General features: G+C 41.6%; 1 protein-coding gene across 1 annotated transcript; it reads left to right on the forward strand.

Annotated features, from left to right (window-relative positions):
* The first annotated feature begins 11,745 nt into the window (after positions 1-11,745).
* On the forward strand, positions 11,746-39,077 carry LOC126944219 (cyclin-Y-like protein 1). Its single transcript, XM_050773524.1, has 10 exons — positions 11,746-12,213; positions 14,052-14,111; positions 16,472-16,506; positions 22,030-22,130; positions 25,392-25,427; positions 27,469-27,520; positions 28,110-28,229; positions 32,298-32,464; positions 36,888-37,050; positions 38,889-39,077. Exons 1-10 carry the CDS (start codon positions 11,856-11,858, stop codon positions 39,000-39,002), a joined length of 1,206 nt encoding a protein of 401 aa, XP_050629481.1. The 5' UTR covers positions 11,746-11,855; the 3' UTR covers positions 39,003-39,077.
* The last annotated feature ends 21,871 nt before the right edge of the window (positions 39,078-60,948 follow it).

Genomic DNA, 60,948 nt, shown 5'->3' on the forward strand with positions numbered 1-60,948 from the left:
CCAAGGAGAAGGTGGAGGCAGAGGAGTGCATGAAGTGGCCCAAGCACGGCTGGCCAGGCAGGAGGGGTGGGGAGAGTGGTGGGAAGGCCAGTGAGCGGTTCTAATAAAAAGGAGGGACCAGCACGCTGCAGGGCAGAAGAGGGGTAGGAGGGTAAAAGAGACAGCTTGGTGCCCTCTGAAGGTCAGTAAGGGCCAGGAAGTGTGGCCACTCTAGGGACACCTAGCCCAGAGGGGAGGGCAGAAGAAAAGGGGAGACAGGAGGGCCAAGGGATGGGGACTTGGGTGTGGGGTGCAGGCTGAGGGAGCAGTGGTGTAGCAGGAGAGAGCAGGATATAGGGAAAAAGAGGAGATGGTCAAAGGCACCACCCTGGGGGGAGGGCTGGGGCTGATGGATCTGGAATACATATGAAGGGGCTTCCTCCAACAGAAGGAGGGAAACGTCATTTTCTGAACCCATGGGAAGGGAAGATGGTCGATTCAGAAGTGGTTCTAGGCTGGAGCAAACACTCCGGAGGCCTCAGTGGGCTCAGGGGTGAGGGACTCTGGAGGATGGAGGGTGTGGGGGAGGTGAGGGATCCTCTCTGAGAAGAATCGGAGAGGAAGTGGACCACAGACAACTAATACAGCTGCCAAGCTGCAGATGAGCTATGGGGAAGGGCTATGCAGTGTGGCGACAGGCTACAGGCTTTCCACCTCAGTCCCCTGCAGCTCCTTTAGGACAATGGATGATAGGGCTGGTCTAGGCTCAGGATTTTGCTGGACAGTTTTGGCAGAAGAACAAAGATAAAATCCCTTGAAGATGCTGAAGGTGTGACCTGGCATGAATGAACTCACCTCTCCACTCCCTCCCATCTCCTTCACCCCCCAAATCTAGGAAGGACGGAAGGATGTGAAGACAGAAAAAGGCTCATGGGCTTGAAGATATCTATAGAGATCAGGGAATGCAGATGTCAACGGGTTGGCAAGCAGGGGTCATGGAGCTGGAAGAACTGTCCCCTGAGATACCGGGACATGCAGCAGCAGCTGAGGAGCAGATGCATGTGAGGATGATAAGGTGTGGCCAACAGTGCAGGGCTGAAATGTAGCAGAGGTGAATGTCACCATGAATGAGGTCCAGCGACTACATAGGCTAGGCCATCTGTCATGTGGACAGAGAAGTGGTCAGGATGACAGTGGGACTGGGGAGTGAGAGGAAGATGTAGGGCTATGATAAGAGTCTCAGTGGAAAGGTTCCATTGAAGCCCCACCTGCAGAGAGGGGCAGTGATGCTTAGAAAGCAGAATTAATGACTGGGGGGAAAATCAACCAGGCTGCCCAATGTATGATATGGGGGGACCGGGAGAGCAAGGTGGGGATGTGCCGAGGAAAGGCTATCCCTGGGGGTGCACATGCTTTCAAATCCCTGCCACTAGATTCTAAGTAACTTCAGGGTCTTCATCTCTTTTGTCTCCCTCAAAGCGCCTACTATAATGCCTTTTTCTGAAGAAGAACTCAAGTATTTGATAAATAAGCAAAAGTATTTTCCAGTTTTGTTTCTAATGGAAGCAAATACATTAGCTTACAAATTTAGACTAACTGGGGAAAAATGTTCTATCTGAATTAGCAGGAAGTCTTTAATTAATAGGATCTATTCAAAGAAGCAAGGTCTTATTGCCTTCAAATGTCCACAAGAACATTTACTAATCAGATAATTTCCAAAAGGTTCTTGAAGTCCTGTTTTATTAAACAGAACAAAATATTTGCATTTAGCATCCTATTTATTTATATAAAAATATGTGCTACAAAAATGGCTGAATCCACTGTCTTAGCAGGTAAACATCTCTCCCCTTGTAATATTATTCATACAGTTAATTTCCATAGCAACCCCTCTTTTCTTGGGTTGTGAAATGCATGTGTCCAAATTAGCACACATTAGAAAGTCATGGCTCCAAATTAACAAAATGGATTTGGACTACACCACATTGAATGATTCCCATGTGTGCGGGCAAGAAGTTTAAGATAAGCCAAAGGAGACTGTGGACTCTGCTCCCACGTCATGAGGGGGTTCAGACCACACCCTTCTAGTCCAACCTTGAGCTCAAATATTCTCTCAGTCACTAAAATGGCAGCTATGTCTTGTTTTTTTTTTTCTAGTTTCAATGAAAACTTACTTGGTTTCAATAGAAGGAAGCCAAGAAAATCACCGTCTCCTGGGTCTGTGTCTAAGATCTTTGAAGGTGCAGCACTAGGCTTTTCAAAAAATACCTACACAAATAAATATTTCCACCGGACACATTATTGACACTCTAGTTCATGGATTGCATATAAACTTAAAAGAGACTTTTAACTGGAATTTCCCTACTGAAGACAAAATCCTATTCTCTCCATTACGATAGCAGATGAGGCCTCAAGAACAAGGCCAAAAGACTGTCATTGCATTGATCTGCAAACAGTCGATATGCTCTGTGAATAGAGGTATCGAGGAGACAGAATGCATTTTTGCTACCTAAATCTATAGCTAAAGGTCAAGCTATTATCCTGGTAACAGTTCCATTAGAAGTAATGATGTGAAAACAGGTATTGCATTAATGTACTGAGTTTTCTACTATGCTCATAGTGGGTCACTAAGAATCATAGTCGAATCATTTGCATTCATCTTTAGCACACAATACATTCTAAAAAGTAATTCCCCTCCTTTCCTGTTTTAATATATGAAGCAGCAAGGGCTAATTTTAAACGAGCCCAGATAATCTGAAAAAGTGGAGTAAGATCAAAAATGAAACTAAATAAAAGATTTAAAGCATCTGCTTAATATAATTTGAGTCTGAAGGCACAGGTAGTGTGTGAAGTCACCAGAGAAATGACGAATATTCAGTCTGATCCATACATGAATAATGGCTTTTCCCAGATGCCGGCATTCATTTGAACCCTGACCTTTAATTGTATATAAAGAATAAATCAGCTGCTGGTGGCTGGGCAGACCCTTCCTTCAGAATGCTGCTCCTCATGTAATCATCATGAAGTGAACGCAGCAGCATGTGGCGTGTCTGACAGGCTGAATGCACCACTCTGTGAATAGGGCAGACTGGCCATGTTCCCCAAACAGCAATCTATCCACACTGTCGTTCTTCTGAGGGACTTTTAATTTGGGTTTTTCTGGCTGGCTGTGCAGGGAAAAGCAGAATGTGGCATGGACTTTGAAAGGAAGTCACTGTGTCTAGCAGACACTTTAAGAAGGAGGGGTAGTTTGGAAGAGCTTTCACATTGCTGTGAAATCCTCTAAGAACTCTGACCGGCAGTCACAGCTCAGCTTCAGCTTTGATGACTCAGTTTTAACTTGTGGTCAAATCAAGTTACATCATGCAAGAAAATCAAGGTTTACAGCATGCAAAACTGAAAACCAGGTCTTCATTAGATCTGCCAAACTCCTAGAGCTCACAAGGGGCAAGGGACAATAGTCTCTGCTGTCAGGTCCCAGAGGACAAGCAGAGGGACCCAACTGGGGACCACTTGCAGCCAGGGAATAGCGCTCAGGACCCAGAGGCTGGACAGCCCACCCGCCTGCCCCGGCCACTAGCCGCCAGGACCTGACCACCCTCCCCGCCGCCTACGCGGGTCGGCAAAGAACCTGCAGTTCATCAGCAGAGAGGAGGGCCCTCCACAGGCCAGCGTCGGGTCTCCAGCGCCGCGCACACCATGATCACAGGTGGAGCTCAAGGTCACCACGAGGCCATCAGGCCGGGCAGGGCCCGATGCTGCGGGGGGAGTCCAGGACACCACTGGACTTAAGACAGGGATGGGCCCGGGCTTCGCGCCGCTGCTGCCCCCTCTCCTGTCGCGCCGCGGGTGCCCTGCAGCTCCAGGAGGGCACCCACACTGGGGAGAAGCCATTCAGCGGCGCCATCTGGGGCAGGGCCTTCACCACCAAGGGCAACCTCCAGGTACACTTGGCACTCACATGTGGAATAAGGACCCTCACACCCTCCCCCAAGGCGAGCTGCCTCGGTGGAACAGTCCATGACTCTGCTAGGGAGTGATGGCCTGAAGTTCTCTGAAACATTCCAGAAGGATCTGGCAGCCCGAATAATGAATGGCGACCCCAATTTTTGGAAACAGCCTGCTGCAGCTTTCTCCCAGGAGCTTGCCATAAAGAACAATGAGATTTCCATCATTCGGAACAGAGGTTTTTCCCAGATCCCGGGAAGTTTTGGCTGCTGCACCATCCCTCTGGGTACCCTGGGATGCAAAACGCGCAAACCAGCCCTCCCATTGTCAGCTTGGACAAAGCACCTCAGCAGCCTGCACAGCAGGCAGCGTCCATTCGCCAGGTCACCCAGGAGAACAAGGAGAGGGTATAAACTAGCTGAACACATGGGACTCGGGTCCTTCCACAGTGAATCTGACTGTTCTTGAGAACTCTGCAACCTTTTAAGTAAAAAACAATAATAATAAAAAAATAAGTGACTGGAAAACGGCCTCAGGAGCAGAAAGCACCCAGGCAATCCTCACTTTTTTTCTCTTAAAACTTAATAGTTCCTAGAGGGAGAAAGGGCGTCCCCTGAAGTATTCCAGTGAAACTCACTTGCTGGTTTTGCTCGAATTAGACACTTGAACTATGTTTTTAGAACTCTTCATCTTAAAAGAAGTGGTTTAGTAGTCCAAATGCTGTGTACCATGACACTGTCTTCCTCTGATGTATTTATAATGTTAAGATTATGTGGGCAACAGGCAATATAATAGCCCCAACCTTAAATAAAGTTTACTTCGGAATACATCTGACTAGGTAAACTTTTTTAAGCAAGATTTGTTTTACTATAAGTAAGTGGATTATTTCAATGCAATGTGAAGTTCTATTGGGAAAGATAGCATGCTTTGCGTGTACAAGTACACGCCTGTCAGTAACAAGCTTTTTCTTAAAATGTAAATGTTTGTAGCCGCTTTGCAGACAGTTATTTTCTAGTGTGGTCTGTAGCCCAATGATTGGAGAACAAGTTACAGACAAAATATCATCATCAATTATTGACAATATTATAAGCAGTTGTGAGTAAATATTTTACATTATTAAAACTGTGCAATAAGAAGATAGTATTTCCGGGCGGGCACAGTAGCTCACACCTATAATCCCAGCACTTTGGGAGGCTGAGGCAGGTGGCTCACCTGAGGTCAGGAGTTGGAGACCAACCTGGCCAACAGGGTGAAACCCCGGCTCTACTAAAAATACAAAAAATTAGCTGGTGTGGTGGCAGGCACCTGTAATCACAGCTACTCCAGAAGCTGAGGCATGAGAATCTCTTAAACCTAAGAGGCAGAGGTTGCAGATCACACCACTGCACTCCAGCCTGGGGGATAAAGTGAGACTTTGTCTCAAAAAAAAAAAAAAAAAAGATACCGTTTCTGTAATGTGATTGCAAACTTTTAATGTATACTATTGGACTTTTTGTATTTTGTATTAGAAAGGTTTGTTTATAATTTGAACATTTAAAATTATGTAAAGTATTTCATGAATCATGCTCTAAGGAAAATGAAAAAAACAATGTTTTGTTTGTCTTAAGATGAAACAATATTAGAAATCTATGATACTTTACCAGAAGAGCCACCAAAACTTGTTAGCTCCTCAATACAATAGGGGCTGCTGTTTCTTTTTTTTTTTTTTTTTTTTTTTTTGAGTTTTGATATATGCAAGTTTTTTTTTTAATTTATTTATTATTATTATACTTTAAGTTGTACACAATAGCAAAGACTTGGAATCAACCCAAATGTCCATCAGTGACAGATTGGATTAAGAAAATGTGGCACATATACACCATGGAATACTATGCAGCCATAAAAAAGGATGAGTTTGTGTCCTTTGTAGGGACATGGATGCAGCCGGAAACCATCATTCTCAGCAAACTATCGCAAGAACAGAAAACCAAACACCGCATGTTCTCACTCATAGGTGGGAACTGAACAATGAGATCACTTGGACTCAGGAAGGGGAATATCACACACCGGGGGCCTATCATGGGGAGGGGGGAGGGGGGAGGGATTGCACTGGGAGTTATACCTGATGTAAATGACAGGCTGCTGTTTCTTAAAACGATTTAACTTTTCTACAAAGCCCATTTAAAAACTATGATCATCCCTAATGAAACTTCGATGAATTAATCTTAGGACTGTGACATCAGTACAAGTCGGGAAGGAACTAGGACAACACTGTTACATTTTACTGTAAGCGGGTCTGTCTCTCTCTCCTATTCCACAGACAAGATTGTGGCTGTCTGGTAGCACTGATCATGTGGACAGTTAACCTGAGAAAACAGCCAGTGTCTGGCATTATAATCACTCATAGCTTTTACATTTTCCGGGTTTGTGATTTATTTATTATCTTTTCAGATGAAAGCAAAACACAATGTCCTCTGATTATTCAGAACACAGTCTAATGCTGATGGCCTCTCCATTGCATCCAGTGAGAAAAGAGGCCAGGTCACTGGGGCAGGCTGAATCAAAACTTGAACAGAAGTGTTGTGTGTATCACCTCATTTTCACGCATTTCAAGTGTGCTGGCACCTGACATTATAAACTTTCAACAACAGAATTGTTCAAGATATGTTCAAGAGATGCTCAAGTAGCTGAGTGACAGTGCCAGGAGGCGCATGGTTCCTGACGAAAGAATCAGACAGTGAAGTCTTCTCAGTTGAGACAGATAAATAGAAAATCTCTTTCTCATATGACTACAGTGATAACAGAAAATATTATAAGAGGATGAGCTATTTCTGCCAGTGCATCATCTTTGAAACTAAAAACTTACAAAGACTCATTAGCTCTTTACTTCTGTTGGAAGTTAACATTGAGCTCTAAAGCTGTTTTTCATGGTTTTGAGATGTAACTCCCCCTTATCATACCACATGTTGTTCCCCATGTTTTCATAAGATGAGCGATTGGGGGTATTGCAAGTATTGGGAAAAGAAAATTGAGGTGGCTTAATGTTGCTGTGTTTCAGAAGTTGAAATGTTTTATTATTTATCTGTGGGTTTTTTTTTTTTTGTCTGATTTTTTTGGTTGGTATTTGGTACCATGTAGTGCTATGTCTTCTCCCGAAAAAATGCGTATTTAATTTAGCAAAGAAATATAGTGTGGTAAATAAGATGGCTCATGAAGGTGCATCCTATATTCAGAGATAGGCCATCCCTCCCTGACAGTGAAGAGAGACACTATGTTTATACCGTAATACCACGTAGAGCTAGGGCTTCCCTGATCTAGCTGGGAATTGTTACCTAGACCCAATATTGTTTATTATTAAATCTTGTGGCTTGAAACATCTACGGATTGAAATGGATGTCTTAGTCTAGATTACTATTTTTGACATACATAATTGAAAAAAATGCAGGATGTATATTTTAATTTTTTTAATTTACCATTTTATTTCAAGTCATTGTACCAAGCTCATGAAATGTTTTACTATTTGTCAGAAAAGTGAGGTTATGGCACATGCATTCTAAGATTTAATACATTGTTTTTAGGGAGGTTGAAATACAGTATCCTGAATCTTAAGTATTATAGAACTTTTAAACAATTTGGCTTAGTTGGAGAAGGCTGGGGTATATTTAAGAATGTCATGTGTTCTACATCACTCCTTAAGAAACAGATTTTCAGGCTGGGTGTCGTGGCTCACGCCCATAATCCCAACACTTTGGGAGACCAAGGCAGGAGGATTGCTTGAGGCCAGGAGTTCGAGACCAGCTTAGGCAACAGAGCAAGACCTGGTCTCTGTAACAAAAGAAATTTAAAAAGAAACATGGTTTTGAGATAATAGTGATAACACTTGATTCTGTTACATATCACACTAAGACTAAATGAAGGTAAGGAAAATCGGTTCTGGAGATAACAGAGACAAAGTAGACAGAGCACATTGATTTCTGATGTAACACACAGTGTTTGAGGAAACTGTTTATGGAAAGTGAAGCCAAAGTACTTTATTTTACGGAGGTACCTTTTAATAACCCAACTGTTAGATGAATAAAGCTTTTTGTTTGTTTGTTTGTTTTTTTAGACAGATGCTCGCTCTGTCACTGGAGTGCAGTAGTGTGATCTCGGCTCACTGCAAGCTCTGCCTCCCAGGTTCACGTCATTCTCCCGCCTCAGTCTCCCGAGTAGCTGGGACTACAGGGGCCCGCCACCATGGCCGGCTAATCTTTTGCATTTTTAGTAGAGACAGGGTTTCACCATGTTAGCCAGGATGGTCTTGATCTCCTGATCTTGTGATCCGCCTGCCTCGGCCTCCCAAAATGCTGGGATTACAGGCGTGATTCAAAGCAAATGGTACTCATCATTTGGAGTCTGAATGTCCCAGTTCACAGGGTTACTTCTAAAATGTAGAGCACATGCAGCCTTCTGATCAAAGTAGCGTGAGGAGACTACCCCTGCCAGGGCTCAGTTCAGCCCCAGGACCCCATGGCAGCCCATGGTCTTGGTCCATGCTGTGGGAGCAGTACAGGATTTATTCACTCAATAAACATTCGCTAGGGGCTTACCATGCCATGGATCCTAGGGGTCTACAGAACACATCCAGCTGACACCCTCTTCTACCATAGACCTTCAGTTATTCAAAGACTACTCTCATTTTTTCACTGAAATGTTGTCAGTCATTCTCAGGATAAACATCACTTGCTTCTTTAACCAGTCCTCACTCATTGTGGTTTTCAGTTCCTTCATAATCCAGCAGTCATGGAAGGAAATAGGAGAAGGTGGGAGAGGGTTTTCCAGTCACTGAATGGCAGTTGGGCTTCCAGTACCAAGAACTTTGGGAAGCAGGCCATACTCTTTCAAGGAGTGCATTATAAATGCAGTAATTCACACAAGTATTAAACATTACAACATATATGGACTGTAAGTTTTTGTGGCTAGAGGACTCAATGGTATATTCATGGGGAAGTGAATGCTTTTGTGAGTTTCTGATCCTGCAGAAACACTTTGGGACCACATTAGGCTGCATCACATTGACTGTCTCATGTTATTTCTCAAAATGGTCATAGATTCCATGTGGTTAAATCACCCATTTTAAAAGCAAAGCCAAATTTATTTCCTATGACCATATTTGACCATATGGTCATATTTCCTATGACCAATATGACTATATTATTTCCACGTTTCCTGTAACTACAGGAACACCTCAGGGCATCACTAAAGAAGTAAATTATGGTTTTGACAAGTATCCACTAATACAGAATCGTTGAATGCTAGAGCTGGTCAGGGCTTTTAAAAATCATCTATTCCAGTGCTGATAATTTGCAAAGAAAGGGCTGAGAATCATAGTGATTACATAACACACCCAAAGTCACAACAGTAGTTAAGTAACCACACTGGGACTCATAACTCCGTATCTTGAATTCTAGACCAGAGCTCTCTATTCTAAAGCAATGTTAGAGGTACCCTTTTTAATTATAAGAAGAAGAAGTAAATTTTTATGCAGACTGGGTCTCACTGTGTTGGCCAGCCTGGACTCGAACTCCTGGCCTTAAGTGATTCACCCGCTTTGGCCTTCCACATTGCTGGGATTATAGGCAAGAACCACCTCACACCTGGCCTTTGGAGGAACTCTTGCTTTGTGTGTTCGGGCTGGTCTTCCTGTGTAGTCAGTAAGATGTTTCTGCAGTGTACTTTGGGACCTTTCTGTACAAACTCAGTAGATCCTGTGATTTTTTTTATGCAATAAAATGTGTTACAAATAAATTTGCAATAAAAAAGCTAGACAATTAATTCACAGTTAGTAACCTATGGCCTAGAAAATTTCATTAGTTGATCCACACATGTTTATAAAGAGGTGATTGAAGAAGTAGTCTAAATATGCAGAGTCCTAATTAGCCCCAAGAAGAAGGGAACCACTGAAAGGCAACCTGGGAGGGTGTGTGGGGTTGTTCTGAGGCTGTGAAAGCCACTGAAATTCACACATAAGGGGATAGAAAAAGGGAATCCATATCTTTTGAGTACCTTCATGTGCTGAGAATAACTTGGTCTTCGTTAAGATGATGCACCACCTTTGGAGTCAGACAGAACTGGATTGAATCCCAGTTCCATCATTCATTACTATATGATCGTGAACGTGTTTTTAACTCCTCTGAGTCTCAGTTTTCTCACCTATAAAAGATGGGGTTGTTATGAGGCTTATATATAGTACATGTGTAAAAATCTAGACACAATGCCTGTAATTTTGTAAATGTTCAATATACGGAGGGAGGAGTATTATATGTCCCTCATTTAATTTTTAGAGCAAGTTTATAAGATTTGTGTTATTATTCATATTTTTTAGATAAACCGAGCATGAAAAAGATTACATAAATCACTCCGCCTGGGCGAGAGTGAGGCCCTATCTTTAATATATATATATATCCTATACATAGATTGTTTTAAGATTATAGATAAAATAAAAATGTCTCCAAAATTTAGAAATTTGTTCTGAATTAATCAGTGTCCCTGTTAAATCATTTTAAGTTAAAATTTTGCTTCTGATACTTGCTTTAGTTGTCTAAAAACTCAAGCCCTTGGACTTGATCCTTCTAGATGAGCAGAAGTCTAACTCTAGGCACTGTTCTTTGTCTGGAGCTATGCACCTAGTACATAATGAAAAGTGCTTACTGTCCCACCGCAGTGGGTCATGCCTGTAATCCCAGCACTTTGAGGGGCCGAGGCGGGTGGATCACCTGAGGTCGGGAGTTCCAGACCAGCCTGACCAACATGGAGAAACTCCGTCTGTACTAAAAATACAAAATTAGCTGGGCAAGGTGGCGCATGCCTGTAATCCCAGCTACTCGGGAGGCTGAGGCAGGAGAATTGCTTGAACCCAGGAAGTGGAGTTTATGGTGAGCCCAGATCGCGCTATTGCACTGCAGCCTGGGCAACAAGAGCGACACTCCGTCTAAAAAAAAAAAAAAAAAAAAAAAAAAAGAAAAAAAAGCAATTACGATCACATTTAAAATCTTATTATGTGTGGTTTTCTCTCCTCTCCTCTCCTCACTTCCCCTCCCTCTCTCTTTTTTTTTTTTTTTTTTTTTTTTTTGAGACGTAGTCTTGCTCTGTCGCCCAGGCTTTAGTGCAGCGGTGCGGTCTTGGCTAACTGCAACCTCCGCCTCCCAGGTTCAAGCGATTCTCCTGCCTCAACTCCCGAGTAGCTGGAACTATATGCGCGTGCCACCACACCCGGCTTTTTCTGGTATTTTTACTAGGGACCGGTTTTCACCATGTTAACCAGGATAGTCTCGATCTCCTGACCTCGTGACCTGCCCGCCTCGGCCTCCCAAAGTTTTGGATTACAGATGTGAACCACCGCTCCAGGCCCGGTTTTCTTTTACATAAACCTCTTCCTTTGCTGAAACCATCACATCTTCCTCACAGTGGAGAAACCTGAAAGCTCTCAGCAGCTAGCAATGAATGAAAGGTGGGGGCGGGGCTGCCAGCAGGGCGGGGCCTGGTGAGCCAGGTGCCTAGCCTCCCACCTCACAATGGGGCGGGGGCGCGTGGAGGGTACTCTGGGCCTGATTGGTTCCTGGGAACCAGGAGGGAGCTCTGGCGGTTGGCAGGGCAACCTCCTTCAGTTGGTGGGAAGCAGTGGAAGGAGGAGGAGCTCCGTCTGTGCTCTCTTCTCCGCAATCACAGCTCTCAGGCTTGTTGCATCTAGACCCGTTCTAAATAAACCAAGCAGGTTCCCAAGGGACCCTTGCAGCCAAGTCAGCTCAGGGGAGGCGGCTGAGGCGGGGTGCGGGCTGCTGGTGGGGTGCAGCCCCATAGCCAGGGGCTTGCCCTGCCAGCGTGCCTTTGCTGGGAAGAGGTGGAAGTGCTAAGCTCTGCAGACTTGGAAGCAAGGGAAGGCCCAAGCTGCTGGAGAGGACCCCAGCTACCCCATGGGGAACACGCTGAGCTGTTGCTTCGGCACCAAGGCCAGCCCCAAGCGGGGCCAGCGCAAGAGGTCTGGGGAGCTGTCCTGCAGCGCTGACATCTATGAGACAGCGTCAAGCAATGGTGTAGGCCAAGGCAGAGAGGAGCAGAGGCGCTGCAGATGCAACATGCTGCTCCCTAATGCCAGCCTCAAGCCAAGTCAGCGCAGGGTGCGGTGGGCGGAACCGCCCTGCAGCTATAACCTCGCGGAGGCGGAGGTGGCAGTAGCGCCACACCCTACTGATGTGGAGCCTGCTCAGTCCGATTTGGAAGCCCGCGAAGGCCATGACTTGCAGAACATCAGCGACCAGGAGACGCCCAAAGGTAAGGAGGCGACTGATACTGTTTGCCTTCAGGTGCATCTTTGGCCGCTGCTGACCCAAGGTCCCCTCTAGAAGCATCCACAGCCTCGGGCTCCTCCCTCCTGCCCCTAACCAGCTTTCCTAGGCCCAGGCACCAGGCAGGAGGACTGCCCTTGCCTCGTGCCCAGCCCCCCACCCCCATTTTTTTTTTACCTGCTGCATCTGGTGGTTTCTTTCCTCCTGCCTACCCCAGTGCCCAGTTCTGGCCCCTTTCTCATCCCCCAAGGCTAGGCGAAATCTAAGTTTTCAAAATAGAAAATGTATGCTACAGATTTCATTCCTTTAGAGGAAGTGTCTTACAGCTCTTCTGTTTAAACTTTGGTTGGCCTCTTAATTCATTTAAACGTTAGAATTATTAAGCTTCATGATGAATGTGCCTTTGTAGATGGAAAGTACTGTACTCTCGGAATATTCACAAATCGTGAAAGAATGAACAAAGACAGTATGTGAATGAATTGTACCTTTATACACAAAGCATGCAAGTACTTGTGAATGTTGTCCCTTGTTTGGTGGTGTAAGGTAAGCCTCTGAGTGGTTTTACACACTAGGCAGTAGATGGATAGTGCTGGATGAGAGCCCAAAATAGACTCTTTATATCATTCTTTAGGATTTACAACACATTTCCATGTATGTCTCATATATCACCCTGTCTCTACAAAAAAAAAAAAAAAAAAGATTAAACCTTAGCCAGGTATGGTGGCTTGCACCAATAGTCTCAGCTGCAAGAGGATCTCTTGAGCCCAGGAGTTTGGGGCTTCAGTGAGCTATGCTGGCTCCATGGCACCATTGCACTGTTGGAACCGAACTGTCGATTCCCTCCTGGGCAGGGGTCGCCACGAAGGATCACCGACACGAGATTCACAGCAGAGAGTTATTTATTACTAGCGCGCTAGGGTCCCAAGCTCTAAGTTGGCCCTGGGACCCCGACTGCTTGTTACAGGCTGTTTATATAGGCAAATACAAGTTCAAACACAGCTTAGGGCGCGAAATTTAAACAAAGCTTTAGGCGCGTGGTAATTGGGTCTGTCTATGGCCTGAGCAAGGTGTCTTATGCTAATTGGTTAGAGCAGGACCTTATGAGGTTTTTTTTTCCTGGAGTTGTTGATTCCAGGAACTTCGAGGCAGGGTGGGACCCCCGGAATTGGCAGGGTGGGACCCCATGAGGTTGTTTCCCGGAACTGGCAGGGTGGGACCCTATCAGGGTGGGACCCTATTGAGGCAGGGTGGGACCCTATCCAGAGCCACCTGGTGTTAATTTTTTCTATATGAGGCCTAGTTTCTAAGTTTTATGAGGCCTAGTTTCAGCACCACGCCAGCTGGGGCAACAGAGTGAGACCCTGTCTCTTTAAAAAATTGTTTTTTCACCAAAACAGCTCTTTGTTTTTACATATTTGACATATTGAGCTGGTGTCTGACAGTAATTGACCACAGCATCACTTGCTGCTTGAGACTTTCCCTAAAATGTGCTGGTAATAGCAGCATAGAGGAGGGTGGTTTTATTGGATAAAAAGGAGGAGGGCATGTATACAATTCATCTACAAGTTGCATCAGTTTATTTAGGTGCAAGTTTTAAAAAGAAGTCCCAGACACAGCCTGGTTTTATTCCACATACGTGGAGAACTTCTGTGATTTTTGCATTCTCCAGTAGAATTGGGACATTGTGTCCTTTATTTTCTTTACATTTATCACTAAAAACTTTTCTCAAGACTGTTAAAAGTGATTAAAATGGATGTGTAGCTTTAAAAAGAATCTTTTCTGCTCATCTAAATTATTACATTTTTCCTTCTTCTTCCTCTACAGGTTTTGGTTCTGAGCATCCAAGGGAAAGCACACTCTTCCTGAGAAAATATCAAATGAGTGGTAAGACAATATTGCTTCTTCCTCCAAGCAAAAAACTACAACCTTTCTGTTTCGTGTATTACAGAAAGTATTTAGAGGAACTCAGATATTAGTTAAAATTTTTCAACTTTTCATATATTTACGTGTCTTAAATTAATATGTGACATAATTTCCTTTAGTTGTCACTGTTTATGGAAACATGCAGACTTTATGTTTACACATTTGGTGACATTTTTATCAATGCAATTAATTGGCCACATGATTTAGTTTAGTAGTCATGGATTTATGCCTTTTTCTTCATACATCTTTGCCATTTTTCCCTTGCTCCAAAGAGTACATTTTAATGATGAGTGATAGAATTTAGGCTACAGCTTGGATTTCACTTGAACAAATCAAAAGAATCCATTGTTCTAGATTGGATCTGTGATTCTGGCCTCCTTTTTACACAGTGCTCTAACCACACGAGCCTATCACATCCATGTTCATGCTACTCAGAACTTTTTCATTCGCATGTAATGGAAAGGTAAACATGGCCTGTGCTGTTTTCCAGGTTAGCCTTAGTGTGTGAAACTTGTGTAAAGTTTCCACATCCTGCTTGTTTTAGGATGACAATAGAACTCTAGGAGTTTTCTGTACTCCTGCTTATTTTTTGTGACATTCTGTTAAATCTCACTTTATTTTCAAAAAAGTCATACACCATGTTTTCAGTTATTTTCAATAGCAAGAATACAAGAAGTGGGGGTTCTATAATAACATCTGAAGTAATGCCGCACAATAAAACATGGGTTTCTCCCTTGCATTTTCATAGTTTGTGTCGACTTTGCCTGTCTTGAGCTGGTAACTTCTGGTTAGGATTATTGTATTTCTCAGTTTCTTCCAGAGCCATGGGCTTCTCACACACGGAGTATATGAAAGTAGAAGAAAACCTACCCCATGTCCCTGTCTTTTCAGCAGTGGGAAATGTGTCAGTGAGACCAGTTCAACTTCAAAGCAGGAGGCACTGTAGGGAACAAAGTGTGGCCCAAGTCCTCCTTGTAGCTTTTTTTCTTCGGACCTGTGTTAGAACAAATGATTTTGTGTGCTGAGGATGCCATGTTCAATTATGTTGGCACGCTCATTTTAACACGAGTTTCAGATAGGCTACTTTTCAGTTGTGTAAAGACCCATTTATTTTTTTAGCGACATATTAGTAGATGACCGATAAGTCATTTGGGATGCTTGCAGGGATTCTAGTGCATCTAGAGATTGGCTCCTGACCAGAAACTGGTTCTTAGAGCTGTCAGCTATCAGATCCTGCTAATGAAAGTAAGCTATGTGTAAATGTAGAATCAGAAAACACTACTGCTTAGGGGTTCGTATATACAATAGGTAAATTTTTTACTAGCTAAATTTCTCATCTGTCCTGTATTTTGGCATTTCTATGAAGGAATACCTGAGACTGGATAATTTAGAAAGAAAAGAGGCTTTATTGGCTCACAGTTCTACAGGCCGTACAGAAAGTGTTGTGCTAGCATCTGCTCCTGGCAAGGGCTTCAAGAACCTAATAATCATGGTGGAAGGTGAAGTCATCTCTCACGTATTGAGAGGAGCAAGAGAGAGTGGGAGGTGTTGCCTGCTTTTAAACAAGCAGATCAGGCCAGGCGCAGTGGCTCATGCCCGTAACCCCAGCGCTTTGGGAGGCTGAGGCAGGCAGATCACTTCAGGCCAGAGTCTGAGACCAGCCTTGGCCAACATAATGAGACCCTGTCTCTACAAAACATTTAAAAATTAGCCAGGTGTGGTGGTGCATGCTTGCAGCCCCAGCTACTCTACAGGCTTAGGTGGGAGGATCACTTGAGCCCAGGAGGTCAAGGTTGCAGTGAACCATAATCACGGCACTGTACTCTAGCCTGGGCATCAGAGTGAGACTCCATCTCAGAACAACAACAACAACAACAAACAACAAACAACAAAAACCCAAGAAGATCATGCATGAACTCAGAGCAGGAACTCACTCATTACCAAGGGGATGGCGCTAAGCCATTCATGAGGAATCTGCCCCCATGATCCAAATACTTCCCAACCTCCAGCATTGGGGACTACATTTCAACATGAGACTTGGAGGGCACACACATTGCCTAATTTGTTTTGCCTTTCCTTGTGTACATGGGGATTCTTTCATTTTTGTGCAACAGAATATCTGTTAGGTCAAAAAGTAAAACTATATTTTTAGATTTTACTTTATGAGATTCATCATGCCAGATTATTTAAATTATAAATTTTGTTGGTAAGAATTTTTAAAAATGTAATTTTATCTCATATAGTGATAATCAGATGATTAGCAACTACTTTTATCCTATGGTATTTATGCCAGAACTGATTAGTTATTTTTTCATTCTTAGTGCAAGAAAAGAGGAGGAGCTCTCACCTATATTATGTAAGTAAGCTTTTGAAAAGTTAAGAAATTAATTGTTTGAATTAAAACTCTGTCATGATTCCTTGAAAATTTAACAGGGAGTCAGTGCTGTTCGCATGATCATTTTTTGGTGGATTTTCTAAATCTCTTCTATTTTCCTAATATCAGATTTATACTTTAAGTAAGTAAGTCTTTAGCTTACTGTGACCATGTTTAAGGGTGTCTGACATTTAAGTTACACAATTTGGTTGTGATAAAAATTCTGCCTTAAATATTTCATCTTTTGTATTTCAGTAAAATTAAAAATAGCTAAATCCACTTTCTTCAACACTTTCTGCTGACTTCCTGTCGTAGCAGGTGAAAGTGTAGCTTCCTCACTCCACTGTGACCTTATTTCCCTCCCCGTTTCTTCCACCTGAAACACATTTTTATTAAATCACTAATTGATATTTACATGATTATGACCATGCACCTATTATTCACTGCTGAGTCATGCAGTATTCTGACTGTGCCTCCTCCTTGTACATCCTTCATTGTTTCTCTGAAATAGTTCTGAAATCTGAACACTTCTGCACTTCTCCCAGATAACCCCCCTTTTCCTAGTCCATGATAGTTCATAAAGCCAAATGTGACCATTAGCCCCCAGCTGGCCTCTTTGTTTTCACATCCGTCATTATTTTGTGTGTGGAATTAATTTTCTGACTACGTTCCTTTGCCTCTTTTTTGACAGCTATTCTTCCCCAAGTGTTGTAACATTTGTCACATGCCTATCAAAAATAGTATTTTATCTACTAAAACATATGTTCCATGTTTTCTCTGGAAGCAACTTTCCTTGGCCTTTAGTTCTATCCTCCTCCAGGACAGACTGTGTTTCCCTAGGCTGCCCTGAGCCTGTTTGCCTGGGAGCCCTCTCTGAACTCTTCTGTGACCACTCACGTTGGATCCCTGAGTCCTAGACTGTGCATTGCCCTCTGCCTTGTGTTACTCCCCAGTGGTGCTGGAGCACAGTTTCTGAGGAAAAGCCCATGGGCACACATGTATAGAGATCTAGCCTCTCTCAAAACCCCTCCTTTGTTATAGAGTATAAAATCCTACAGTGAAAACTAAATTTCATGGTTCTGAAGACATTTCTGTATTGTGTTTTCATTATACTGTTCTTGAAACTACTGCCATTGTGTGATACATCATATGTAACACATTTTTACATTTCTCGAGCTTTTTAGGACCTTCGCTATTCCTGGGATTCTGAAATTGTATAATACAGCTTCGTGGGAACCTTTTATTTTATTGTGGCCATTAAGCCTTCAGACTATCTCTTTTAGAGAATTGTCCTATTTTCTCTGTTTTATTATTATTATTTTAATATTCTTACGATTCAGATATTGAGCCTCTTAGATCAGTATTTCTGCATTGATCTTTAATTTCTTCCCCTCCTATTTTCCAATTTGTCTTTTGCTCTGCTTCTTAGAGATTCTTTGACTTTCTGCGCTAACCCTTCTATTGACTTTTTTTTTTTAATCTCCTGAAGGAGATTATTTTAAGATTTTTAAAAAAGTTTTGCTCCTGAATTTTTACTGGTCCCAGGAATTCCTTTTTCCTGTTATTTTGAACTCTTATTGGAGACTTCCCTCAGATGTGTGGTGGCCTTTGGCTTTCTCTATTTGGAAGCAGGACCTTTGTTCACTGAGGGGTCTCATTGTGGGGATTTGGAGGTCAAGCCAGCTTTTGTTTTGGGGGACCTCAGTGTATCATATGAGGGTATGAGGGTATTTTCTTTGCATTGGTTCAGTTTTCTTCCAAGAAGGGTCTCCCAATTTTCTGCCTGGGCAGTGCAAGCATGGCTGCTGGCTTTCCAGAAGCAGGGTTGGGAAAGAAGGTGGAGTTTCACTTTGTGTGTGCAATTTATTCCCATTTCCCAGGTTTCAGCCCTTGTAGCTCTGAGCCCAGAAACCCTCAGGTATAATATATCCAGAGAATACACATCCAAATTCCTTATAAGATGGGAGGAGAGGTAGACTTTCCAAATTCCTTATAAGATGGGAGGAGAGGTAGACTTGAGGCTCTAAGCACAGATTTACAGTTGAACTTGCTGGTCTTGTATATTTCACGCTACCTTCCCAGGTACCATGTGCCTCTGATTTTGGAGCCTGGGTTGGGTTCTTCAAACAAGATTGCTTGTTTCTGTTCCGGTCACTCCCTGCCAGCTCCAAAGTTGTGCTTCCATGTCAGTTGCCACTCCTCTATCTGCTTTTCAACTTGCAGCATTGACTCAGAATCATCTGCCGTCTATCCTGTCTCCTGGTCCTGTATATAATGTTTATTTTATGACTAATGCTAATGAGATTTCAGAAGGAAGAGAAAATAAATTTCTGGTCAATCCATCATATTTAATCCAAATTTAGAACCCATATATAAGTGTAAATCTAAGTTTAAATTTGATATAATTATACATTAATTCAGACAATTTCTATTTTTACCTACAATAAGCATATTACACTTTTCCACTCAGGCCTTGTGTAAGAATTCTATTCAAACTCCATACCTGCCATGTGGTCCTATTGCTGTACAACATAGATGGAACTGTTTTTGTTAGTGCACAAAGTGTTAGAAATTTTTAAGTTAGCTAAAAGTCATTAATTATTTTTAAAATATCTGAAACATGTCTTGTGAAAAAATGGGGAGAAAAAAGTGATCTTGAGAGCTGGGCATGTTGGCTCACATCTGTATCCCAGCACTTTGAGAGGTTGAGGCAGGTGGATCACTTGAGGCCAGGAGTTCAAGACCAGCCTGGCCAACATGGTGAAACCCTGTCTCTACTAAAAATACAAAAATTAGCCCGGCATGGTGGCACACACCTGTATTTCCAGCTACACAGGAGGCTGAGGCAGGAGAATTGGTTGAACTTGGGAAGCAGAGATTGCAGTGAGGTGAGTTCAGGCCACTGCACTCCAGGGTGGGAAACAGAGCAAGAATTCAAAACAAAAACAAAAAACAATATATGTTCATTATACGAAATTTTAAATAGAACAAAATGGGGACAGATATCATCTAAAGCTGTACCAACTAGACTGTTTGGGTACTTTTTTTTTCTGTTCTTTTTATTCTCATATATGGATTTTTTCCTCAGAAACAACTTTTGTTATGGTGTAGTATTATGCTGTATTACCCCTAATAGTAGTGACCTTAAGGGATACCTTCTTTCATTTGGAATGAAAGTATCTGAATGAGTCAATTTTCATTTTTCATAGTATATTTGTTTTTTGAGGCAATAAAAGTGTGTAAATCGACACACATACACTGTTAATGTAAAGTATACATATTAATAGAATAGCTTAAGAAACACAAGAGTTTAGCTAGAGTTAAAACATTTCTACCTTGAAGGAAAATTTGGGCCTTCATATAGTAATATTGTTCAAAAACATCTGGCATTTTTGTTAAGAAGTGAATTTACAGTAAAAAGCATCTAAAACAAGCAAAATGGTGTTAGACTGTATGGATATTTCTGATTACTGGCTACAGGCAATTTTTAAATACTGTGTACTTTTTTTTTTTTGGAAACGGAGTCTCGCTCTGTTGCCCAGGCTGGAGTGCAGTGGCCGGATCTCAGCTCATTGCAAGCTCCGCCTCCTGGGTTTACGCCATTCTCCTGCCTCAACCTCCCGAGTAGCTGGGACTACAGGCGCCCGCCACCTCGCCCGGCTAGTTGTTTTGTATTTTTTAGTAGAGACGGGGTTTCACCGTGTTATAAACAACCACTAGATCTTCTCCCTTCCCTGTCTTTTATGTACTTGTGGGAGGCCCTGACGGAAGATTGTGATAACATGATGCAGACAAGCATATCCCAACAGAAGGAAGGCAGGCTCATCTGAGTTATTTTTTAAAAGCTAAAATAATTGGTATTTTTTGGTTTTAAATAATACTGTTGATCTCTTCAACTATTTGATAACTAGGATTTGGTTACTGCCATTATTTTTAAGAAAGAGCTTTTATTTATTTATTTACTTATTTTTTCAGACGGAGTCTTGCTCTGTCACGCAGGCTGGAATGCCTCAGCCTCCTGAGTAGCTGGGATTACACCCACCCGCCACCACACCCAGCTAATTTTTGTATTTTTAGTAGAGACGAGGTTTCACCATCTTGGCCAGGCTGGTCTTGAACTCCGGACCTCATGATCCATCCGCCTCAGCCTCCCAAGCTGCTGAGATTACCGGAGTGAGCCACCGCACCCAGCCAAGAAGAGCATTTTTTTTTAAACATAGATGAGGCAGTTTCCATATTGACTGTTGCGCTCTTGACAAATGAATAGATACTTTTAAAGTGTTTTAGAGATACTTCATTTTCTAGAGGGCTCGAAAGGTTCACTGTAACCTCTCTGACAGCACTGCAGATAGATTTTCACCGATCTGTAACTGTAGGAAGATTTACCTTCCAAATTGTAACTGATTTAAATAACTTGTCAAGCACTTATTGAACACCTTAATTTCTCCAACATTCTGTGCTCAGCAGCTGCAGGTAGGAGAGGAAGGGCCCCCCCTCCCCTGGAGAGGCTTACTTTCTCACCAGAGGGATGCTCTGCAGGCAATTGCTATCATGTAACAAACGGTGAATTAGACTGAGGAGTACACAAAACCGGAAATGTTTTGTGGTGTGGCTGCTGCCAGAGGGATCCCAGAAGGCAGAGGAGGTGCAGCTTGCTGGGACAAGGGGGAAATAGCTATTCCGGGCAGAGAGCAGCATGAATGAGGCAGAAAAATGCCATGATGTGTGTCAAATAACTTACAAGATAAAATCAATCAACTTTTGAAATGAATGCAAAGTATTCTCAGAGGTTCTCATTTGAGTTATGTAATAGCAGTCTTATGCAAACATGAAGTGAAAGTTAAATTCCCGAAGTTGTTTTCATCATCTCATTTTCAGATGTGAGAGAGTCTTAAAGCAGCACTTTTTCTATCTTCCCCCAAGGAAACAGGCCCAGAGAACCCTATGGCCCCTCACTTGTTTGGTCACTGAGCCGCCCTGGCACACAGAGTCTCTGACTCTAAGATGCTGGTTCCATCACACTGTCTCTTGAATGAGCACACTTAGGATTAGCAATTTAGTGAATGTAGTATTAGGTCTTTATTTGCTGCAATAAAAATGGTCTTGTGCCAATATTTTTTAATGTATGACGTTTTGTTGTAGTTAATGAATAATAGAAATAGAAAATCTCTGCTGTTTTTTACTGCATAATTAAAAGAACATGAAATCTTATTTTAAACTTTTCCCATTATTTATAAAGGGAATTCGTAATAGAGCCAGGTTTGATGATTGGTATCATAGCAAGGGCAGCATTTTATAACCCATTCCTTGAACATCAGCTGCGGAAGTGAAGCATCCCCAGTAAGTTTCCCATAGAGCTGCTCACGATACCACACTCAGGCAGGTCACAGGGCATAAGAAATATCTTAATGCTTTATTGTTGGACATTTTGACTAAGGAAAACAGCCCACACTTTTGTAAGTTCAGCCTACTGTGACATTTTTCTCTATCTTCTTTCTCCTTCAGATACCTCCATGGCATCTTGATAGAAAATACAGCTCATGTTCCACCATATTGCTAGATAACAGCACAGTCAGCCAGCCTGATCTTAGACACACACTAGAAAGGTGAGTACAATGAGGCTGCCAAGGGCTGAGTGACAGACACCCGTATGCTAAAAGCATCCCGGCCATCCTCGGTCATCTCAGCCATTTGGTTTCCCTTTTCAGCAAGCAGTTTAAGGAATTAATGTCAATGATATATGGATTGCTGGGACCTAAATATGAATTTTGTTTCTCTTTTAACCTTAGATGCTGTGTGGTAGAAGGGAAAGCCAGAGAGCAAATAAGCAATCCCAGAAATAGTGTAGCTATTTATTTGATGCATTTATGTTATGACAGTGTTGAACCTAATGGGAAGGAGAGGTGCTTTTTATTGGATGTTTCTGTGAAAAATTATTAGGCCTAAGACGTTGAGTATTACTTTGGAAAGTACTCTTGGAAGAAGGAACAGCTTGTCCTCCAGTGGTGCCATAGTGTATCTGCATTTAAATTTTCCCATCATGCATGAGCACTTCATAGGCCACAATCACACATGACTTTTCAAAATACCCTCAAAAGACGGGTTCAAGTTTCTTTAAAAAGTCACAACAGGCCAGGCACAGTGGCTCATGTCAGCACTTTGGGAGGCTGAGGTAGACAGATCAGGAGGTCAGGAGATCGAGACTATCCTGGCTAACACAGTGAAACCCCATCTCTACTAAAAATACAAAAAAATTAGCCAGGCGCAGTGGCGGGTGCCTGTAGTCCCAGCTACTCAGGAGGCTGAGGCAGGAGGATGGTGTGAATTCGGGAGGCGGAGCTTGCAGTGAGCAGAGGTCGCGACACTGCACTCTAGCCTGGGCAACAGAGAGAGACTCTGTCTCAAAATAAAATAAAATAAAATATTTTTTTTAAAAGTCACAACAAAGCTCAGTTCCGCTGGAGATGTCCAGGGAACATTATTAACATCTCCTTAGATTATGAGTGTTGATTTTCAGGAAAACAGTTTGAGAAGTCTACCTTTGAATGTTAATGTCCTTATCCCTAACTTAACTTTCCAGTCTATAAACATGACTAGGTTACAAGCTTAATTTTGTTTCTAATGTACTAGCTTGTTAAGCTAATTTGTCAGTAACCTAGTTTAATTAAAAATGGTAAATTTTTACTCATAATAATGTCACTTTCCTCTCTCAGGTATAACAATTACTGAGATCAAATTCTGTTTCAGTAGGAACTAGACTCCATCTATGTCTAAAGCCCTGAGCTTTGGCCTCTATGGAGTCATCACTTAATGTTTGTATTCAGCCCTGAGTAAAACGGCACTCTGTTTTGGCTCAAGTCCCTGGTTTCTTCTGATTTCAAAAGATTCTGATGTTTCAGTACGCAATTCAAAAGCAGTTGTTAAGCTTCACCTTGCTCAAACAAGTAGAGGTTCTGCTTTTTCTTCCAGCGTCATCTAAGTCTTACAAGTTTTTCTAAAATATATATATTTTTTTCCTTTTTAGAGACGGGGTTTTGCTATGTTGGCCAGGCTGGTTTCAAACTCCTGGGCTCAAGCAATCCACCCAACTCAGCCTCCCAAAGTGCTGTGATTACAGGCATGAGCTGCCATGCCTGGCCTAGAAGTCTATTTTTGAAATACAGTTAGTTTTAATTTGCTCTCAAATTTTAGAAGGGATCGTTTGATATATTTACTTTGATTAAAGATTTACTGAGCAAATTAATACAGCAAATTGGCTTTTGAAAAATGTTTTTCATGGTTAGTAGTCCATTGTTCTCCAAGGGATGAGTGAACCATACTAGAATCACATATACATGTTTCTTCAAAATATATGTTTACAAACACATGCATCTTCCCAGCTCCACATTCCCTCCATCTCTGGGCACTCACAAGCCTTTTAGAAAAACGGTTAAGTATGTGAGGCATTGTTTTATGGATAAAAGCATCCCAGATGATTCTGACCTTAACCCTAACTCAGTCATTCCCAAACTCTGCTGCACATTGGAATCACCTGGGAAACTTTACCAACAACCCTGATGCCCAAATTACACCCAATGCCAATTAAATCAGAATGTCTCCAGCTGGCGGTGAAGCCATTTTAAAAGCTCCTCGGGTGATCCAGTGTGCATCAAACAAGGGGGCCACTGCTTCCTTTGCGTGGAGGAGTGATGGTTCTAACGTATAAATTACACGTTTTCCCTGTCATTTGCTCTTCTTCTTACCCATAGAGCCTTTCGTCTGTGCAAGTCATTTCTATGTATGTGTACATATGCTTAAATTTAAACCATACCATGGTGTTTTGTGAACACCTGCAGTTCACAAAAGCACTATTTGGGGACCTTGGGCAAATCAGTTTGAAGCCTTGGTTCTCTTATTTGTAAAATGGGTGTCATGTAAGGTTCAGTGGTCCTTTTCAGCATGTAACTTTAAGTTCTGTGATTTTGAAATCAATTTGGAGATGAAACTGTTTGAGGCACTATAGAAATATCCATCTTAGATGCTAATAATGTTGTAAGGCCTACTTTTTACAACCCAAATTTGCCTTCTCAAGTTATTGTGAGCCTCATTTTAAATGCTGAGGGCAAATGGAAGCACAGAACTTATCCAAGAAAAGCCCCTGTTTGCTGACACACAACATCTGAGGATGACTTAGGACCACAGTAACATACATCTGAAGAGTTGCATTTGTTCACTAATATTTTGTTTAAACGAATGTGGAAACACCTGTCATGAGTATTTTATGATGCAGTGTTACACTGTGTGTTTAGTGCTGCTTATTTCAGGATAGCTACAAGTGTCATCAATTTTTGTGTGCATTATGTTTACTAATAAATTTTCCGCTAATAATTATGCATAGGTGATTTTAAGTTACTTTATTTGGTATAAAGCACATTCATTATGTGCTTTTAGGGAAATAATGACAAATGGGTGAGTAGGTGATGGTGAACTAAATCAGCTGAAATGCAGGGCCTAGCCACTAAAAAAGCAAAACACTACTATATGGCCTAAATGTAAACATATGTACACATAGATGTGAGTGACTTACACGGGATGAAAGGTTCTATGGGTAGAAGAGCAAGTGACAGGAAAAATATGTCATTATTTATATATAATAACCACCAGCAGAAACATCTTCTAACAGCATATTGCCTAGCATTTTGGTTCTCCTATTTTCACTATAAAGCCAGAGAGCTAAAACAAAAGAAAAGTGCTCATATAGTACTGTTTTGAACAAGAAGATTTCAGGGCCACTAAAAGAATTCCCTCCTCTCCTTTTAAAAACATATATTCAGGCCTAACAAATGATAAAATCAGTTCTTACAAATATGTTTCTTTCCCCTCCACAGTGTGACTTCGGCAATATATTACAACATAAAGCACAGGTGAGCTCTTTGAAAACCTGCCTTGTTACTCCAGCTCATCACTTTGTATAATGTGACACATGCTGTTAGGTTTTAACTATAGACATTATAAGCTGTAGAGTGCTTATCTTACAGCATTAAAGTGAATCATTTGTGGGGTTTTTGGTCTGCAAGAGTCTTTTAACCCTTAAATTATTGAGGATCTCAAAGTGTATTTGTTTATGTCTTGTTTGCAATTTATTGTAAAGAAGAAAGAAAAAGATGAACTAGCCTCATGCAAATATATAGTAGGAAAAAATGTGTATTTTTAAAGCTTTCAAGTAATTGTGGGTATCCTTTAACCACACCAAAACTTCACAAGTGCTGATTTATTAAAACAGTTATAATGGGATTGTACATATCAATGAATTCATTCCACTAATACTCATGGATCTTTCTTGTACAATAAATGGATCTTTCTCCTCATTGGCTTTTATAATATTATGCACTGGCTATTTGGAAAATATTACTTCATATTCATATATAGTGTCAAAAAAACTCACTTTCATAAGTATCACCATGATTATAAAAATGTCTTCAAATATTGAGATGCTGTCAAGCTCCCAGTAGTAGGTATGAGTTTTCCAAGTCCTGATTTTTAGCTTGAAAGCTTTAGCTTTATTATAGACAACAAATTCTTGTTATTTTCCTTGAAATGACAGACTCACTTGACTTCTTTTTTGAGAATGACAGTCAGTCATACTTTCAGATGGAAATGGTGTTCTGTGAAAAATTGGCTTGTTCAGCGCACAATTAAGTCACAAGTGCTTTTCTTTAACATGACTATACTCCAGTATGCAGAAGTGTTTTATGTGAACTTCCTACTTAGAATACCAAAAAGAGAGTTCAGGATTTAATAACACCATTATTTTTTACTGTTTCATCAAGGACATTATCAAGTGAAGCAGGCTACTTTAACAAAAACTGCAAGGGGCAGTGAAAAGTGGAATGAATACTAGTATAATTTGGCACCATGGCCTTTATTCATACTGAGAAGCCAGCAGTTTTACCCACTTTTGCTTTTATGAAATCATTACAAGTGTTGACAGTGAGAAAGCAAGCAATGTCTTAATACTTTCAGAAAGTAAGAAATTATTCTTATGTTTTATTTTCAATCAGCTTCTCAGGTTGAATTAGTATTCTTATAAGAACATTTTGGGCCATAGGTGGTGGCTGACACCTGTAATCCCAGCACTTTGGGAGGCCAAGGTGGGAGAATTACTTGGACCAAGAGTTTGAGACTAGCCTGAGTAATGTGGCAAGACCCCATCTATATCAAAAAAGAATTTAAAATTAGCTGGGCATGGTGGTGTGCACATTTCATCCCAGCTACCTGGGAGGCTGAGGCAGAAGGAATGCTTGAGCCCAGGGAGTCAAGCCTGTAGTGAGCCATGTTTGTACCACTGTGCTCCATCCTGGGTGAAAGAGCAAAACCCTGTCTCAAAAAAAAAAAAAAAAAAGTTTTGACATCATGGACCTCCTAGGGAATCTCAGGGGTACACAAACCACATTTGGAGAACCACTAGTTTCCTAAGTGAGCACACAATGTGTTAGTTTTTTAAAGTTCATTCAAGACTGACCTGTTTTAAAATAAAAAGGCAATTAAGTTTATAACTCAAACTACTTAAACAAATATGATAAACGTATAATAAAGGAAGATTTGGGAAATCTGAATCTCATTCACATTTATTAAAAGTTCTAAACACTTTATTGGCAACCGCTACTGCTTTATAAAATGGTCTTGTGCTCCAGCATGAGGTCAGAGGAGTGAAAATAGATATAGTTTATTACCATTCCTGTTAGCAGTGGGGGTCAATATTTAAAGGCAAGTCTGGCTCATCAATGTAGACAAGACTTCACAGTTCAGGACATTATGTGCAAAAACTGTTTTGGTGAACGAATTTTACCAAAGCAAACAAGATGTATCTCCCTCCACCCTCCATGTCCTACTCCCAGCAGATACTTCACCAAGATGTTAACAATTCCCGAATTAATTTCTTAAATGCACGTTCTTATTTTATAGATATGCAAATAGATCTCTGGCTATTTTTGAAGAGTCAATACATCCACTTTCAGTAAGTGTCACTTTCTTTGAGGTTCTGTTTTTGTCTCAGAGTTGTATGTAGTTCATGCTGAAGTCAAAATCACCCACCTTTAAGTCTTGCCTCTGTTGTGTTTAATCATCTTATATAAGGAGTGTTGTCAATTGGGCATGCTGGAGCAAGAGCTGACTTGCAGCTTTGTTTAATTAGTGCGCTAAGGGGAGTAAATATACCATTGAGATAACAAAATGTGTCATTTAAAAAAATAATTTTCGATAGCAGTAAACAATATAAGTATTTGTAAGTAGTCCTAACACATATGCACAATCTCTGTGAATAGAATTAGAAAACAACTTAAATTTAAATCAGTTTAAATGCTATAAACATTTAAAAACTTCCTTCTTCAGATATATGATAGCCACAGGACCACCTTAGGGCCTATGTTTGCAGAAAACCAAAAATATTTTAAGATCCTGCTGTTTATATTTCTAAAATTAAAAGACATTTGTCCCATCAAAATTGTTGCAAGGGACACGTGGGCACAAATGTGAACATTGCCATCTTAAGAGGTCTAAAAAGTTTTCTTGAGTGGATATTTATATTGTCTTTTTTCTTCTTTCAGCAAGAGAAGGCTCCAGGGAAATCCTTCGAGCATGATCCCACACGCAACTGTATTTTCAGATATTTCTGTACTCTTTTTCAAATCATAAAACTAACAGCTCCATGTGCCATCGTAGCTTTGGTAAGATATTTCTTATCTAAAAAGCATCTTTAACAACTGGTCTCCTACACAGCGTATGGCCATGTTTCTAACCAAAAGTAGATTCCTGAAATTATCATCAGATCTTTTAAGAGAAACCTGTGCAAGCAAAGTAAATACACATATTTGAGTTTAATCATCATTATGGTTTAAAATGATGCCATTGCTTTTCTTATCACAGAATAATTGCTATTAAAGGCAGCAGGAGAGATTTCTGGTTTCTCCCTCAACAGATTCCAATGTAGGTCTAAGCTGAGTCCCAGGCCATATTCCCCATGTAGGTCTAAGCTGAGTCCCAGGCCATATTCCCCGGGCACTTCTGATGCATGCTGTGACTGGGAGTCTGAATGCTTTGTTGTTCCTGCTGACCTCTTGTGCCTGCTCCGGAAATAGCTCAGGAATGTGGTACCAGTAAGACTTGGACACAGGCTTTGCTAGATAGCCTGCTAAGCCGTGGCTGTGTTCTCACCTCTACATCATTCTCACACAATTCCTGTGGTGAGACTCATTCTGAATATGAATTCCTCTTCAGATGACTGGGATTGGTTTACCCCTCCCCACACTAACCTGTAGAGGAATGTCAACCACACAGCCAGGAGATAAAAGATACCCTCTCCTTTAGCATCTGGCTAGAGCTTAGAAAAGAAGGCTTCTGCTAGGCACCTGCATAGAAATCCCTCCGTGGGATTGGATCAGACATAGGCCTCTTCATTGAGCTGCAGGCCCTTTGGAATTTCAGCACATGCTGGCGGGAAGCAGGAGTGGAACTTCCAGCTGGAGAGAGAGAGAGCTGAAGCTGGATTGGAAGAAGGGGGAGTTCACTGTAGACAGGCTAAATTTGGTGTGCCTGTAAGACAGCAGAGTGGCCGTGTGCAGTCAGCATTTGGATCTATGGGACTGGAGCATGAATCTGAACTGGAAATAAGGAATGAGGAGTAAGAGTACCTGCTTCTCTTGAGCAGGTACTTGAGCTGGGCACAGTGGCTCACACCTGTAATTCCAGCACTTTGGGAGGCTGAGGCAGATAGATCACCTGAGGTGAGGAGTTCGAGAGCAGCCTGACCAACATGGTGAAACCCTGTCTCTACTAAAAATACAAAAAATTTGCTGGGTGTGGTGGCAGCACCTGTAATCCCAGCTACTCAGGAGGCTGAGGCAGGAGAATCACTTGAACCCAAGAGGCAGAGGTTTCAGTAAGCTGAGATTGTGCCACTGCACTCCAGCCTGGACAATGAGAGTGAAACTCTGTCTCCAAAAAAAGAGAGTAGCTGCTCAAATGCAGAGAAAGTATGTAGAATGAAAGTGGAGAAGCTGGGCATGGTGGGACACACCTATAGTCCCATCTACTCAGGAGGCTGAGGCAGGAGAATCACTTGAGATCAGGAGTTTCTGTCCAGCGTGGGCAGCATAGCAACTCCCCATCTCTAAAAAGGAAAAGAAAGGAAGATGGACAGAAGATAGCTCTGTAAGGACTACCGCATGTAAGGGACAAGCCCCCAGTTAAGTGGCTAGAGTGGGAGGAGGAAAAGCAGGAGAGGATAATAAAAGAAGAACACAGGTTCAAGATAGGAAAGACTGTGGTCACAGTGCTAAATGCTGCAAGAAGTTGTCCGTTCCATAAACACCCGCTGGATGCCGACCCTGTCCCACTCTCCTAAGTGCTGGGGTAGAGAAGAGGACAGGTTGAACACAGTGCTTGTCTTTATCAGCTTATGTTGTAATGAGTAAAGCATTTTTTTAGATTATGGAAAATAGCAAAACAATAAAGCAGGATAAAGAGAGAGTGACGGGAGGGGCTCACTATTTCAGATAGAATGATCAGGAAGAGCCTCTCTAGAGGGTCACATTTGAACAGTGACCTGACTATAAAGCAAGGACAATAAGGAGGGCTGGCATGACAGGCAGTGGGATGAGTGCCAAGACTGAGACAGGAACACATTTCATGTGTGTTCAAGGAACAAACAGCAGGGGCCCATGTGGTGAGAGGAATGAAGGAAAGAATGGAAGAGATGAGGCCACACAGGCAGTGCCACGGCTCACAGAGCCCTTTGGCTTGCAGGCCATGGGAAGAAGTTCAGGTTTTACTCCAGTTTGATGGGGGCACTCATGGCAGATCTTGAGCAGGGGAGTGCAGTGTTCTTAATTTAAGAGGTGATGGCGACTGCTTTGGGGAGAGTAGACCGCAGTTGGGAGGAAGGTTGGGGCAGAGAAGAGGATAAAGAATCAGCTAGGGTGATGTAGATGAGCCGTGACCCATGGCGGCTCAGAATCTGAAGCAGGCAGCTTACCAGTGAAGGTAGGGACAGAGGGATTGCACACAGATTGAAACAGGGTAACTCACATGTAAGTATTAGTCCCCAGGAGCTCGGCCAATGGCAATTCCCTGGACAAGAATAAGGCTAGCTTGGGGAGTGGAGACTTGGGGTGAAGGGCTCTGGTTTGTAGGTGTCAAGACTCTGAGGACCTTGGCAAGAGGAGTCTCAGGTGAGTGATGGGGTTGGGTGAGATGGGTTAAGGAGAGATGGGAGGTGAGGAGCTGGCAACAGGGCCTGATGCTGTGAGCAAATGAGAGGATGCCTCTGGGGAGCTGCGGGGAGCAGAATGGGAACAGGACACACACTTGTATTAGGGGAAATCTCTGGCAGAGAGGGAGAAAGTCTTCAAGAAGAGGTGATTTGGGGAACAGTGTTCTGCAAAAGTGGGATGGGATCCACCGTGCTGATAGAAGAGTTGGTGTTAAAAAAGGACCTTTCTCACTGACCCAGGAGGGCAAGTGATATTAGCGAGTGTCAGCAAGTACAGCTTATCAGTAAAGGTGACAGGAGGCTGAGGGCTCACCAATACTGTTTAAGTGCTCTCTAACGAGTCCCATGGAGTTGAACCCTGGGAGGGAGGGTCATTCCTAGGATACCCAATCGTGCAGAGTTAGGGGGAAAGGGAGCAGAATCTCTCATAAGAACATATCACGTTCAACAGCCATCTGATTTTGAAAACACAGTTGAGTTTGGAGAACATTGCCCGATCTGAGCCGCCAATCTGATAACCTTCAGACAATGAATGAACTCTCTTAAAATGAACTATTTTCCTTTGGTCTTGATACAAAAACATCAAGTAACACAGAGACATACTGTTCTGCAGAGCACCCTCTGGGGTAGCAATGCCTGCCAGCTCACCTCTGTCACCTTCACTCAGCTGGTCCCTCACCCAGTTCTTTATAGGACAGAAATTGGATAAACAGAAAATACTTCCTGAGGTTGTCTCACAAACTGCTTGGCAGGTTGAGAGGAACCCCAGGGAAACAGAGGCCAACAGCTGTCTCTGCCTAAAAGCCAACCGAATTGACTGAATGCAGATACCGTAGGACAAGAAATGAGTTTTCATGAAGTGATTGTGGAGATGTGGAAAATAGGGGCTGTGAGCAGGACCCTCCTTTCATACACATGCGTTCCTTATCAAGCACTGAATATGGGAACTATTTCTCAGCGACAGAGACCTGCGCTTGTCATGCTGTCTGCATGGCAGGCATTGGGAAGTGCTCTTGACCCGCAGTTCCTCAGCTGGTGTCCCAAGAGCCGGTCAGTTATTGTGAAAAGGAGAAGACAGCAGTGTTCTCAGTATCACTTGGGTGTTACATTTTCAAGCATGGCACACCTGTAAAATTCCTATCTACCTGCCAGCCAGCTGTGACACTGCACACGGAAGGCACTGGAGTGTTGCTTGAACAACTTAATCTGCACTGGGCCTGAGTTTGTGCTGCCTTTCATGAGTGTGAAGGGGCTGACGGTGCCTCTCTTCATGCCCACAGGGATGTCCAGTCATCCCTGTGACCGAAATTGGGCTGGAAATGTCTATGGGCAGAGTAGGCTGCAGAGGTATCTGACTATGACTGTGATTTGGCCTCTTGCTTTGTCTGAGCAAAGTCTCTGCAGAACATAAGAATAAAAGGCACTTACTTTCTGGTCAAAACCAGAAGAAATCTTTCATTCTTAAATGTTTGTATCACCACACTTAAACTGAACTGAAATCAAAGAGCAGTGCTCTATTTTGCAGGTGTACATCGAACGACTTTTAACTAGTGCTAACATTGATCTTTGTCCTACTAATTGGAAAAAGATTGTCCTTGGAGCCATGCTTCTTGCCTCCAAAGTTTGGAGAAGTCGTGGTCTGTGCAGTGTGGATGACAGCCAGAATCCCAAGGACATTGCAGTTGAGAACATGTGAGTTTGTAAGATTTTGGCGAAATGTGTAACCAATTTCCCTACCTCATTTGCTCTCCAAGTTAACACTGTAGAAAATATCTTTATAGGTTTCATTGTGCAGACAAAGGAAATAGGCATAAGGCCACAGACTTCTCTCTATCCAGCTTTAGTATAACAGTTTATATTTTCTGGCATTCATGGGTAGGTCTTGATATGTTATTGTAATAACCTCCTGGATAAACTGAAAAGTATTTTTCTGATTGTTTTTTGGCAAAACTCATACAAGTGTACTATCAGAATGACACAGTACGGTAAATATCTTTACAGTTTTTTAGAAGCTATCTGCCAGTTTCAGTCCCTTTTTAAGGGGAAAACACCTGGCCTTTGAAATAACTGGCCACTGTTAAGGTCTTAAGGACTCTGGACTATGAAGAAGTTATAGCTTCAACCTAAGACACCCATTGTGAAGTTGCTTTTGGTGGTCCTTTCCTCCCCCTTTTTTCTGAAGATCTGTTTTTATAGGAACCTTGAGATATGAAGTTAAATAGCCACAGATTCCTGTGCCCTGGCCCCTCCCCATTGGGAGTGTTGCATGTGTTTGGAAATCAGCCTGTTAGAAGCTCCAACATTCGCCTCCCGCAGTGCGAGAGTGTTTCTGGGGCATCTCCCCATGCCCACCACACTCACAAGGCTCCATGGGTACTCAGACATCCGCAGCAGCACACTGGGGTCTGGAGTTGTCCATGAGAGTGCGAGGAGCGTTGCAGAGTCATGGAGTTCCTCCCAGATGCACCAACATGACACTGAAACACAGCTTCACCAGGGCTCCCTTCCAATCCTGCCTCATGACTGCTATGAAGGGACGGGCCCTGGAGCTGGCAGGCAGGGTGAGCAGGGAGGCGTTTCCAGCAGAGCCTTCCTGGGTGCCCGCTGGACAGTGAGGACAGCTGTGCAGGCTGCATCTGTGCAAGACAAGGGAGCAGCTCTTGTTCACATTAAGCAGCAGCAGCAGCAGATCAAGATCATTCCAGGCAGTGGCTCAAGTTAGTTTTATGACCTTTGTCCATGACTCCAGATAATACTATCATTCTGAATCACCTCAGTGTATGTCTGCAATTGCAGATATAGTGTCTATTGTAGATACACCTCAGTGTATATCTACATTTTTAAATGATCCCTTTGTGGCTGAGCTCGGTGGCTCATGCCTGTTATCCTAGCACTTCAGGAGGCTGAGGTGAGTGGACTGCTTGAGCTCAGGAGTTGAAGACCTGCTGGGTAACACAGTGAACCCTATCCGTACAAATTTTACCAAAAAAAAAAAAAATTTGGCCGGGCATGGTGACAGGCAGCTGTAGTGATCCCAGCTACCTGGGAGTCTGAGGTGGGAGAATTGCCTGAGCCTGGGAAGTTGAGGCTGTAGTGAACTGTGATCACATCACAGCACTCCAGCCCTGGGTGATGGAGCCAGACCCTGTCTCAAAAACAAAACCAAAAACCTATTGTTGACACTACTTTGCTAATAGTGTAAACCAAGTGATCGTGGTGGTATTTCTGGTAGCCATTTTAGCAAAGAGTGTGACAGCAAATGAACTTGAAACTAACAGAAGTACTTTGGACACTGCAAACACTAAAGTGGCCTTGATGATAGTCATCAATTTGCAAACTGGTCCCTCAAAGGAAGCAAGATTTGTGACTGCCTGAGTTCTCCTCGCCTGCTGCCTAGCCAGAGCTGATTTATTAAGACAGAGGAATTGCAATAGAGAAAGAGTTTAGTTCATACAGAGGCAGCTGTACAGGAGATCAGAGTTTTACTATTACTCAAATTAGTCTCTCCAAAAACTCTGGGATGGTTTTTTAAAGAAGAATTTGGTGGATAGGGGGTCAGAAAGTGGGAAGTGCTGATTGGTCACATCAGAGATGGAATCAGAGAGAGGTGAACCTGTCCTCCTGCACTAAGTCAGCACCTGGATGGGGGCCACAAAACCAGATGAGCCAAGTTTATTGATTGGAGTGGTGCCACCTGATCCCAATACAGGGCCTGCAAAATATCTCAAGCTCTGATCTTAGGTTTAACAATAGTGATGCTATTCCCAGGAGCAATATGGGGCGGTTCAGACTCTTGCAGCCTTCAGCCACATGACTCCTAAACCATAATTTCTAATCTTGTGGCTATTTGTTAGTCTTGGAAAGGCAGTCTAGTCCCTAGGCAGGAAACAGGTTTGTTTTGGGAAGGGGCTGCTACCGTCTTTGTTTCAAAGTTAAACCATAAACCAAGTTCATCCCAAAGTTAGTTTGGCCTTTGCCTAGGAATGAACAAGGACAGCTTGGAGGTTAGAAGCAAGATGAAGTCAGTTAGATCAGCTCTCTTTCACTGTCATGATTTTCTCAGTTATAATTTTTGCAAAGGCAGTTTCAAATTTGTAATCATGAACACTTAGTTCTACCATCATGACAGCTGAATTGTTCTCAAAACCTGCAGCTAAGCTGGCTGGGGCTCTGAGTTCTAGTCACAGGATCAGAGCGCATGCAGGGATATGTGCAGGTTCCACAGAAGTGAGCTCCAGGAGCAGTGGGGGCAGAGCCCAGCTCCAAGAAGACCAGTTCCAAACAGTGCTGTTGCTGTGTGAACGGAGAAACACCAGGAGCTATGCTCCGAACAGGCTGCTTCTGTTTATGATCTTGGGAAGTTGAAAAGCATTACGTCAAAGTGTTTAATAGACATTTGTCTCAGCCCCCTGCTGTGGACTGTTTGTAATGGTCCCATTTTGAATGTAAATGTAATAGTTAAAAAATTGGTGTCCATCAGATTTTTCTTAAAACTTTCCAACATCTATGTGTCTACCTAGAATATATTTCCTTTCTAAAGAGTAAGTTAAACTAAGTAGCCGCTATTTGGAAAATTTGCTGTGTCTGTAAAGGGTATGTGTTCAAACACCTAGCCATTTTAAAAAACCACAAAGCCCAGAAGATGCATATTCTATACACAGAATGCTTTTCTTCAGGATTAAATTTCTATTAATATGTTAATGCTGTGAAGTACTGTATTTCTACACAGTTACAATGTACGAGTGAAGAAAATAAAAAGGGATCGTGAAGTGCCTTTAATTCCTGTAATAAGTCTAGTCCTGATTAGCTATCTATTCATGTATTATTTGAATTATACATATAATTCAAATTATATATATATACTTCAAATATATATATTTAAATTTCTATAGACTTATGGACATGTGAACAGAAAATTAATTTTGGAAGTAGGTTCAACTGGGTTTTAAGTTCAGCAAATGAGATCACCACATCTTGGCTCATGATCTAACTGTCCCCCTTACAGGAGAACATCAAGCATTTGTTGACTTAGCCAGTGGGTAAAATATTAAAATTTTCAAACCAAGAAACCAAATTTATTGTTCAGATACTGATCATTTTTAAGCAATTAACTCATTACAGGGATTACTATGAAAACAGCCAGATGTACTCTGTGTACCTATTAATTTAGCCTTGGTGAGGGCGGCTAGATGACCACGTGGCAGAGGATGGCTCCCAGCCCTTTCCTGTTCCACTGCATTCAACTCCCCCACATCCCGTTCTGGCCAGGGGTGACAGATGCTGAGCACTTCAGGGTTGCATTCCCAACTCAGGAGCAACACTGCGTGTGTAAGGTCAGGGCCCTACTAGAAATCACATCATAAAACGGGTTTAGTCTAGCCAAAATGTCTCTCCTTGATTTTTCTGCCTTTGAAATTAAAGAATATCCTTGCCCTGTCATAGTGGCAGTTTCAACTCTTCATAATACTGAGGTGAGCAGAAACTTGAGTTATGCCCCCTTGACATAGCCTTGTGTGCTGGAGCAGAGGGAAGGGGATTCTTTTTGCCATGGAATGTAGCTTGCTCAGGTATTTATTTGGGATGAATCCTTCTTGTAGCCTTAGAGTTTTCCTCCTCTGAGATAATAGGGTGGCTCTCCATGGGTCCATTTGTTGCTGTGGTGATGCGCCCAGTCCTCCTGTTGGTGCTTCTCTACTTCAGTAAGCCCCTTCCTGTTATCATCCTGGTAAAAATGCCTGGAGGTCCTTCAGAGCTAATAAATGGCACCCATCATGCCTGTCATGTGATTGCTATTGCGGGGCTCATGAGTGAGCACGGAGTCTGAGTTGTGCAGCTGCCCTAAGGGAACTCTGAAGAATGAACCCCGAGTCCGCAGCAGGAGTACAGAAGAGGCTTCCACCTTTCCCTCATCCCAAACTTGGGGTGCTGGGATGCAGAAGAGACCCCAAGCAGCTGTGTCTTGTTTGGACATCAGTGTAGGAACCCGACCAGGCAGCCTTTATTTGTTTCAGAACAGAATTTATAGCATCCTAGTAGCTCAGAATGATATTTTTAAAGATAACCCACTTGACTAGAATTGTCCTACGTTGGTTTTATTGTGTTTCTCCTCCCCCAGGAGCAAGATGGAGAAGTGTTTCTTGGAGCTACTTGAGTTTAATATTCATGTATCTGCCAGTGTCTATGCAAAATATTACTTCGACCTGCGTGCCTTGGCAAATGACTATGACCTGTACTTTCTATTTACTTTTCTTCACAAAGATAAAGCACAGAGACTGGAGGTAAGGATGTGAAGTCACTTATTGGAGTTTTTCATTGGCCACAAAAGCCAACATCTGTTACAAAATCATATTAAGTAGTGATTAGGAAAATGAAAGCCTTAAAATTAACAGACAAAAGAGCTTATTTCTTTGGCATCGTATTGCTTATCTGTTATGGTTTATAGAAGGATCCATATTCTTAATTAATTAATTTTTTTGTTTTTTGAGATGGAGTTTCACTCTTGTTGCCCAGGCTGGAGTGCAGTGGCGCAATCTTGGCCCACCGCAACCTCCGCCTCCCGGGTTCAAGCAATTCTTCTGCCTCAGCCTCCCGAGTAGCTGGGATTACAGGCATGCGCCACCACACCCAGCTAATACTGTATTTTTAGTAGAGATGGGGTTCCACCATGTTGGTCAGGCTGGTGTTGAACTCCTGACCTCAGGTGATCTGCCCACTTTGGACTCCCAAAGTGCTGGAATTATAGGCATGAGCCACCACACCTGGCCAATGATCCATATTCTTAAAAAATTATTGATATTCTTTCTGCTATGACCATAATTCAGAATATTTTTAATTAAATTTAATCTGATTTTAATGGGTTTTGTTTTTAACCTCTATGCATTCACACAACAATACATGAATAAATGCAATTGTATTCCTAATTATATCTACATACACAATGCACTTACCACTCTTGACTGTCTTTTACTTACACAGTTTGGAAATTTATGCCATTGTCTACTGTATATATCATGATGCAGTCCCAGGAGTTTATTAGACAAAGCAGTAGTGGCTGAGAGACTTGTACTTAGACTGCATAAGGTGCCAGTGTTTCAAGTACTGGCTGTAGGAAGGACATGGGCAACGTAAGATTTATGGCTTATGACCCTCAGTGAGTATACAGGAAAATTACAACTGAAATCGACATATATAAAATTGGCACTTTCTCTGGTATCTTGGTGGTACTTTAGAATAATACATTTTTCCACCACAGTGTGCATATAAGTAGCACCTTATGGTGCTTCAGTCGTTAGGCTTCTTGGATGTTCCAAAATAGCCCAGCACACACCTGTCTCATGAAAATTTGCTTTGAATATATAGTAACTAATAAAGATGGCATAGAATTTGAATCACTGAGTAAATTGATTTTTTGGCACAAGTGCATGTTTATTATGTTGAAGGAACAAGTGCACAGGTAACAGATGATATTGTTAGGATCGTGTCACAATACTCTTGAAATCTTTGGGAGGCCTATTTTATTTTTTATGTGACTGTATCATCAAGTGATGAACCCAATTTTAAAATAACTTAATAAAGTAAGTTCCTTTTGGCTCTGGCAATCTATTCATAGCCCTTAAAGGAGATCACCTTAGTGAATGGGCAGGGAGTAGCATCCTCAGAACCTGGCAGTGTAAACCTCAGCCAAAGCAGTTGCAGGGGAACCATCTAAAGGAATTAGTATGTGTGGCTTCTTATCAGTGATGCCTTTTATAAAAATGCTGGAGCCTGGCCGGCCGCGGTGGCTCACTCCTGTAATCTCAGCACTTTGAGAGGCCGAGGCGGGTGGGTCACAAGGTCAGGAGATCGAGACCATCCTGGCTAACACAGTGAAACCCCAGCTCTACTAAAAATACAAAAAATTAGCTGGGCGCCGTGGCGGGTACCTGTAGTCCCAGCTACTCAGGAGGCTGAGGCAGGAAAATGGTGTGAACCTGGGAGGCAGAGCTTGCAGTGAGCCGAGATCACGCCACTGCACTCCAGCCTGGGTGACAGAGCAAGACACTATGTCAAAAAAAAAAAAAAAAGTTGGAGCCCTTTTTAAAATTGTACCTGTTTTCTCTCTGATTTACTTTCCTAGGCTATGTCACGGCTGTGTGAATACAAAGACTTGCATCGAGATGCAGCTGCAATGAAAAGGGCTATCAGCATGAACTTCATTGGTATTCGGTGCTCTAATGCCATCTTATCTTAAAGAGAGAAATTAGCCTTAAGAGACCCTGAACTTCTCAACTGTAAAGACTAGAAAATATCACTTCTGCTGAAAGAAACAACAAAATTAGGATTTCCTTTTTTTTTCTTTGTTTTGTTATTTGTTTTTGTTGTTGTTGTTTAGGATTTTCATCCAGAGGAAGCATCTTCAAGTTTGCCACATTGTGGAATTTGGTGATGGTGGTATGAACAGTGGGTGCCAGGTGCTTCCTGCCCTTCCTCCTTCACTGGGTCCAGATGGCATTCCTAGGGCACCACCTTGTTGAACAACTCTTGGGGAGGAGTGTCACATGGACACAGCACATCCCAGCTCAGAGTCCACAGTCACCCACAGTCTCAAGCAGGTGCCAGTGGTGTCCACAGTCACCCACAGTCCCTAGCAGGTGACAATGGTCTGAACTGAGCTGGAGCTCAAAAACCTTTAGAATTGGCTCCAGATTTGTGAGAGCACCTGGGTTTGGTTCTCTGTCCACGGAGGCACTGAATGTGCAATGGCCCAAAAGTCAACAATGGTGAGAAGAGAGAGTGGCATCGGGGCAAGGCTGTCATTACTCCAAGCACCACAGTGGCTCAGGCCTGCTCATCTAGTCTTTGGAGGGAATCTGTGCATGTGAAATGAGGTCCCCACATCATGGTTATAAAGGAAGAGATGAAATCAGCTCATCTTTCCCTAGGCCGATAATGGTCACGCCACCTAGGGAAGCAGCAAAAGACCTGGCCTTGGGATTGTTAGGGGAGCTACAGAAGTGAAAACTGAATTAATCCAGTTCTGGGAAAACAACAAAGGAGGAACATCTGGGTTCAAAACATTATCAGAAGATCATTTTCCCAGCTAATCTTGCCCTAGTGCATTGTATAGTCTCAGCACTTGTCAACAAAACAAAAGCCTCTCAATAATTCTAACACAGGGACACACCACGACTCACATTTTCCAGTGCACCGCAGTGGTTCAAGAGATTGCTGGTGCTGCCTGCATCTGTCAGTCTGTTCACAGATGGAGAGGAGCAGCGGTTCTCATGGGAGTGGCTTCTGCATCCTGAGGAAGTTTGCCCACACAGTTCTGGTTGTAATAACTGGTGGCACCCACTGAAATGCAGTCAACAACGGGACTCCTATGGTGCACAGGACTGCACCCCTTCTCAATCAAGAAAGAATTTTCTGGCTTCCAAAATAGAAGGCGCTGAGGATCAACTGCCTCAGAACCTACACGGGAAACACTTTCTGAGACTTTGATTTTCCTTACAAGACCAGATCCCCACCAATGTGAGACGTTAGATCAAGTTTTTGTGCAAGGGTGGATGTGGGGGGCAGAATCCTAAGATGCTCCATGATCCCTGCTGTCTTTTGTTACACCCTGAATCCTCATCTTTCCTTGGGTATGGCCAGACCTGTGCCTTGTCCTAGACATTTGAATATGGCAAAGTGAGGGAGTGGCTTTCTGGGAGTTACTTTTCCTTTCCTTTTATCAGAAACAATAGGAATCCGTATTTTCTTTCTTGCTTTTACTTCCACAGTACAGTAGTTTGGAATATCCCACTGTCAATTTGCAATTTCCTCCTCCAACCATAATCTGTGGCCCTTTATATGTAACTGAATTTACATGTATTGATATTTTGTGTCTGAAGATAAAATATTGACTAAAGATGTTAAAACATTTCATGCAAAACCTTCAGTGGTTGTAGAGTCTACTCTTTGGTAAATACACAAATTTAACTATTTTATATATTAAAAATTGTATTAGTTGTGATAATGATATTTTCTTTTTTATCTTCACTTATTATAGTTACTTAAATTTTCCCAAAATTAATGATATTGTATCTTATATTTGATTTAAAATACTACCAGGATATTTGGATTGATAGTTGAAAATAAATGGCAAAGTAAGAATTGCTGAAACCTAGTGATAATGTACTTAGGATGAGTTTATTATCTATTATCCCTATCATTGTTAAATGTTTAAATTTCCATGAAAACCTATACATAAGAACTTAAAATTTTGTGTAAAATCCTTCGTGCCCTGCACTTTAGCTCCACTGCATAATGAATAAAAGGAAAATGGATTCTCCTGCGGGAAGTTCTGCTGGACTCTCTGTTTCTTTTCCCTGCAACATGGGGAGAGGGTTTTGAGGTCTCCATGGGATGAGGTGGCCGTGAGTGCCGGGAGGAGTGCGTGTGTGGAGATGAGTTTCGTGGCCGCGATTCTCCCTTGGGTCTTTCTGGTTGTGGTGGTGGCTTTGAGGATGGTTTCTGAGGATCCTCTCCAGGGGAGTCCTCCGCTTGTGAGGTCTCCATCTGGGGAGGGCCGAGGATGTCTGGGGAGGGATTTATAGGGTCGCTCTGTGTGACAGAGGCGCCCTGTGCGGGGTCTCCGGGAAAGCATCTTTTTAGGGGTGGTTGGGGGAAGTCATCGCCTGAATGGAGGGTGGGGCCTAGTCTCCACTGTAGGGTGGGCGGGATGTCTGAGGGAGTGCTGGAGGGTCGTCCTGTGTGTCGGGGTCGCTATGCGGGGTCTCAGTACAGCCTTCGACCTGGGGAAGTCATTGTGGAGACTCCGAGATGGTTGGGACGGGGAAGGGGCAGCCTGGGCAGTCGCCGCGGTGTGTCAGCGTGGCTGATGCCAGGAGACAGGTTTGGGAGGCGTCTTTGGAAGAGAATAATTGTGGGGTCCCCACGTTTCCGGCGGAGAAAACTCGAGGGTGCTCCAAGGCCAGAGGTCAATGCAGGGTGCGCGGGAATAACCTAGGAGGGCTCGCAGGGGAATGATGGCTCCCCCGAGAAGTAAAGGGTGGAAGGGGCCTCATCAGGTTAGGTCTTGCAGGGCCCTTCTGTAGGGCATCTGTGAGATAGATCCGTGGGGCCCCTAGGGTCGCCCCTACCCGGGGCAGGGTATTTTCCTGGCGTCAGACCTTTCTGGGTCCCGGAGGAAGCAAGTGAAACCGGCTTTGCCCTCCGCACCGCCCGGTGGACGCGGCCAGGAGGCCTGGGCTCCTGCCTGCCACACGTGGCGCATGGAAAACTCAGTTCCGGGGAGTCGCGGTGCTCCTGGGCGGGGAACCTCCTCGAGCCTTGGTAGCGGGGCCACCCCTTAAGGGCCGGCAGTAGGAAAGAACGGAGCTAGTAGCGCACCTCTGCATCCTTTTATTAGGGAACTGGAATTGGGTTTACTTGGCGGACGGCGCGGAGTGGAGAGTGAGGTCGGCGCACACCCTGCTCCTTCTCTGCCAGGCGCAGTTTCCAGCGCAGACCTGAGCCCCTGGGGCGCCTGCTGCGCGGAGCACTGCCTGGTGCGGGGGGCGGCCTCGGGACCCCGGAACTGTCAGGGGAAATGGCGCCGTGTGAGCGCCAAGCCCGCCCCACAGCTCCTGAGCCAGCCAACACTGGCACTCGGTGCCGAACGCGGACCCGCAGCCTGAGCTCCCGAGGTGGACAATTTTGCTCCAGAGAGCGGCGACAGGTAGGGCTACAAACAGAGAATGCGGAGGGCTGGCCGTGAAGAAAAAGGCAAATTATTGAACCTGGTAGTCATGAAATGTGGAGTTTCGTATTAGATTTGAGTGTTACATTGGATTTAGAATGAGTGACTACAATGCAGTTTTAGGACTGGCGGTAGACAACTGTAAAACTCCAGGCAACTGCGGATAGGAGAGTCGCTGATAACCTTTTTGTGAGATGGCTCTTTCGAGCTGTGTTTGATAAGAAATACGCCCAACCCTGCGAGTACAGCTTTCACACTCCTAACAATCTGAGTCACTCTGAGTCAGAGTGGTCCTCAATAAATTATTATCATTTCCTTTGCTTTTCTGACCTGGTTAAACGAATCACGTGGTTCCTGCCCATTAACACTCCTGCATCAGTAACCAAACCTTTGCGTGTTAGCTTGCCGCCTCCCTTTTCTTTATTATGCTTTGAAATGGACAAGAAATAGATTTCATTTTTACAATCCGTGACTTGGGTTTCTGAAAATCTTAACCTTAGTGTATGTTGACATGTTAATTTTTTAAAACGCTTTACTGGGGTATATTTTATATAATATAATCACATATTTTAAGTACAACACCAGGCTATTTAGTATATTTATAGAGCCATGCGAGCTTAATTACCACCTAAGTTTAGAATATTTGTGTCTCTTAGGAGGAAAATGCATCCTATTTGCATTCACCTTTGCCATGTCAGATCTAGACAACAATCAATTTTATGTCTCTATAGATGAGCCTATTATCAGAGTTTCTAATAGCCAGGATCATGAATTATGTGGTCTTTTGGATCTGATTTCTTTCACTCAGCCTAATGCTTTTGGGTTTCATTTCTGTTGTAGCTTGCATCATTACATCATTCCTCTTGGATGGCGAGTAGCATTCTATTGCATGGACATTACCACATGTTATGAGCATTCATATAAGAGTCTTTGTATGATTATAGGAATTTCATTCCTTTTGCATACTAACTTTGGGTTAGAATTTCTGTGTCCTATAGTGATTTTATGTGCAACATTTTGAGGGATAGCCACATTTTTATTTCGTTTTGTTTTCAAGGTGGTGCAATATTTTACATTCCTATTTGTAGCATATGTGAGTTCCATATTCTCCACTTCTTTTCTAACATTTGTCATTGTATCTTTGGTATAGTCATTCTAGTGGGTGTCAACTAGTATTAATTGTGGTTTGACTTGTATTTTCTTAACAACTAATGAAATTGAGCAAATTGGCAAATTGTGTATCTTCTATGGAAAACGTCTATTCAAATCTTTTGTCAATTTTGGTCAATAGTTGTTTTATTATTGACTGATAAGAGTTTTTTTATATATTCTAGATACTAGTTTCTCTGAGTTTGGTTTTTAAGATTCCATAAATAAACGAGATTTTATATATATAACATATGTATGTATGTAGTGTTCTTTATAAACCCTAATAGACCCAAATAATGTATACAATTTAAAATATTTTCTCCCATTAAGCAGCATATTTTTTCATATTCTTTTTGATGTTCTAAAAGCAAAAGTTTCCAATTCAATAAAGTATGATTTATTTTTTTAATAAAATTGTGCCTTTGGTGTAATATCTTAGACATATTTATGTAACCCAAGAATACAAATATTAATTATAGGATTTATCCAAAGAATTTTGTGTTTACCCCCTTACATTTTGATATATTACCCTTTTTGAATATTTTTGGGGGTCTGCGGTTTGAGTTGGGGTCTACTTGTTCCTTTTGCAAAGTGTACATTTAATTTTCCCAGCAAAATTTTTTGAAAAGACATTTATTTTCCTATTACAATTTCTTGGCATATTTGACACAATCAATTTACCATAAATTAATGTGTTTATTAGTGGCCCTTCTAGTCTATTCTGTTGGCCTACGTGAATCTATACTTATGCTAGTACCAGACGATAACATTGCAGTAAAAATTGATACTGGATGGGTGAGCATGGTGGCTCACACTTGTAATCCAAGTCATTCAGTTGGCTGGCAGCAACCCCTGGTAGGATTCTGGATGGAAGCTGATTTTCATCTTAGATTTTAACAGAAACTCAGGGTGAAAACTTTTCAAGACTTAAAAAAGCCCAAGTCTTTTAAATTTTTAGTGTAATTTGGGGTATTAGAAAATCAGTATTTTCAGCATCTCTGAAATCACAATGCAAAAACAGCCCCAGCTTCATAAGGCCAACCCTTGGTATCTCTGTTCTGCAAAGTAGGGTAAGATGATGCCAAAAAAGGCAGGTTGTATGCAACATTATCCTCACTCCAACAACAGAACTATCACACTTTAATCCAGGGTGTCTTTAAATTATAAGACATAAAGAAAAACTTTCTTGAGAGGGAAACTTTTATAAATCAGAGAAAAAGTTTCTAGAACATAACATTTACATCTTATAACAAATAAATTATATGACCTTATTCTTTGCCTATGAATACCTAATTATTAGTTTTTCCATAATACTTTTAATTTTTAGCTTGAAAATACCAGTTGCTTAAACAACACAAAGACACAAAATGAAACTCCAGATTTTTTTTTTTTTTTTTTTTTTTTTTTTTTTTGTGACAGGGTCTTACTCAGCCTCCTAAGTAGTTGGGACTACAGAGCCATGGCACCATACCTCACTAATTTTTGTTTTGTTTTTTGTAGAGATGGGGTATTGCTGTCTTGCCCAGGCTGGTCTTGAATTCCTGAGCTCAAGCAATCCACCTGCCTTCACCTCCGAAAATGATTGTAAGTGTGGGCCACCATCCCTAGCCTAATTTTTTTAAACTGATAAACAATACATACAATATTTAATATTGTATTGTATGGCCTAATTTTTTTAAGCTGATAAAGGTAACACAGCAGTACCTTCTGGGGGAAAAGCTTTCAAGCAAAGCAGTCATTTTTGGTAGAGATTATAGAAGATGCTATCATGGAGAAATGGTGTAACTAATCCAGAACAGTTCATAGTCTCTTTCTCAGATCTTCGCTCAAATCAGCCTCATGCATAAACACTCCTGACCCTCACTTAGTAATACACTTTTTCCTCTCTTTTTTAACACTTTCTCCCTGTAGCTGTTTTTTTGTGACTCCCTGGCAGGAAAAGAGAAAACACGCTACTTATTGAACACTATTATGTGTCATAAACTATGGTAAATACCTTCAAGAAGAAAGTCTGGGCTAAAAGGACTTCACCTCAGTCTACAGGATGTACCTCACAGGGTCTTTGAACATTTGGTGACAGGCATTTTGGGCATGTCTTCTAGGCTGAGGTGTAACCCTTATGGGACAGACTCACTCTGGAAGAAGCTCAAGTCTTACCCCAACATCTCTGTCTCCTCTGTCTGGGGCAGTCAGGGAGAGAGAAGCCCAGAGCACTCTGCACTTGGGGATCGGCCATAGGAGCTGCTCCCCAGGTGGGGAGATGGGAGCTAGCAGCTCAGGATGGGGACACAAGGTGAGTTCCAAACAGCTCTGTCACAGAGACTGCCAGCAGAGCTTTGTGACATCAATTGCAAAGAGAGGGGCATGTGATGGAAGAAGCCCTGAGTGATGAGTCACAGCCCATTCTGAGGAAAGGGAGAAGAAAGTAGCATCTTGAGGCTCTCTTGCCTTATTAACCCATTGCATTTCTTCTCAGAGGCTCTTGCCTAAAATAAAGACATTATTCCACCTCCATCTCCTTACACTCCAAGCCAGAAATATGTGTGAGTTATCATTCAAGTGCACAGAGGTCTCTATTTTCTTCCTCCTTAAATGATACTTTTAATACTAATAAATACCTCAGAATTTTTACCTCACATACAGGAGACAGAAGAAATAGGGCTTCAACACTGAGTTAATTAAAAATAATTCAAGTTATTTATTTTCCTCCGTACCATAAATTTTGAACAGCGTTTTCGTTATTCTTTGGGTGTTATAACACACATGCTTAAGCAGCCAAGCAAGCATCTCATTAATCTTTACTAATGATTTCAAGGAAAGGCAACTGTACTTCCTAAGGATAGTCAAAGTATGTGAAATGTAGAGGGTGAGGGAAGAAAAGGTGGTAGCTGGAGGTTCCAACATTCAATCAGGTTTAATTTATTTATTTTTGTCCTGGTATACAATTCTATTATTTTTATTCTTGTTTGGTGTCTTTTTTGTTTTACTTTATTTTTGATTGACAAATAGTAATTTACGTATTTATGGTATACAATGTAAAATTTCCATACATGCATACATTGTGTAATGATCAAATCAGGGCAACCATCAAATTCACTACCTTAAACACATATTATTTATGTTATATTAATGGAATTAAAATGAAAATGTTTATCAGTGGTTTCCTTGCCTCAATTTGTTTTACACACACTAGTGTTTAAGGCTTTGTGCTATCCACTTGTCAACATCAGTGGGCTTTTTCAAGCTAACTGTTTGCTCTTGGAAAGAAATATTATTCCTATCATTTTCTTCAGTCTCCAAATCTAAATGCGCAATCAATTTTCTGAACAGTATAGAAAAATTACTAGATGGCAGATTGTGGTAAATTCCAAATCACAATAAATAGCAACAAACGGTATCCACAGGCTCTTCCTTTATTAATGCATAATTACTTGTTAGGTGTGGTCATCAACACTTAGAATTCTCTAATTGACTGACCTTTCTCTTTGTAATAAATGTTAAATATTATCTATATTATATTTTGAGTATTCTATTACCAAGAAGATGAATCCTCTTTCATATATGGTAAATTATTTATTTATTTTTACATTGCACATTAATTTTAATATTGTATGTATTGCAGATTTGTGTCAGTTTTTTGTCTTTTAATTCTCTAATTTTAATATATTTGAATTTGTTAGTTTCTTGTTTTCTCTTTTCCTTACATCAAAAACGCCTATTCTTTGTCAAAAAATAACCCCAAGGTGACGTCTATGAAGGTGACTAATGTGGCAAAGTATTTGATTTTTCCAGTTTTCTTCTATGACATGAAATGAACCAAACTAGGAGAAAACCCAAAGACTGTAAGAAATGTAATAAAGCCTTCTGGGGTTTTTCATGCTTTTCGAAAATCTGAAAGCACTCATACCAAAGGAAAGCTTTATAAATGTACAAAATGTGGTAAGGCCTTTAGTTTTTCCAGTTGTATTTGGTGGCATAAAATTACCTGCTCTGGAGAATAAAATAACTTTATGAATGTGCCAAATATAGGACTCTCTTTATTTCTTACATATTCATTCAAGGATACAAGGCATATGCCATGGACTGACCTCATAAATATAAAAATACACACTGGATTGAAATTCTGGTAGTGTGGAAAATACATAAAGTTCTAAATTTTAATAACTACTTTAAAAGTCATGTGAAAACTTTTGCTGGAAAAATCTTGTAGATGTAAGTAATATGGAAAGCATGATGCCGCCTAATTATAATACTTGAGAAAATTTATAAAATGAGTGAAATCTTATATGAGTTATAAACAGATTGTGGTTATCACTGGCTCATTTTTAAAGAAGGTCTCTGGACTATGGATTTCCACTTCTTCTGCAAAGAATTATGAAGGTGAGAATTCTGTAGGTACTCTTTAAGCAATAATACATAATTTTAATAGGTGGCACGGGTTTTAAGCCAATAAGTAATTTTTTCATCCAAGTTTGTTTAATGTTATGTGTACATTGAAATGTATTTCCAATATGTATATAGGTTTAATTTTTATGGTTGTTTAATTATTCTGTTATTAATGAGCCACTGAAAACTGAGTTTTTGTTAAACATTGCAATTTTCTTAGTGGCCTAATATGGCAAGATTCAGATATTTTCATCTTTTATTTGTATACCAAGTGCTACTGTTTTTTGATGTAAAAAAGTATATTTTCTTTGCTAATAAAGAGTTGGTGTTAATCTGTAAGTACACAAAATGTATTACAGAATATAGTCTAGTGAATTATTATTTAAATCTGTTACTCTTTACTCTTTGTCATTATTTCTGGCTTTTATTTGCACATATCACTTTGAATTATGAACAGATATCTGTGATAGAACAATGTGTTGTGTATAATCTGAGAAAGAAAACATTCATTGTTGTATTAATTCATTCTCACACTGCTATAAAGAAATGCCTGAGACTGGCTAATTCATAAAGAAAAGAGGTTTAACTGGCACATGGTTATGTAGGCTGTACAGGAAGCTTGATGCTGGCTATCTGCTCAGTTTCTGGGGAAGCCTCAGGAAACTTACAACCATGTTGCAAGGCAAAGGGGTTGCCAGCACTTCTCACATGGCTGGAGTAGAAGAAAGAGGGAGGGAGTGGGGCCACACACTTTTAAACAACCAGATTTCACGAGAACTCTAACATGAGAAAAGCACTAGAGGGATGGTGCTAAACCATTAGAAACCACCCCCATGATCAATCACCTCCCACAAAGGCCCCACCTCCAACACTGGGGATTACATTTCAACGTGAGCTTTGGGTGGGTACACGGAATCCATATCATATTAAATGTCAACATTAATTATGTTATCTGTGATATTTTCATAAATGCCTTTAAGCAGCTTGAAAAAGTTTTCTGCTCATTATGTATTGTTCTGTTGTCAAGTGTTGAACATTTTCACATGGTTTCTGTGCATCTATTGTGTTGATCTTGAAATGACAGGATAAATTAATTGACTTTCACATGTCAAACCAAGATTGCTTTTCTGGGTTATATTTCTCTCAGTAATGAATTATATGTCTTTCTGTATATTGGTAGATTCAGTTTTCTAGTACTTTTCTTGAGACTTTTTTTGCATCTGTATTCAAAAATATCTACCTCAATATAATATATAGTATACACTATTATCTTGTATGCATGTGTGTGTGTATATAGTGCATGTGCATACGGTTATGTGTGCGTATATAAACATATATAGCCATGCATCACATAATGTCAGGGATACATTCTGAGAAATACATTGTTAGGCAACTTTATCATCGTGCAGTCATTATACTGTACTTACACAAACCTAGATGATACAGCCTACTTCACACTTAGGCTATACCATCACACCTGCAGTCTGTCATTGATCAAAATATTATATAATTACCTAAAATATGTTGGAATTATTCTCTGGGCTGACAGGCAGCTAAAACACATTACACAATCAACTGTTAAGACTACAATAATATACTATAATACATAATGCTGCAATATATTATATACTATATAATATGCTGTATTATATAGTATACTATAGTATCCTATATACTAACTACAATAAATTATCACTTTATCATCTGCACGTTCTTGAAATTGTGACCTTAAGTGAAAGAATGAACTATATAACAAAACCAATTTTGCCATAGCCTAATTGATACAAACAAGAGTTAAATTATCATGTCATATGTTACATTGTTTCATTTCAAGTCATAATTTTTAACAAGCTATTGACACTTTAATCCTCTTAAACTGTAAGTAAATTTCTGTTAAGCCCCCCAGTTTATTGCGTTTTGTTATGGCATCCTGAGCAGAATTATATACCATTTTTACCATCTTAATCACACACTATCTTAATCATTTTCAGCATACAGTTCTTTTGCATTAAGTATATTCACAATGTTGTATAACCATTACCACCTTCCATTTCCAGAATTTTTTCATCTTTCAAACCTAAAACACTGTACCCATGAAACAGTAACTCCTCATTCTCCTATACCCCAATCCCTGGAAACGGCCATTCTACTTTTTGTCCCCATGAATTAGATTACTTTAGATACATGATATGAGTAGAATCATGTGCATTTGTCATTCTAAGATTGACTTAGTTCACATAAAGTCCTTAAGGTACACGGATATCATACACATGTCAGAATTTCCATTTTGTATAAGGCTTAATAATGTTCCATTGTATGCATGCACCACTTTTTTCTCTCATTATCCATTGATAGACATATGAATTGCATCTATTCTTTAGTTGTCAAAAATTCTGCTGTAAACACTGGTGTACCAGTATCTCCTTAAAACTTTGCTTTTCATTATTTTGGGCATATACCCAAAAGCAAAATTACTGGATAGTGTGGTAATTTTATTTTTAAATTCTTCAATAATTCACATACTGTGTTCCATGGCTCCTGTACTATTTTACATTCCAAGCAAGAGTGCACAATTCTTCTAATTTCTCTGCATTCTCATCAACCCATGTTATTTGCTAGTTTGTTTCTTTTGCTTGGTTTTGCTAGTTTACTTCCAAGATGTTATTTTCTTTATGCCTTTTGTCATACTTTCCTTTAGTTCTATGAACATACTTATGTCTACATGAAAGTTTTTTTTTTTTTTTGGTTAACTCTGACATCTATTGTTCTTCCAGGCAGATTTTATTGCTGACTATTCTTTTTTCCCCCAGTTTTTGGGTCATACTTTCATGTTTCCTTGCATTTCTTGTAATTTTCATCACAAGCTGGACAGATTACATAATATATTGAAACTTCTCAGTGTATGCTCCCCTTCTTTAGTCTGTGTTGTCATTATTAGCTTGGTTTTCTGGTTAGTGGCTGGCTGGATTATCTTGGTGAAGTCTATTTCTGCCTCACAGTGTTAAGCCTCTCATTGATCTTCAACAGGAGGGGGAGTGGCTCAGCTTTGATTCTGTCCACAGTCTTCCAGGAATGACAGTGGTATTGGTGGGATTCTGTTCCCCTCTTGGAAAGCAATCAGATATTAAACTGTACTAATTACTCTCTGAGGGCTATTTGCAACAAAGTCCTGGGATAAATTTGTCCTATAAGGTGATGCAAACATGTTTCTCCTTTATAGGAATACTGTCTAAGGTTAGTGTGTGATGTTGTCTAGAAATCTAATGATTTTCTCCTAGCAATGTTATTTTCTGTTTTATTTTTTTTTCTACATACTAGCTGGCTTACAGTCTAGGCTTTACTTTCACTAACTTCATAAATTACTTGCTAACTACTTTTAACCTCTATTTTCTCTGTCTTGAAGATGGGGTGCCCTTTGGCTTGAACTTCTTAAATTCTGTTAAAATTGAAATGAATTTCTTTGGCAAGCAATGAGGTGCTCTCTGCTTTATGACTTGCCTCTTTTCACCTCAAAAAGTCTTTCTGATAGAACCCTGAAGCTTGAGTGGAGAAAATAGCAAGCTGCTTTTTGACTGATCCTCTCTTTTGAAGAAAGTGTTCAATGGAGAAGAGGGACAGCAGCCTGATATCTTCACAGTCTGTCTCCTGGTATGGATCCACCATCTCACAAGCTGGGACAAGGCTGATCAGTGTCCCAGTATTCTGGGCACACCACGCTTACAGTAGAGCTTCTAGTCCATCAGTAAGGCTTGGGTAGGAACCAATGTTCCCACCTTTTAAGCACACCCACACAGGATGTAACCTCAGTAATGGGTAGGAAAATAAATGTTAAAGCCATAATTTTTTCAGAAAAAGACCTCTTGCTGGAAGCTTAGGTGGATAGAGAACCTTGTATTCTTAGGTGCACAGCCTGGAGTGGTGGTCATCTCACTGAGCTGAGATACAGAGGCAGGCAGTGTTCAGTGTTCAAACACCACAGATTTTTACATTTCTCATAGGATTTTGTGAATTGCTTTGAATAGATGTGCCTCATTTGCTTTTTGCCTTTAGGATATTTCTTAGAGGCTTTAAATGATTGTTTTAAAATAATTATTACATTCCACAGGGCAGTGGGTCAGCAGAGCTCCTCAGGCTGTCATGCCACCCTAATGCAGTTAATATTCTGCCAATTTCAGAAAATGCTCTGAAATATCAGTTATTTTATTTACAAACAAAATTAATAAAAATATTTTTATGATTTGCGAAAACATATTGTGCACTTTTTAAAAACCCAATTAGTGGATTAACATCAAACTAGAAATAAATTAGTCATTTAATTGATAAACTATAAAATAAAATGTGGTTTTATGAATTTTTAAGTTTATTATTGTTTATAGTGAATGTGAACATTCAAAAACAGCCTGAGATTTAGAAGTCTGCATGAAGGCTCACCCTTAAAAATTCTTGCAGCATTTAAGTCTATTTTCCTCAATATCCCAAAGGTAACAACATTATTACAGGGGGCCTTCTGTATTCCTGGGTTCCAGATTCATGATTCCAACCAAGCAGATGAAAAATATTTTTGAAAAAGGAATGGTTTGTACTGCACATGTACAGACCTTTTTCTTGTCATTATTTCTTACAAAATACAGTATAACTCCTATCTACATGGCATTACATTGTATTACATGTTATAAGTAATCTAGAGATTACTTGAAGTATATAAGAGAATATATATAATTTATATCCAAATACTATGACATTTGATATTACAGACTTGAACATCCTTAGATTTTCATATCTATGAGACATCCTTGAGCCAATTCCTCAAGGATACAAAGAGACTAGTATACATTTTGCAAGCCTTTTCAGCATTTATGTGAAAAAAGGTAATTTAAGCTATTCATATTTTTCTTCCCTTTGATATAAAAGGCAAGGCAACAAGGTTTACACAAAGAGAAATACTATGCATTTTTTTAATTTAAAAATAAACCAGATGGATTCACAGCCGAATTCTACCAGAGGTACAAGGAGGAGCTGGTACCATTCCTTCTGAAACTATTCCAATCAATAGAAAAAGAGGGAATCCTCCCTAACTCATTTTATGAGGCAGACATCATCCTGATACCAAAGCCTGGCAGAGACACAACAACAACAAAAAAAGAGAATTTTAGACCAATATCCCTGATGAACATCAATGCAAAAATCCTCAATAAAATACTGGCAAAACAAATCCAGCAGCACATCAAAAAGCTTATCCACCATGATCAAGTGGGCTTCATCCCTGGGATGCGAGGCTGGTTCAACATACGCAAATCAATAAACGAAATCCAGCATATAAATAGAACCAAAGACAACAACCACATGATTATCTCAATAGATGCAGAAAAGGCCTTTCACAAAATTCAACAGCCCTTCATGCTAAAAACTCTCAATAAATTCGGTATTGATGGAACGTATCTCAAAATAATAAGAGCTACTTATGACAAACCCACAGCCAATATCATACTGAATGGGCAAAAACTGGAAGCATTCCTTTTGAAAACTGGCACAAGACAGGGATGCCCTCTCTCACCACTCCTATTCAACATAGTGTTGGAAGTTCTGGCTAGGGCAATCAGGCAAGAGAAAGAAATCAAGGGTATTCAATAAGGAAAAGAAGAAGTTAAACTGTCCCTGTTTGCAGATGACATGATTGTATATTTAGAAAACCCCATCGTCTCAGCCCAAAATCTCCTTAAGCTGATAAGCAACTTCAGCAAAGTCTCAGGATGCAAAATCAATGTGCAAAAATTACAAGCATTCTTATACACCAGTAACAGACAAACAGAGAGCCAAATCATGAATGAACTCCCATTCACAATAGCTTCAAAGAGAATAAAATACCTAGGAATCCAACTTACAAGGGATGTAAAGGACCTCTTCAAGGAGAACTACAAACCACTGTTCAGTGAAATAAAAGAGGACACAAACAAATGGAAGAACATACCATGCTCATGGATAGGAAGAATCAATATTGTGAAAATGGCCATACTGCCCAAAGTAATTTATAGATTCAATGCCATCCCCATTAAGCTACCAATGAGTTTCTTCACAGAATTGGAAAAAACTGCTTTAAAGTTCATATAGAACTAAAAAAGAGCCCACGTTGCCAAGACAATCCTAAGTCAAAAGAACAAAGATGGAGGCATCACACTACCTGACTTGACTTCAAACTATACTACGAGGCTACAGTAACCAAAACAGCATGGTACTGGTACCAAAACAGAGATATAGACCAATGGAACAGAACAGAGCCCTCAGAAATAATACCACACATCCACAGTCATCTGATCTTTGACAAACCTGACATAAACAAGAAATGGAGAAAGGATTCCCTACTTAATAAATGGTGCTGGGAAAATTGACTAGCCATAAGTAGAAAGCTGAAACTGGATCCTTTCCTTATTCCTTATATGAAAATTAATTCAAGATGGATTAGAGACTTAAATGTTACACCTAATACCATAAAAACCCTAGAAGAAAACCTAGGTAATACCATTCAGGACATAGGCATGGGCAAGGACTTCATGTCTAAAACACCAAAAGCAACGGCAACAAAAGCCAAAATTGACAAATGGGATCTAATTAAAGAGCTTCTGTACAGCAAAAGAGACTACCATCAGAGTGAACAGGCAACCTACAGAATGGGAGAAAATTTTTGCAATCTACTCATCTGACAAAGGGCTAATATCCAGAATCTACAAAGAACTCAAACAAATTTACAAGAAAAAAACAAACAACCCCATCAAAAAGTGGGCAAAGGATATGAACAGACATTTCTCAAAATAAGACATTCATACAGCCAACAGACACATGAAAAAATGCTCATCATCGCTGGCCATCAGAGAAATGCAAATCAAAATCACAATGAGATACCATCTCACACCAGTTAGAATGGCAATCATTAAAAAGTCAGGAAACAACAGGTGCTGGAGAGGATGTGGAGGAAACAGGAACATTTTTACACTGTTGGTGGGACTGTAAACTAGTTCAACCATTGTGGAAAACAGTGTGGCGATTCCTCAAGGATCTAGAACTAGAAATACCATTTGATCCAGCCATCCCATTACTGGGAATATACCCAAAGTATTATAAATCATGCTGCTATAAAGACACATGCACACATATGTTTATTGCGGCACTATTCACAATAGCAGAGACTTGGAATCAACCCAAATGTCCATCAGTGACAGACTGGATTAAGAAAATGTGGCACATATACACCATGGAATACACATATACACCATGCAGCCATAAAAAAGGATGAGTTCGTGTCCTTTGTAGGGACATGGATGCAGCCGGAAACCATCATTCTCAGCAAACTATCGCAAGAACAGAAAACCAAACACCACATGTTCTGACTCACAGGTGGGAATTGAATAAAGAGATCACTTGGACACAAGAAGGGGAACATCACACATCAGGGCCTATTGTGGGGAGTGGGGAGGGGGAAGGGATAGCATTAGGAGATACACCTAATGTAAATGACGAGTTAATGGGTGCAGCACACCAACATGGCACATGTATACATATGTAACAAACCTGCATGTTGTGCACATGTACCCTAGAACTTAAAGTATACTATAAATAAATAAATAAATAAATGTCGTAATTTAAAAAATATATATATATATAGTGGCTGGGCACAGTGGCTCATTCCTGTAATCCCAACACTTTGGGAAGCCAAAGGGAAAAAATTACTTGAGGTCTGGAATTTGTGAACAGCCCGGGCAATACAGTGAGGTTCCATCTCCAGAAAATAATTTTAAAAGTACCCAGGCTTGGTGGCATGCACCTGTAGTCCTAGCTAATCGGGAGGCTGAGGTGGAAGGATTGCTTTAGCCCTGGTGTTTGAGGTTATAGTGGGCCATGTCTGCACCACTCCAGCCTGGGTGACAGAATGAGATCCCCTCTCACATTCACATGATTAATTCTACTAATATTATCTTAACATTAAAGAAGAACAGTAATTCTGGTCATAAACACATATTATTTCTTAACATGGAGGATTATATCTTAAACATGTGTGCAAAATATAAATATATATTCAAATATTAATAAAAATTACCCCACGCAAATATTGGTGGTGATGTTCTAAATGAAGAATATTGGAATTTCTTATGAGACATTATTCTGCACATAATATCAATGTGAAATATTTTACTCAGGTATGCAATGTGAAGTTTCGACATTTTAGAAAAATATCTTTACAACTTTTTTTTCTTTTTTTGAGACTGAGTTTCGCTCTTGTTGCCCAGGCTAGAGTCCAACAGCACTATCTCGGCTCACTTCAACCTCTGCCTCCCGGACTCAAGCGATTCTCCTGCCTCAGCCTCCCGAGTAGCTGGGATTACAGGCGCCCGCCACCATGCCCGGCTAATTTTTTGTATTTTTAGTAGAGGCGGGGTTTCGCCATGTTGGCCCGGCTGGTCTGGACTCCTGATGTCAGATGATGCACCCGCCACGGCCTCCCAAAGTGCTGGGATTACAGGTGTGAGCCACCGTGCCCAGCCTGCATATCTTACTTAATGCAGATATCTAAACATATTCAGAAGTTACGAAAATTCATAAAATGATCAACACACTTAGAGGAAAACATGGGGAGCTTCCCAGGACCAGAAGTAAATTAACGGAAGGACCCGTAGAAGAATCAAAGTGAGAAGCCAGTGTTCCCTTCAGGTGCCGGGTGAACACACGGACCTCAAGGCTTTGGGGATTATTCAACTGCCTTTGTGGAATAAAGAAAGGAAAGTATTGACTAAAGTTATTCCCTCTATTAAAAAAAAAAAAAAAAAGTTATTCCATGTATAATCTCTCAAATAGAAAAACAAAATTATTTTCAAATTACAAGTTTTTATATGCTATGAAGTACACAAAAAAATAAGCTACCAAGATGAAGGTTAGAAGAAATTAAACATCACATAATCGTCAGATATTGGAAATGTGTTTAAGGTGTTTACATGAAGTAAATGAGAAAAAAAAAAAAAAAAAAAAAACTTAAAAAAACCCATCATTTCATCGTAGACAAACCATGCAGCCATCAGGCGGCACACGGAGACCAAGAGAGCTTCTCTGTCAGATACAGGTATGGAAGCTGAGAGCTCCAGGATCACCACGCAGGCTCCCCACCTCGCTGGGGCCTTCACAAACCCAAAGTGGAACCACTGAAAAAGACCGACAACCGGCGACACCACCCAGGAGGAGACGCAGAAAGATGCCCACCAAAGACAGGCCGACCTTCATCCCAACACACACACGCACACGGGCACACACATGCATGCACAGAGAGGAGAGAGAAACAGACACACAGAGAGAGGCAGAGAGAGAAACAGAGAGAGACAGAGAGAGAGAAAAACAGAGAGAGAGACAGAGGACAGAAAGAGACATACGCACACAGACAGCAGTGGCACAGAAACACCCACCCCCAGGCAGTCCCTGAGGCTGCCGGGTTCTGCTGTCAGCGAGAACGACCCTCGGGTAAGAGGGCAGCCCACAAATCCACTATCAGGCCTGTCCTCGAGATCACAGGAGGCACGACTTGCGGGGAGACTCACCCCCACACCTTCCGAGCTGGGATGGCGCGGTGCTTCCCCGGGACTCCTCTGCCTAAGGTTTCTTCATCTTCATCGGCCCTCCGCGACTCCTGGCCTCCGGAGACCATCCTGTGGATCCCCTGGAGAGGTAAGGCCGGAGCCTCGACACCCACGCACTGCTACGGACGGCTCCTGCTTGGCCCAGCCTCAGGGACCCATCCCCGGGCAACAGTGGGGGTCACTGTAACGCGAGATCGGCTCTGGTCTCACGCATGCGCATTGGCTAGGCCGACTAGCGCTCAGCCCCTGGAAATCAGGTTGCGGCCCCTTTTAAGAATGGCGGCGGCTGCGGGGTTTGCGGGGGCTGCGGGGGCTGCGGGGGCTGCGGGGGCTGCAGCAGCGGTGGCAGAAAAGGGGAGCGAGTAAGGGGAGGTGTGGGAAAGCCGGCTGTGCTGGACCCAGGGCCGGGCTCCTAGGAGCCCTGTCTTCAAGAACTCCTTTAGTCCTCTTCTGGTACCATGCCTGGTGGAGGAGGAGCTTCAGGACCCCGGCTTGGATCTCTGGACTCCTCTTCGGATCCGATTTTGGATCCCACCGGGTGAACAGGGATGGGCTTAATCTGGTAAGAGGGCAAGAGCCTCACTGGGGCACAGAAAGATCCCATGGGCCTCAAGGCGTGGTGTCAGCTGAAAATGGACTGACCCATGAGCCCACCACCTCCTACCTCCCTGGGCGGAGCAGTAGTTTGTCCTAGTCTGCTAAGCCCGGGGACTCCTGCATCCCGACACTGCTTTCCGGGACCCCTGCAAACAGGGACAGGGGCGAGTCTCATGTTTAGCAAATCTGACCACATGTGGCACTGGAGTCCCCCAAGAGCAGATGGAGTGAGCCTGTGTCTCTGAGGGTCGTATGGGGCGAAGGAGAGACCCACAATGATGTCCAGGCATGCGCCCCGTGGGGCATTGGTGACCTCCCCAAGAAAGCCAAGGAAAAGCAAAGCACACCTGGGAACCAGGAGAGGGCCTGTGCCAGAGTGCAAGCCATATTCAGGGATGCCTGCGGGAGGCCAGGTAACCCTGGGGCACCCTCCCCTGCACCCAGCCAAAATCAATCCCTTTGATTTCCTGACATCCATGCAGCCAAAAGATTCAGTTCTGGGAGACAGTCCCACTCAGGAGCAGAGGAAGTGCGTGTCCTTCAAGAATGAGATGGGAAGTGCAGATGAAATGCAACATCACCTTCCCTAGAAGGCAAAGGCTGGAAATGGTCGCTTGGCCCTTACTTTAGACAAACCACATAGCCATCAAGTGGGACATGGAGACCAACGGGGCTTCCCTGTACCGGACGGGTATTGAAGCCCAGAGCTCCAGCATCGTCATATCTGCCCAGTCATCCAGAAATAGGGCTGGAGAGGGAAACAACCATGAAACGGATCTCTGCAAAGTTGCTCCCTGATGGACTCCAAAGTGTTCTTAGTTGAAGACATTGAGGCAGACCAAGAAGCATCTAGGCCTCTCAGAAACATGGCACACAGAGCAAGAGGGAGGACAGATGAGAGGCAAGAGCCCAGGCAGGATACAGCACAATGTTACCACCATGAGCATTCAGGAAGAAGGAGTGCCAAACGGGAGACTTGGCCAGAAAGGCCAGCGTTTGAGTGACAGAGGTCCTTTCCACAATGTGTTCCAAGCTTCTTCTCCAAGCTTGTGTGGCAGTGTGGCTCAATTTCTCAATGAGAGGAGAGGGTGGGAGGAGTTAGAACCCTCTTTGACATCAGTCTAGGCCCCTCCAGCAGGAGAACAGTGAGCTCCTGTGAGGCTTTTGTTCTTGGGTGTGGTGTAGCTCTTATTTATGAAAAGTACTTTAGCTAAATATCTAAGAGTAAATTAAAATACTTTCAAAAGTAAAAATATTGGGAAATTTGATAACCAATGGAATGTTGTTAAGGGTATACTTCAAGAAGACAAACATTTTCTGGTACAAAGGTTAAATGAATATAGATATGTAAGAGTCTTGATATGGGAATATTGACTCATGGTGGACCCTGAACAACAGAAATTACATAGTCCTTGGATGCATACATTTCAAAAGTACTAAATATAATGAAAGTGTGATTCCATATATTTTATTTAAATCAGATACAATAAATTTGGGATTACTTAATTTATAGGAGACTATATTTTTAGAAAAGTTTTTGATCACTGACTTGTTAAAAGTTTATAGCACTCTGAGTGCTATAGCACCTATTCTGTTATCAGAGCTGATTTGTACCAGTGGAGCGACAGTAGCATAGACACTGACCACAAGGTTCTGCACATTCAGGATGACTGGGTTATACGTCCAAAACAAGATTGAAGAGGATAAGATGATAAGTTCCACCGAATACATGACCACAAACAAACTGACCAGCAATAGGATGGTATGGGGGGCCCTTTTCCCTGGGTAGGATCTTGGGAAGGGACTGGTACTATTGCCTCTGATGCCTGGACAAAAGGATCACCATGTGGGCACTTGAGAGCGGTGTAATTCCTACAAGGAAGAAATCTCTGGATATTGTCAGAGTAAAAGCACTCCCCTGATGATGAAGTTCATGGGAGAAAATAAGCAGTATTTGCTGACCTGAAGAAGATTGATCTAGGACATGTTGGAAGAAGCCACAGTGAAGAGTATTGTGTTACTACTGAGAAAAATTGAGTGGCCAAAACTAAAAGATGACGCCAACAATGTTATTTGTGAATTTATGTTTAAATCTTGCCAACCAGCAGTTGCTAGGGCTGATGGTGCTGGCCTGGTGGACACTCAGGAGACAGGTGGTACAGATGCTTAGGCCCCTCATCACTCTGCTTATGTAGAACAATGACTTACATTTGAAGTCATTCCCCAAATGCAGTGACTCAAGCACATCTGGAGGCAAAACATCTAATACAGTGAGGAACATCACTACATGAATGAAGGCCAAGTGACAGCTGATCAAGTCATGGGGCTTAGGTTTGTGATGCTGAAGGAGTGTGAAGATGTGGAAGAAAAGACATAAAATGTTGGCTGAAGGTCCAATGGCAGCTTGGGAAACAAAGGCATTTTTAAGCACAAGATAAGTGGAAAGTGTGTTCATCTTAAGGCAAAGAAACGTATTTCATAAACTGGGAAAAAATAGATTTCACGTTACCAGTGTTTTTTTCTTTATAGTTCCAAATGATCATCATCATTTTAATTTTACCCGCTTCTTACTGGTTAACTCTATCTCATATAAATTCTGCATAATCCAGCTTCTGCACTATTTTCTACATCAAATAACATATATGTAAAACATCGACACATCTATGCCTGTGTAGAGTGCACAATTTCTAAACTTCTATACTACCTAT

This window comes from Macaca thibetana, chromosome 20, assembly GCF_024542745.1.
Source record: "Macaca thibetana thibetana isolate TM-01 chromosome 20, ASM2454274v1, whole genome shotgun sequence".
NCBI lineage: Eukaryota > Metazoa > Chordata > Mammalia > Primates > Cercopithecidae > Macaca > Macaca thibetana.

Excerpts from the sequence above, each read along its gene's own strand:
- LOC126944219 (XM_050773524.1), top strand. The coding sequence starts at position 11,856 with ATGGGGAACACGCTGAGCTGTTGCTTCGGCACCAAGGCCAGCCCCAAG. Across the intron at positions 16,507-22,029 it reads GGAGCTCTCACCTATATTAT|ATACCTCCATGGCATCTTGA; the intron begins GTAAGTAAGCTT and ends TTTCTCCTTCAG. Across the intron at positions 37,051-38,888 it reads ATAAAGCACAGAGACTGGAG|GCTATGTCACGGCTGTGTGA; the intron begins GTAAGGATGTGA and ends TTACTTTCCTAG.